The sequence below is a fragment of the Dendrobates tinctorius genome, unplaced genomic scaffold (genome assembly GCF_039654945.1).
Source record: "Dendrobates tinctorius isolate UK_male_01 unplaced genomic scaffold, ASM3965494v1 ptg000199l, whole genome shotgun sequence".
NCBI lineage: Eukaryota > Metazoa > Chordata > Amphibia > Anura > Dendrobatidae > Dendrobates > Dendrobates tinctorius.
Window position 1 is genome coordinate 1,963,333 of NW_027361866.1, and position 60,948 is coordinate 2,024,280.

General features: G+C 45.3%; 1 long non-coding RNA gene across 1 annotated transcript; it reads left to right on the forward strand.

Moving 5' to 3' along the window:
* Positions 1–13,093: 13,093 nt before the first annotated feature.
* On the forward strand, positions 13,094–45,204 carry LOC141056757 (uncharacterized). The gene is made up of 2 exons (XR_012221928.1): positions 13,094–13,357; positions 44,717–45,204. It is a non-coding gene; the product is annotated as an uncharacterized lncRNA (long non-coding RNA).
* Positions 45,205–60,948: the final 15,744 nt, after the last annotated feature.

Sequence of the window (60,948 nt, forward strand, 5' to 3'; positions counted from 1 at the left end):
CCCACCTGCAGAACCACTCCTTTATTGAGTGTGTCTTGATAATTGCCAATAATTTCCATCTGTAGTCTATTCCATTTGCACAACAGCATGTGAAATTGATTGTCAATCAGTGTTGCTTCCTAAGTGGACAGTTTGATTTCACAAAAGTTTAATTTACTTGGAGTTATATTCTGTTGTTTAAGTGTTCCCTTTATTTTGCTGAGCAGCGTATATGAGGGGGCTACATTATAGTCTATGGGGGGTGCATTATATTATATGAGGGGGGCTGAATTATATCTATGGGAGAGGGTGGGGAGCTACATTATATTCTATGGGGGTGGCCTGTGTTATATTCTATTAGGGGGTTGCATAATACTCTGAAGAGGTTATATTATACTAAATGAGGGGGCTACATTATAGTCTGTGGGGGCTGCATTATACTATATGAGGGGGGCTGTGTTATATTCTATGGGAGCTGCATTATACCCTATGAGGGGGCTTCATTATATTCTATGGTGGGGCTGAATTATACCCTATGAGGGGGCTAGAATATACTCTATGGGGGTGGCTGCATTATACTATATGAGGGAGCTACATTATATTCTATAGGGAGGGCTGCATTATACTCTATGAGGGGGCAACATTATATTCTATGGTGGATTGCATTATACTCTATGAGGGAGCTAGATTATATTCTATGGAGAGGGCTGCATTATACTCTATGATGGGGCTACATTATATTTTATAGGATGCCTTAATTATGCTATATTGGGTGACTGCATTATGATCTATCAGGGTACTACATTAAATTCTGTGGGGTGGCTGCATTATACTCTATGGGGTGACTGCATTATACTATAAGGGGGCTGCATAATACTCTATCAGACTATGGGCAGTGCATTATACTATATGTACTACATGGGACCTGCATTATAATGTATTGAGGACTCTGGGGAATACATTATACTATATGAAGAACTATATAGTATAATGGGAAGTGAATTGTACTACATAGAGGTCTATGGGCGTGCATTAGGCTATATGGAGGACTATGGGGGAGTGTATTATACTATTGGAGGACTATGGGGCACATTATATTATATGGCGGACTATGGTGACATTATATTACATGGAGAACTATGGGGTGTGCATTATACAATATGGAGGACTGTGGTTCGCATTAAACTATATGGAGGACTGTGGGAAGTGTAATATACTATACTATATGGAGGACTGTGAGGTGCATTATACTATGTGGAGGACTATGGGGTGTATTATAGTAAACAAACAAAATGCTGCCTATTCATTGAGATATTGGCTTGTTAATGCCGGAACAAAAATCATTATTCTCAGCAGCACATCGCCCTGTGAAAACTGCAGTTATGCTGCTATTATCATGATACTGTATGGGGACAGATTGCTCTAATAGTGATTGTTCTGTCCCCATTATTCTTCCTCAGCCAGTGTAAAGAGGCCTGGAAACAAGCAAGGAACAATTTCAATATTGACGATCACACTCGTTTAGCGGCCTGATATCAGCACATGTTAATACAACCAAAATGTTTGTGTGATGTGCAATATGTCAGCATTTGGGGTCCCATTTTTAACTTTTGCCCAGGGCCCCATTTTGCCTAAAACAGGCCCTGCACGTGCATGCTACATCTGAAACCCCTAAGGGCTCGCTCACACTTGTAATCAGATGAGTCTAATAAGCTAAAACATTGGATTGCACTTGGCCCAATCTTAAAAGTACGAGACTCTCACTCGCATAGAGTTTGAGCTGAGTGTCATTAGCATATTGCATCTGATGCCATAGGCTAATGTGACTCCGCCCTAACAGTTCACATCGAACACCAGATCACATACATAAATATGTGAGGTATCGGTCGATATTTTGGCCAAGATATGTAAGCTCGCAACTCAACGTCAAGGGTCCTCACTCATATGCATTTTGTGCACTTTATTTTTCAGGGTGCTGCCAAGCCCAGCATGTTGGGTCTTGTACACAGGACTGTTCACATGGGATGCATTGAAAGAGTGCTGGCCAGCACCGCCTAATCGAATAGTATGGACATGACTAATAGGCTGTGAACCTCACATTATGCATACCTGCATGTGAACAGTGCCCTATACGGGCCTCTATTGTGGAAATGTATACTAAGCAGTCACCCCCTCCATGAATGGGTATGTGGATAGTGGCTGTCTATTTAGTATTTTGCACCTGTCTTGCAACATTTTTTCTATATGGGCTGGCTGCATCCTGTAGTGCATTTGTTCAAAGACCTGGGTAGGTAAGATGCTCTTTTTTCTGCTGTATTTTTGCTTCACAGGAGTATTAATATGGAAGTCACCAGGGTTTTCAGAAAGCCCCTCCCTGCCTGCCATTGCAAAACATTGGTGCCCTGCTGCTTTCAGATGATTAACAACAGTGATTGAAACTGAGTTTAGCAGATGCCTGCTATGTAATATAGCTGACATTTACAATATGAGGAAAGAGCTTTGCTCCAGAGTCCCTCCCCACTTGCTGGGCCAGCTTGGACATGCAGTTATTGTACAGACATTTGTGCCTATGTATATAGTGGTCTAAAGCCCATGTCCTGTAATAATATCCTCCATCCTGTAATAATGTCCCTCATCTTTGCCACTATCATGTAATAGCGTCTTGAAATGTTGTTCCCCATCCTGGCCCCTATCCTATAATAATGTCCACCATTATGTTATAATGTCTCCATCATTTTAATAATGTCCTCCATTTTGGCCCACATCACCTAATAATATTGCTCATCGGCCCCTTTTCTGGAATAATGTCCCCATTCTGTAATAATGTGCCACATCCAGGCCCCTATCCTGTAATAATATCCCCCATTCTATAATTAGGCTCCCCATCCTGTGATACCATCCTGCATCCTGTACTACTATCCCCCATCCTGTAACAATGTCCTCTGTCCTGGCGCTCTTCACTTGCACATATATATAAAAAACTCAAAATCTGTAGTAGCCTGCTTTGGGTGAAATTTGGCATGCCTCCTCTCCACCCACAGGAGCGGAATACTGCACACAATAAATCTCGCTAGCGCCCCCCCATCATGAGATTGGGGTCCCCGAAGATAGGCCCCATACATATAATGGAGAAATATGAAGGTGAAAGTAAAAGTCCTGAGGGGAAAACAACAGTTGTGACTGACAGGGACGGATTACAGCGACGGCGCCAAAGAGTTGCTGCTAAAGGGGCCGCACCACCACACACACAACACACAAACATTTCACAAACACCATACAAACATCACACAGACAGCACACATACACCAACCCACAAGCTCAACACCAAACAAATGCCACAACACATCACACAAACACCAGACTACCCTAGACACACACAACACAAACACCACCCCACAAATACCACAACTCCACCCATAAATACCACATGCACACCACACACACGCACACGGGCAAGGACCACACACGCATGCAATCACACGCAGATGGATGCACCCTACGCTCATGGACGAACATTACTGAGCAGCAATATGTCAGGCGAAAAATGCCTCATAGTAAGATTGTCATTATTGCTTACTATACAGGGAGTTTTCATCACTGAAGCTGCTGAGGTAAAGTGAAAGCTGAGCTCTGATTGGTTACTAGTCTGCCTGTGAGGCGGTGTTCATTACTGAAATGTGAGTTCCTTCAGGTCATAGTAATACTGTGTGAGGGCAGCTCTGTATTTACTATTCATCCTATTACATCTTTTATCAGTGTGAAGTAAATACTAAAGGGACATAATAATAAGGAATTGTTTTTAAAATACCACCCAAAAAACGACCATCTATTGAGCAAGTTCATTTTTGATAAAAAATAGTTTCAAAAATAGTTGTAATAGTTTATACTACATAATATGTATTGAATATGAAAAATCAATAAAAATGTTGAAATAAAAAAAACGTCGTTGCTCACATCAATGTTACGACAAATTAGTAAAATGATAAAATAATAAAAAATTAAAGTGGAAAACATTTTTGTACTGTAGCACTTGTCAGGAACACCGCACTGAACTTGCTCACTGAGCCAGTGCGCATGTCCTGAGTAAAGTGGACTGTGCTCAAAGATACCTGTGGTTCGGGCAGCAGCCGAGTAGGTGCGTACTTCAGAGCAGCAGGACCTGAAGCACGTGACTGCTGGGGGCATGGCCTAAACTCCAGAGAGCTAGGAGCTGCAAAAGAACTCCTAGCAGGGTAACTGCGAGACAGACAAAGTTACCAAGGGGCATAGACAGGGAGGATAGTCAGGACATAGCCAATGAGTCATACACAGAGATAGCTGCAAGGTACAAGAGGGGCGAGCAGAGAGTAGTCAGATCACAGGCAATGAGTCATACACAGGGAGGGTAGTGCAGTACAGAATCAACAGGCAAACTCACAACGGGGAACAGAACCGGGTCAGAACCATATAAACAAGCTATAACAACGAACAGGCACAGGCACACAGAGGTCACCACACTCGGCCAAAGGCAAAAGTATAACTGACAGGGATTGGAGCTTCCCAGGGGTTTAAGAAGCTCTCCCAGAACCAAAGAGAGGCCACAATCATTAACCCCACATGTTCAGGTCAAAACCTGCACTGAACTCCAGACATTAACCCCTGATGTGCAGCTCCAAAACCTGCACTGGGATCATGACAGTACCCCCCTCTCAACGGGGGGCGTCTGGACCCCCAGGCTTCCCCGGGTACTTGGCATGGAAAGCCCGAACCAGGCGATCTGCATGTACAGAGCGAACAGGGACCCATGAGTGCTCCTCTGGTCCATATCCCTTCCAGTGGACCAGGTACTGCAAAGAGCGGCGCACCCGCCGAGAGTCCACAATATGTCCGACCTCATACTCCAATTGACCCTCCACCAGCACTGGAGGAACAACAGGTTCCGAGTCCTCTTTGAAAGACCCTACAAATTTCAACAGAGATTTATGGAACACATTGGATATTTTTAAGGAGGCGGGGAGACGCAACGTATATATGCCACTGGGTTGACTATCTCCACAATCTCGTACAGACCAATGAACTTTGGTCACAACTTAGCTGATGGTACCTTTAAATTAATGTTACATGTGGAAAGCCAAACCTTCTCTCCCACCTGAAAAATGTCTCCCAAGGCTCTCTTTTTGTCAGCAAAATATTTGTACCTCCCCTGGCCCGAGAGATATTACACTGGACTTCAGCCCAGAGGTTTTTTAACCGTTGAACGGACCCATCTACCCCTGGACAACCGGAATCCACCTGTGAAAACTCCCCAAAATGTGGATTAAACCCATAGTTAATCAGAAATGGGGACATGTTGGTGGACTGACTCACCCGGTTGTTAAAAGCGAATTCCGCCAACGGTAACGCATCGCGCCAATCCTCATGTCTGGCGGAGGTCAGACACCTGAGAAATTGTTCCAGGGATTTATTGGTGTGTTCTGTCTGACCATTACTCTCTGGGTGATATGCCGACGAGAAGGAGAGTGAGATGCCCAATTTCATACAGAACGCCCTCCAAAATTTGGCCACAAACTGCACACCTCTGTCAGACACCACATTCAGGGGTACCCCATGCAATCGGACCACATGCTGCACAAACAAGCTTGACAATGTTTCTGCTGAGGGTAATGCTGCCAAGGGAATGAAATGGGCCTGTTTAGAAAACCTATCCACTACCACCCAGATCACGGTATTGCCCCTGGAAGGTGGAAGGCCGGTAATAAAATCCATGGAAAGATGAGTCCATGGCCTATCAGGAACCGGTAAAGGTATGAGTTCTCCAGCCGGCCGGTTATGCAAGCTTTTGGAACGGGCACACACCACAAGCAGAAACAAATTTCTTGACATCGGACCTTAGTGAAGGCCACCAAAAACCCCTGGCTACAGCCTCTCTAGTGGCCGTGATACCTGGATGAGCACTCAGCCTAGACTCATGAAACTCCCGCAGAAGTCTAGGCCGCAATAAATCTGGATCAAACAATTAATCCCCTGGCTTGGTTGCCAGAGCTAGGGCCTGAGCCCTTAGAATTTCTTGTTCCAACTCAGATGAGACCCCCGCCACTACCACCCCTGGGGGAAGAATGGAGGATGGCTGCTCGGGGGGGGAGACACCGGGTCAAAACTTCTAGACAGGGCATCCGCTTTAGCATTTTTGGACCCCGGTCGAAAAGTAATGGAGAACTGAAATCGTGAAAAACAAAGTGACCAACGGGCTTGTCTAGGAGTAAGCCTCTTAGCAGATACAAGGTATGCCAAATTTTTGTGATCCATGACAACCGTGATAGGGTGAGCCACCCCTTCCAAAAAGTGCCTCCATTCCTCAAACGCCAGCTTGACCGCAAGAAGTTCTCTATTGCCTACATCATAGTTTCTTTCGGCTGAAGAGAACTTCTTGGAGAAAAAGGCACAGGGTCTGAGATTGGTAAGGGTGGCCAGACCCTAGGACAGCACTGCCCCCACCCCTACTTCAGAAGCATCCACCTCCACAATGAATGGTTTGGATGGGTCTGGTTGGACCAACACCGGGGCGGTCATGAAACATTTCTTAATAGCTGAGAAGGACTCCTTAGTGAGTAAAGACCAATTCTTTACATCAGCGCCCTTCTGGGTAAGATCCATGAGTAGTTTAACCACTTGTGAGAAACCTTTAATGAATCTCCGATAATAGTTCGCAAATCCTAAGAAGCACTGGAGCCCCTTGAGATCTCGAGGCTGAACCCAGTCAGCGATCGCCAGCACCTTCTTAGGATCCATACGAAACCCCTCACAGGACCCAATCAACCCCAAAAAAGACAGTTCCTGTACAAAAAACGAACAATTTTCCAATTTAGCGAACAATTGGATCTCCCCGAGTCTCTGGAGAACTGTCTGTAGATGTTGCAAGTGAGATTGGCTGTCCGGGGAATACACCAAAATGTCATCCAAATAAATAATAACAAAACGGCCTATCAGGTCAGAAAACACCACATTGATGAAATTCTGGAAAATAGCGGGTGCATTAGTTAACCCAAACGGCATTATCAGGTTTTCAAAGAGTCCTTCTGATGTAAGGAACGCAGTTTTCCACTCGTCCCCTTCCTGAACCCTTATCAGATTGTAGGCCCCCCGGAGATCTAACTTGGAGAACCATTGGGCCCCAGCTAGCTGTTTACATAAGTCTGGGATGAGGGGAAGCGGGTAAGTGTTCCTAACCGTTATCTTGTTCAGTTCACGAAAGTCGAGGCACAGCTGCAAACCACCATCTTTCTTCTTCTTATAGAAGAATCCTGCCACAGGGGACACAGAAGTTCTGATATGCCCTTTGCGGAGACTCTCAGCTATCTACTACTTCATGGCTTGGCACTGAGGCCCAGACAAATTGAACCACCGAGCCTTAGGTAACTTGGCTCCGGGTACTAAATCAATGGCACAATCATAGGGTCTATTCGGTGGCAGCACCTCAGCCTCACTTTTGAAAAAAACGTCTTCAAAATCCTTCAGGTACTCCGGAATACCTTCCAGACCGACAGACGACACAGATACGGATTTAACAGGGTTAACAAGGTGTCCCAGGTTACCACATTTATCCTTGCATCCCCATTGAGTGATCTCCCCTGTAACCAAATCAATGGTAGGATTATGGCGTTGAAGCCAAGGCATCCCCAGTACCAGTCCTGCAGGCAAGTTATCTAGCACAAGACAACTTATTTTTTCCACATGAGTGGAACCCACTTTTAGACAAAAAAGTTCAGACCTGCAACAGATACCGTCCTGGGTAAGAGGGGACAAGTCAATTGCCACAAGTTTAACAGGATCCTGAAGCCTAACTGTCCCTATCTTATTAAGAGTCATAATTTTGGTATCAATCAGGTTCACAGCAGAACCACAGTCAACAAAAGCAGTAGTCTGAACCGGACCATTACCAAGTTCCAGTTCCACCTGCAGCACCATTTTTGCACGTGAGGAAAATTGTACCTGAAGGTCTGGGTAGCCTCCTCGACTACTACCCAGACCTAGTCGTTTCCCGCCATCTTGGAGGATGACGGACAGGAGGGGCAGTCCTTCTTCCAGTGTCCAGATTCCCCACAATAGAAGCACAACTGCTTCTCCCGGCGGTGTCTTCTTTCCTTTTCCTCACAGGTGACAGCACTCACCTCCATAGCCACAGGAAGAGTCCGGGTCTCATCTCCACTGAAGAACAATGGTGTTTCCAGTTGCATAACACCTCTAGCCCGTAGTCTGCGATCCATGCGAACCGCTTGGGTCATGGCATCCTCCAGGGAGTCAGGTGGAGGATGGAGTGCCAAGGCATCTTTCAGACGTTCACACAGGCCCCTACGGAACAGCCCCGAAGGGTGGCATCACTCCAAGAAATCTCGGCTGCCCTACGTTTGAATTCAGTACAGAACCACTCGGCCGAGTGCTCCCCCTGACAGACACTCATCACCTTGTCCTCAGCCAAACGCACTCTATCAGGCTCATCATAAATAAGCCCTAAGGTTTCAAAATCGCATCCACAGACATTCTCTCCAGGGCAGAAGAGGAAAGTGAAAATGCCCAGGCTTGTGGGGACCACCTATGCAGGGACATAACCACACCCACCCTCTGTTTCTCATCCCCAGAGGAGCGGGGTCTCAAAGAGAAAAAGAGCTTACTGCCCTCCTTAAATGCTCTGAATTCATCTTTGTTACCAGCAAACGTATCTGGCAATTTAACCAGGGATTCGGGTGGGACTAAAATGACATCTCTATTCCCCACCTGCTGGAAGCCTGCAGAAAACACCCCCTGAACTGAGTCCGCAACCTGCCGATGGGACTGGGCCAGAGCTTGGTGTTCCAAAGTAAGCTTCTGTAGCGACTTAGTCAAGCATTTCACCTGCTCAGATAAAGCACACATTGCGTCCATGCTGCAGAAGTGAGGAGAGAAAAAAAAAATTCAAGGTCAGTTATAATGTCAGGAACACCGCACTGAACTTGCTCACTGAGCCAGTGCGCGTGTCCTGAGTAAAGCGGACTGTGCTCAAAAATACCTGTGGATCAGGCAGCAGCCGAGTAGGTGCGTACTTCAGAACAGCAGGACCTGAAGCACGTGACTGCTGGGGGCATGGCCTAAACTCCAGAGAGCTAGGATCTGCAAAAGAACTCCTAGCAGGGTAACTACGAGACAGACAAAGTTACCAAGGGGCATAGACAGGGAGGATAGTCTGGATGTAGCCAATGAGTCATACACAGAGATAGCTGCAAGGTACAAGAGGGGCGAGCAGAGAGTAGTCAGATCACAGGCAATGAGTCATACACAGAGAGGGTAGTGCAGTACAGAATTAACAGGCAAACTCACAACGGGGAACAGAACCGGGTCAGAACCATATAAACAAGCTATAACAACGAACAGGCACACAGAGGTCACCACATTCGGCCAAAGGCAAAAGTATAACTGACAGGGATTGGAGCTTCCCAGGGGTTTAAGAAGCTCTCCCATAACCAAAGAGAGGCCACAATCATTAACCCCAGGTGTGCAGGACAAAACCTGCACTGAGCTCCAGACATTAACCCCTGACGTGCAGCTCAAAAACCTGCACTTGGATCATGACAGCACTCTGAAAATGTCAATTTCAGGGTGACACTGAAAATTTTACTTTAGCTACCATAACCAACAATTTAACATATTTTCTGTGAGTGAAGTCGCAGTTATTCTATTAGCTTAAAATAAAATAAACAAGCAAAAAGATTCGTCTCACCTGTCCCAGCTTCCTTGACAAGTAGCGTCCTCTTTCTGCTCCATAGATAGAGCCGGGGATACATAGCAGATTTCTCTCCTCAATATATGTCATGAAGTGGAAAGGAATTTTAAAAAATCAACAGGAGATTAAGGAGGAGTTATACAAACAAAAGCCCCTGACAAATTAGTTCTGCTCTATCCATGATGTTCCACTTTTTCCACTTTATTCTTGCAAGACTCTCCATAAGGATTAGACAAAGATAGTATAAGATACAGAAATACTTATAGCAAATATAATAAGAAGAAATAGAGACATAAAGCGCCATGGAATAAATGGCAATAGAATAATAAATAATAATATTAATAATATATGGTACATAATTTGTGTCTTTTTGCAGATATTTGTCATCTTAGAAAGAAGAATAAAATTTGTTAGCCAATATGGATACAGCTGAGGATTTACTGCTGATATTTAGAGACTCATGTTGGCCAATAATGATGATATGGGAACGAATTAACCATGCATACACATCGGATTCTCCCCCTGTGGACTGGGGGCTTCAAAAAGAGGACTATGGCTTCCAATACTGGTATTTTAAATCCCACAATGAAAAATATACTGTGTTCTGGGACTCTGAGCACTCCTATTGGAAGGTGAAAACCCCTTTTGGACCAAGTCTATATTTCATCGGACCTCTGTTTATAGACAAATCAAAGAAAGGATTAAAAGTTCCTCCCTGCTTTACTGTCATTGATTCAGACACCGATGTTTTAATACCTATCAGGCATTTTAAAGTGCTGGACAAAATGTGTCAAATTTCAAATACTCTTGCTAATTAAACCTTTTACTCTGAGCAATGGTGAATAAAAATTATACTTTCGTTTAGTCAGCATTGCCACCGGTCCGGTGTCAAACCCGACATTAATGAAATGTGTAAATTTGTATTTCTTTTACTTGCAAAAGTGGTGACATTTTTATGCGGCAACAAATTTTAGTGTGATATGAAAAAAGTGCCATTTAGAAAACGTTAGCTGCCGTAAATTAAATAAAATAGAAAGGAAAAATGTAGCCCTTAGCAAAGCCATGGGTGGAGTGACCCATGACTTGGTTTGTAGGGCAAGCAGGGGTTAAAAATAAATATGGGTAGAAGCAGGGCTATGTGGGGTCAAAAATTTAGAGGGGTTGGACAGTGAGGAGGGGGATATTTTCATTTAAGCAGGGTTTCTGTTTGAGAAGGGGTGTTGGATGATGATGTCATTGTGTCATTTCGGCAAGTGGGGGTGAGGGGGTTCTTGGAGTTGGTGGCAAAATGGTGGTGGTGTTGTACATCAGGCAGATGGTAACCTCCCTTTATGTTTGGCTTTTGGTTAATTGCCTGGAGGATTTTGGGACTCTACCAGGTGGGGTCCCTGGGTGTCGGCGTTATGGAAAAGATTTTCTACCAACAAAGTAGCCCCGAGCCTGTGGCCGCAGCTGGGGGTAATGCTGGATGGTTAATTACTGGTTTCCGCCAGGTTTTGGAGCTTCAAGAACCGCCTTACTAAAAGTCATTTATTGCAATATTTGTTGATAAAAGGCCGATTTGGCCAATTTATCCAAAGAAAAAGGTGTTACGAGTGTTCATTTCGGGGAAGGTGTGTTCCGTGGGAGTGGGAAAGGGTTGTAAAAGGGGAGGTTGATATAAAAGGGGAGGTTGATATAAAAGGGGGTCCTTTGGAAGGATGAGTCTACAGTACCGTAGTCATGATCTTTCACGTGTCAGCACAGAATGACTGTTCAAACCAAGTACAGGTGTTCGGTGGACGTGACTGGCTTTTTGTTCAATTTATGTAATTGTCTGCACAGCAATTTGGGAGCTGCCTGCTATTTTCCTGCACTCTTCTACCAGACCAAACTGGTAGCATATGCTGCAATGTATTACATGTGGACCTGAGAGCTGTGTGGAAAATCCTCTATATGCACAAGCACATAAGCTACAATTGGTCTGTGTGTGGTCCACTATGCACACAACTGCACGCAAACCAACAAATCATTTCTGTAAATGTACTGTTATGCAACACCTGCTAAGTCCTCAGCCAAATGTAAATGCTGCCACTAGTCACTCCACAGTCTAATGTAAAAGTGCCGCACACTAATCTTAATAGCAAAGCAAAGCCACAAAATGAGGACTAAAAATCCTCCAAAAATTCAAGAATTAATACAGCATAAAAGGGATGGCAGTGCTTACCCGCACATGTCTCTGAACAAATACACACTCAGGATGCAGCAAACCCATGTACTAAAGATGGTGGCAAAACAGGTGCAAAATACTGATAAGACAACCACTCACAGCCTACCAATTCATGGAGGGGGTGACTGCTTAGTATATGATTGCACAGAAGAGGCTTGTATAGGGCGCTGGTACAGCCTATTAGTGACACCCATACTATTAGATCAGGTGGGCTGCCCAGCACTATCTAAATGCATTCCATTTGAACAAACACCCCAGTTTACAAGACTTAACGTGCTGGGTCTGGCTTCACCCTGAAAAATAAAGTGCAAAAAATATATGTGAGGCATTGGTCGATATTTTGGCCAGGGTATGAAAATTCGTAACCCACGTCAAGGGTCCTCACACTTAGAACGAAATATAGACTGGTTCACAGCACCTCAATAAACAAGTGGATATATAGGTTCATCACACCCATCCAGGAGCGCATGTCCTATCCAAGGAGTCCTTCTTGGAAAATTAAAGTCCATAATAATCAAAAAACAGCGCTCCACACATTGGTGAAAAGAAACTTCACATTCACATTTAATCTGCCTTCTGTGGCAACGTTTCGATCACAATGATAAAGATCATTGCGATTGAAGCGTTGCCACAGAAGACGGATTAAATGTGAAGTTTCTTTTCACCAATGTGTGGAGCGCTGTTTTTTGATTATTAGGGTCCTCACACTTAGTCCTAACACTAAACTTAATAGCAAAGCCAAAAAAGAGGACTAAAAATCCTCAAAAAATTCAAGAATTCTAGTGTTAGAACTAGCAAGTGTGAGGACCCTTGGAGCGGGTTGCAAGCTTGCATATCTTGGTCAAAATATTTATATGTATTTTTTGCACTTTATTTGGTCTTGCAAACTGGGATGTCTGTTCACATGGGATGCATTTAGATAGTGCTGGGCAGCCCACCTGATCGAATAGTGTGGGCATCACTAATAGGCTGTAAACCAGATACTGTGCATTACCAATGTGTGAACAGCGCCCTATATAAGCAGCTTCTGTGCAAACATATACTAAGCAATCACCCCTCCATGAATTGTTAGGTTGTGAGTGGTTGTCTCATCAGGATTTTGCACCTGTGTTGCCGCCATCTTTACTACATGGGTTTGCTGCATTCTGATAAATTCATTTGTTTCTCACCAGTATGACATGTCCTTGGACCCTCCCTACCAAGCCAATCAACAGCTGTAACCCGCCAGCACTGACCACAACTCCTTTCATGCTGATCTTCATAGTAGGAAGTCATTCATATAGATAAGCAGGCAGCACACAGATATAACCTTGGAAGGAGGCAGAGAAAAAATCCCATGCATTGATGATCCTTTCAAAGATAAAAACCCTGGATCCATTCAGTCCAGAGAAGTGAACAATGCATTTATTCTCTGCTTTATTGAATGACATGGAAAGGTTGGTCAAACTTTTAGACATTGTTGAACCCTTATGTTGAAAAAAGAGAATGGACCGCTCCTCCAAACATCATACAGTATATTGATCTAATGCCTCTAGGCAAAAATATATATATAGGTCAGCATGAGGTTCATTTAGATCAAACTGTATGAAGCCCACTGCCACGTCACGGCGAACCTCTCAGTGGGTCCTAACTTTTGTTGCTGCTTGTATATTGTCGCTGCTGCTGTGGTGGTTAGCGCACGACTTCGCTCCTTTAAGGCAACAAAAGTTAGGATCCACTGAGAGTTCGCCGTGACATGGCAGTGGGCTTCATACAGTCTAATCAATGTTAAACTAAGAACCTCATGTTCAGTTATTTATATTTTGCCTAGTTTCATTAGATCAATGTATGATTTTTTGGAGGTGGCGTCCATTCTCTTTTTTTGAGCATTTTTTTAAACCTTAGCACATGTTTTATCAGCTGTGTAATCAACAACTGCATCCTGTTTCAAAACTGCATAGTACAGATGTAAGAAATGCATTGTGTACACGAGGCTGAAATGCTTTTGTTCAGATGCAAATGCCCTTTGTTGATGCTAAACATTGCAGTTGTTTTTGGGACCTTTTCATCCCCTTTTCTTGATGTGCTTATGGAATAACAACAAACATTTGACAAACACTTTTCTCACTATGGACTCAGTACAGACAGAACAAAGAAATCATTTAAGAAAACCTTATAAAGAGCGTGGAAAGTTATTTGTGGCTCCACATGATATGCCGTAAATGTCCAATAGTTAGCTGACCCTCTGTATGGAGCCTGCCTATGGCTAGTTTTGCACACAATGTTTTTCAGAAAATACCCAGTGTTCTTTTGATGCTTGCCGAAATCCATGCAGATAAAAAATAAGCAAACAAACAATTCAGATATATGGAACAAAGTTTTAGACATTTCCAAGACGTAACTGCCACCTGTCATTATACTCTAGGCTACAGACTGATGGCCATAGATTCTTTCATCCGAGGGAATGGGGATGATTACGCAAATGACATTCTGACTGAACTGTGATACTGGCAAAATGGACAAGATGGAGAAATGTTCTGCTCCATCCTCTTCTCACAGTGTGCTACGGTTCTCTCATCTGTGACAATCGAATCACACTATACTGACACACAGATCAAACATAGGATGGAGCCCAAAATTTCTCCATCTTGTCCATTTTGCGAGTCTGTGGAAATTGGGCTGCACTTGGATGTCATCCAAGTGCTGTCCGATGTTTTCCACACATTTCAGTGAATGAGTGGCATTCGATTTCAAAGTGAAATTGCGTTATTGTGGCTGCCAGGTACACAGGAATTGGACAATTTATCTTCTAAGTATTCTCAATTTTTCAGATTTTCTAGTGCAGTAATGCAATTCAAATTACATATATTTCATGCTTACATGCTATAGAGCTACAGAGTGCTACTTTATGTGTTGGTTATATATGGAGATGGCTACTCTTAGTAAGCATCTGTTCACACCTCATTTCTGTTGGGAAGTGACGGTCAGTCTTTTGATATTTGTATACAGTGTTACTTTATCAATGAATATTTCTGTGATCTCTAATACTGCAAAGAGCTTTTAAAAATTTTGCAGGCCTCCATTTCTCAGACATACAGTGTTACAAGGACTGTGGACATTTCTGTGGTCTCTAAAACTGAGAAAAAGCATGGAAGCATTTTTCTGGACTGAATTTGATTGTCATCCATACATGTTTGCATTATCTATTACATTACCATGGAGTAAGAAAAAGGTTGCGCGGCACTCTGATAGAGTGGGGTGCACGAATAGGATACCACTCCAAAATATTCAAAGAAAAATTCGGCACTCCCAATTATGATGCAAAAATCAAGATTAAGGTTTTATTAATTATCCACTGTAGACAAAACTGTACACAAACACTGAAGATAATAGTTCTGAGGAAGGCCTAAGAATTGGCCAGAACGTCAACGTTTTGTCTACAGTGGATAATTAATAAAACCTTAATCTTTGATTTTTGCATCATATTTGGGAGTGCCGAATTTTTCTTTGAATATTACCGTGTAGTAAACTCACAAAAACTTCTTTGATTGCTGCAGGTGACCAATTTTTTTTTAATTAAAAATAAACTTGGCTTCAAGAGACCTAACCAGTAGCATAGCTACTGGGGGCGAAGGCGCAGAGGGGGCGGTCGCCCCAGGCCTTGTGCTCTGAGGGGGCCCACCCTGGAACTACACTACTGTAACTGTATCAACGTGTGCAGCACACCGATACAGTTACATTATGCGGCAGAGCAGGGCGAATCGATCTCCTTGCACTGCCGCCTGGCCGCTATGGGGCCTCTAAGCAGGCAGGAGAGGGGCTCGGTGCTAGCAGTGGGCCTCTGCCCATCATCGCAGGTTCAACTATATCGACTAGATGCCGATGCAGCTGACTGCAGTGACGAGAGAGGGAGCATCACGCTCCCTCTCCCATCATCCCTCTCTCAGCGTCTGACCTCACTGATGCCGATACTGACGGGGCTGCGATAACAACACCACTCGGCGCCCACGGTCCAGATGTTTGGGCGCTCAGAGCAGCTAAGGAACGAGGAGAAAGAGAGGTGAGTATTGGATTTTTTTGTGAGGCTGCATTATACTATACAGGCTGCCTATGGGGATGCATTATACTATGCAGGCTGCCTATGGGGATGCATTATACTATACAGGCTGCCTATGGGGGCTGTGTTATACTTTACAGGTTGCCTATGGAGGCTGCATTATACGATACAGGCTGCCTATTGGGGTGCATTATAATATACAGGCTGCCTATGAGGATGCATTAAACTATACAGGTTGCCTATAAGGGTGCATTATACTATACAGGCTGCCTATGGGGTGCATTATACTATACAGGCTGCCTATGGGGGTGCAATATACTATAGAGTTTGTCTATGGGGGGTGCATTCATACTATACAGGCTGCCTATGGGGCTGCATTATACTATACAGTCTGCCTATGGGGGTGCATTATACTAGAGAGTCTGCCTATGGGGGTGCATTATATTAGGATCTGCATTATACTATAGATGTTGCCTATGGGGGTGCATTATATTAGGGGCTGCATTATACTATAGAGGCTGCCTATGGGGGTGCATTACAGTAGGGGCTGCATTATATTATAGTCTGCCTATGGGTTGGTACATTATACTATAGCGTCTGCCTATGGGGAGTGCATTATACTATATGTAGGCCTATGGGGAGTGCATTATATTATATGGAGGCCTATGGGGAGTGCATTATACTATATGGAGGACTATACTGAGGATTGTCTGGTGCATTATACTATATGAAGTCTATCTAGGGGGCCATCATACAGTGTGGAGATTAGTGCTAGAGCTATCAAACAGTTTGGGGGATACTAAGGGGTCAGTATATATACAGTGAGGGGGCATTAGACTGTATAAGAGAGTATCATATTGTGTAGAGGGATCTTTAAAGGGGGGAGTCTCGGGACATTATTAAATGTAAAGTGGGCACTTATTGTTATATGGGAGCTCCGGCTACTGTGACTGTCAAAGGGGCACACAGGGCATTATTACTTTCTAGGGGAGAAAATTTGGGCACTCTTTTCTAGGGCACTTGTATTATTTATTATCATTATTTATATAGCACCATTGATTCCATGGTGCTGTACATGAGAAGGGGTTAAATGACAGAAAAAACTGACGGCACATCTAGAACTAGTCTGAATAGGTGCATACCAAAAAACAGCTTACATATCAAATAAGGAAATGGTTGCACTAAATTGCATTAACCCCTTAAGCCTCAAGGGTGGTTTGCACATTCATGACCGGGCCAATTTTTCCAATTCTGACCACTGCCCCTTTATGAGGTAATAACTCTGAAACGCTTCCATGGATCCCGGTGATTCTGACAGTGTTTTCTCGTGACATATTGTACTTCATGTTAGTGGTACAATTTCATTCAAATAACTTGCGTTTATTTGTGAAAAAAAACGGAAATTTGGCGAAAATTTCGTAATTTTCAAACTTTGGATTTTTATTCCCTTAAATCACAGAGATACGGCACACAAAAAACTTAATAAATAACATTTCCCACATGTTTACTTTACATCAGCACAATTTTGGAACCAAAATTTTTTTTGTTAGGAAGTTATAAGGGTTAAAAATTGACCAGCGATTTCTCATTTTTGCAACACCATTTTATTTTTACGGACCACATCACATTTGAAGCCACTTTGAGGGGTCTATATGATAGAAAATACCCCAAAGTGACACCATTCTAAAAACTGCACCCCTTAAGGTGCTGAAAACCACATTCAAGAAGTTTATTAACCCTTTAGGTGCCTCACAGGAATTTTTTGAATATTTAAAAAAAAATGAACATTTAACTTTTTTTCACAAAAAAAATACTTCAGGTTCAATTTTTTTATTTTACCAAGGGTAACAGGAGAAATTGGACTGCAAAATTTATTGTGCAATTTGTCCTGATTACGCTGATACCTGATATGTGGGGGGAACCACTGTTTCAATGCATGGCTGAGGTCAGAAGGGAAGGAGCGCCGTTTGACTTTTTCAATGCAAAACTGGCTGGAATTCAGATCGGACGCCATGTCACATTTGGAGAGCTCCTGATGTACCTAAACAGTGGAAACCCCCCACAAGTGACCCCAATTTGTAAACTAGATCCCCCAAGGAACCTATCTAGATATGTGGTGAGAACTTTGAACCCACAAGGGCTTCACAGAAGTTTATAACGTACAGCAGTACAATTAAAAAATCATATTTTTTCCAAAAAATGACCTTTTCACCCCCAATTTATATTTTCCCAAGGGTAACAGGACCCTAAAAGTTATTGTGCAATTTGTCCTGAGTACGCTGATACCCCATATGTGGGGGTAAACCACTATTTGGGTGCATGGCAGAGCTCGGGAGCGAAGCAGCGCCATTTGACGTTTTTGGCTGGAATTGAGATCGGACAGCATGACGCGATTGGAAAACCCCTGATGTACCAAAACAGTGGAAATTCCCCACAAATGACACCATTTTGGAAACTAGACCACCCAAGGAACTTATCTAGATGTATGGTGAGTACTTTTACCCCTCCAGTGCTTCACAGAAGTTTATAACGCCCCGGCGTGAAAAGAAAAAAATCGTATTTTTTCCACAAACATGATCTTTTAGTCACCAATTTTTTTATTTTCCCAAGGGTACCAGGAGAAATTGGACCCCAAAAGTTGTTGTCCAATTTGTCCTGAGTATGCTGATACCCCATACAGTGCCTACAAGTAGTATTCAACCCCCTGCAGATTTGGCAGGTTTGATAAGATGCAAATAAGTTAGAGCCTTCAAACTTCACACAAGAGCAGGATTTATTAACAGATGCATAAATCTTACAAACCAAAAAGTTATGTTGCTCAGTTAAATTTTAATAAATTTTAAACATAAAAGTGTGGGTCAATTATTATTCAACCCCTAGGCTTAATATTTTGTGGAATAACCCTTGTTTGCAATTACAGCTAATAATCGTCTTTTATAAGACCTGATCAGGCCGGCACAGGTCTCTGGAGTTATCTTGGCCCACTCCTCCATGCAGATCTTCTCCAAGTTATCTAGGTTCTTTGGGTGTCTCATGTGGACTTTAATCTTGAGCTCCTTCCACAAGTTTTCAATTGGGTTAAGGTCAGGAGACTGACTAGGCCACTCCAACACCTTGATTTTTTGCCTCTTGAACCAGGCCTTGGTTTTGTTGGCTGTGTGCTTTGGGTCGTTGTCTTGTTGGAAGATGAAATGACGACCCATCTTAAGATCCTTGATGGAGGAGCGGAGGTTCTTGGCCAAAATCTCCAGGTAGGCCGTGCTATCCATCTTCCCATGGATGCGGACAAGATGGCCAGGCCCCTTGGCTGAGAAACAGCCCCACAGCATGATGCTGCCACCACCATGCTTGACTGTAGGGATGGTATTCTTGGGGACGTATGCAGTGCCATCCAGTCTCCAAACGACACGTGTGTGGTTGGCACCAAAGGTCTCGATCTTGGTCTCATCAGACCAGAGAACCTTGAACCAGTCTGTCTCAGAGTCCTCCAAGTGATCATGAGCAAACTGTAGACGAGCCTTGACATGACGCTTTGAAAGTAAAGGTACCTTACGGGCTCGTCTGGAACGGAGACCATTGCGGTGGAGTACGTTACTTATGGTATTGACTGAAACCAATGTCCCCACTGCCATGAGATCTTCCCGGAGCTCCTTCCTTGTTGTCCTTGGGTTAGCCTTGACTCTTCGGACAAGCCTGGCCTCGGCACGGGAGGAAACTTTCAAAGGCTGTGCAGGCCGTGGAAGGCTAACAGTAGTTCCATAAGCCTTCCACTTCCGGATGATGCTCCCAACAGTGGAGACAGGTAGGCCCAACTCCTTGGAAAGGGTTTTGTACCCCTTGCCAGCCTTGTGACCCTCCACGATCTTGTCTCTGATGGCCTTGGAATGCTCCTTTGTCTTTCCCATGTTGACCATGTATGAGTGCTGTTCACAAGTTTGGGGAGGGTCTTAAATAGTCAGAAAAGGCTGGAAAAAGAGATAATTAATCCAAACATGTGAAGCGCATTGTTCTTTGTGCCTGAAATACTTCTTAATACTTTAGGGGAACCAAACAGAATTCTGGTGGTTTGAGGGGTTGAATAATAAATGACCCTCTGAATAAACTTTTCACAATTTAAAAAAAAATTAAACAAAGAAATAACATTCTTTTTTGCTGCAGTGCATTTCACACTTCCAGGCTGATCTACAGTCCAAATGTCACAATGCCAAGTTAATTCCGAATGTGTAAACCTGCTAAATCTGCAGGGGGTTGAATACTACTTGTAGGCACTGTATGTGGGAGAATACTACTGTATGGGCACATGTCGGGTCTCGGAAGGGAAGTAGTGACGTTTTGGAATGCAGACTTTGATGGAATGGTCTGCGGGTGTCATGTTGCTTTTGGAGAGCCCCTGATGTACCTAAACAGTGGAAACCCCCCACAAGTGACCCCATTTTGGAAACTAGACCCCCTAAGGAACTTATCTAGTTGTGTGGTGAGCACTTTGAACCCCCCAGTGCTTCACAGAAGTTTATAATGACCGGGCGTGAAAATAAAAAATCGTATTTTTTCCACAAACATGATCTTTTAGTCCCCATTTTTTTTATTTTCCCAAGGGTAACAGGAGAAATTGGACCCGAAAAGTTGTTGTCCAATTTGTCCTGAGTACGCTGACACCCCATATGTGGGAGAAAACTACTGTTTGGGCACACGTCGTGGCTCGGAAGGGAAGTAGTGACGTTTTGGAATGCAGACTTTGATGGAATGATCTGCGTGTGTCTTGTTGCCTTTGGAGAGCCCCTAATGTACCTAAACAGTGGAAACCCCCCACAAATGACACCATTTTGAAAACTAGACCCCCTAAGGAACTTATCTAGATGTGAGGTGAGCATTTTGAACCCCCAAGGGCTTCACAGAAGTTTATAATGCCCGGGCATGAAAATTAAAAAATCGTATTTTTTCCACAAACATGATCAATTAGTCCCCAATTTTTTATTTTCCTAAGGGTACCAGGAGAAATTGGACCCCAAAAGTTGTTGTCCATTTTGTACTGAGTACGCTGATACCCCATATGTGGGAGAAAACTACTGTATGGGCACACGTCGGGTCTCGGAAGGGAAGCAGTGATGTTTTGGAATGCAGACTTTGATGGAATGGTCTGCGGGTGTCATGTGCGTTTGGAGAGCCCCTGATGTACCTAAACTATTGAAACTCCCCACAAGTGACCCCATTTTGGAAACTAGACCCCCCCCCACGGAACTTATCTAGATGTGTGGTGAGCACTTTGAACCCCCAAGTGCTTCACAGAAGTTTATAACGCCCGGGCGTGAAAATAAAAAAATCTTTTTTTTCCACAAAAATGATATTTTTGCCCCCAATTTTTTATTTTCCTAAGGGTAACAGGAGAAATTGGACACCAAAAGTTGTTTTGGAATTTGTCCTGAGTAGGCTGATACCCTATATGTGGGGGTAAAACACTGTTTGGGCGCATGGCAGAGCTTGGAAGGGAAGGACCACCATTTGACTTTTTCAACTCAGAATTGGCTGGAATTGAGATCAGACGCCATGTTGCATTTGGAGAGCACCTGATGTGCCCAAACAGTGGAAACCCCCCAATTCTAACTCCAACCCTAACCCCAACACACCCCTAACCCTAATATCATCCCTAGCCCTAACCCTAGCCCTGGCCCTAGCCCTAACCCTAACCCTAATGGGAAAATGGAAATAAATACATTTTCTTTTAATTTTATTATTTTTCCCTAACTAAGGGGGTGATAACGGGGGGTTTGATTTACTGTTTATGGCGGTTTTTATTTTTGGCAGCTGTCACACGCTTTTTATTGTTAGAATAGTTTTTGCATCACCACATATTGAGAGCTATAATTTTTCCGTATTTTGACGCACCGAATCATGTGACATCTTATTTTTTGCGGAACGAGTTGACGTTTTTATTGGTACCATTTTCGGGCACATGACAGTTTTTGATCGCTTTTTATTCCGATTTTTGGGACGCAGAATGAACAAAAACCAGCGTTTCATGAATTTCTTTTGGGGGGGTGCGTTTACATCGTTCCGCGTGCGATAAAATTGATAAAGCGGTTTTATTCTTTGGGTCGGTACGGTTACAGCGATACCTCATTTATGTCTTTTTTTTATGTTTTGTCGGTTTTATGCAATGAAAACAATTTTATATAAAAAATAATTATTTTTGCATCGCTTTATTCTGCGAGCTATAACTTTTATTTTTTCGTTGATGATGCTGTATGGCGGCTCGTTTTTTGCGGGACAAGATGACGTTTTCAGCGGTACCATGTATATTTATATGCGTCTTTTTGATCGCGCGTCATTGCACTTTTTATTCGGCGGTATGATAATAAATCATTATTGTTTGCTTCGTTTTTTATTTTTAAAGGGGTTAACTAATGGGACAGTTTTATAGGGCAGGTCGTTACGGACACGGCGATACCAAATATTTGTACTTTTATTGTTTTGGTTTTTTTTTATTTCCAAAAAATGAATTTATTGGGGGAATATTTTTTTTTTTTTCTAATTTATTTGGCGATTTTTTTAAAAATTATTTTAACACTTTTTTTTTTTAAACTTTATTACATTGTCCCAGGTGGGACATCACTGTCCTGTGACAGATCGCTGATCTGTGACAGGTCATCGATCTGTCAGAGGCAGTGCAGCAGGCTTCCTCGTGCCTGTGCTTTGCAGGCACTGAGGAAGCCAGCTCCCTGCAGGCCCCCGTCGCCATCTTGGATTCGGGGGCCTGCAGGGAAGGAGCCCCCCGCAGCAGCGCTGCACATTGCGCTGCCGTGGAGGGCTCAGGGAAGCACGGAGGGAGCCCCCTCCCTGCTGATGCTTCCCTTTAACCCCCGGTACACCGCGATTGTGTTTGATCGCATTGTGCAAGGGGTTAACGTGTCGGGGGCGGTCCGTGACTGCCCCTGACACATTGTGCCGGGTGTCAGCTGTGATAATCAGCTGACACCCGGCCGCGATTAGCGGCGCTCACCACGTGGGCGTCGCTGATCGCTATGACGTACTATCCCGTCCCTGGGAATTAAGTCTCAGGGCACATGGACGGGATAGTACGTCATATGGGATTAAGGCATATCAAATATGAAATATGTGAAATACGAATAGCATAATGGCTCTTGTAATCTAGAAAAACATGAGATACTTAGCACAAAATTTCTCATGTTTTTCTAGATTACAAAAGCCATTATGCTATTCGTATTTCACATATTTCATATTTGATATGCCTTAATTCAATTGAGTGCAACCATTTCCTTATTTGATATGTAAGCTGTTTTTTGGTATGCACCTATTCAGACTAGTTCTAGATGTGCCGTCAGTTTTTTCTGTCATTTGTATGTTAGGTTTCTGACTGAGCACTCCGCCCTTCATTAGGCTGTGATTTTAATTACATCCAATCACATTTTGGTTCCTATCTTCCTATAAAAACAGGCTTTACCATGTTATTAGCCAGAGGTTAGTTCACACTAGGCAGTCAGTATAGGGACCTGTTCAATGAGATCACCTTGACGTTGGTGAATGGGCTCACATCTTTTGGCCAAATTTTGTGCTAAGTATCTCATGTTTTTCTAGATTCCAAAAGCCATTATGCTATTTGTATTTCACATGCCTTAATGCAATCATTTCCTTATTTGACATGAGAAGGGGTTACACACAAATTACAGTTATCAAGTTAACAATGACAGACTGATACAAAGGGGAGAGGAACCTGCCCTTTCGGCATTACTATATTCTAGAGGGCTGTTTTACCATCTAGAGCAGGGGTGGGTAATTAATTTTCCTGAAGGGCCACATGAGAGACCATGACAGTTGTGGAGGGCCGAACCAATAGCTTGAAATTAATTCTGCTCAATATTAATTTATGAATGTTAATTGTATCATTTAATATTGAGCAGAATTAAGTATGCTGACACCCCCTATATATCTTTGAACCTACAGAGAGGGCTAAGGTGGGGTTTATTGTTTCTCTTTTATCTGGCAGGGCATTAGAGTGGGCTACGCCATTGTGGAAGCGTGATGATCCCATGGTTCAGGGGGCTGCTCAGTTACTCGCGGCTCTGAAGCAGGTATTTTTGGGACCACGGATCACGCACGACACCTCTCTCCAATTATTGGCCTTAACACAGGGGTCTCTCTCGGTCAGCCATTATGCCGTCCGATTCCGGACATTGGCTTCCAAAACTAGAGTGGCCCGATAAAGCACTCACCCCTGTGTTTTGGAGAGGGTTAGCAGAGCATGTCAAAGATGCTCTAGCAACCAGACAGGTCCCCACAAGTCTGGAGGAAGTGATTGCCATCTCCACCCGCATTGATCTCCGATTTACGGAGCGCGGGCTGGAACGTGTGCAATCCAGATGAAGGGTTAATTTGGCTCCCACTGTCACGGCTCCGGTCCCCACTTGCCTCGCTGCGCGCATCTCCCGGCGTGCTCCTGCTTTCCGGCGTGTCCCCGCGCCCGACCTCCGGCTCCCTCAGCGTCGGGCACCTACTCACTGCCTTACTCCTGGCGCGCAGCCTCCTGGGTAGAGTGACGTGCTGGCCCCGCCTCCAACATGGCGGCGCCCATTCCTACTTATGCTCGGTGTCTGGACAGGTAAAACGCCTGTCTATCAAATGCGGTGACGCTGTCTCGCGGCGGCGTTCTCTGTGTTTCAGGCCCCTTCATCCTTGTCACCGCCTGCGCTCTGCTCTGTGTCTCTGGTTCCCTCGTCCTTGCCTCACCCTGCACTGTCTCTGTTATCTCCTTTTCCGTACTCAGCCATACCGTGCCCTCCTTGGGTCCCCACACCTTCTCTTCCGGGTTTTCTTTACCTTCCTCTTTGCAACAGCAAACCGTAACACCCACCTTTACCGAGCCGCTAAGATCTCCCACTCAGGAGCTTACACCCTCCGAACCTATGGAGGTGTCTCGCGCCGGTCCCAAGCCACATCCGGTGCGAAGCTCCGCACGTTGTTACCAGTGCCGGCAGTTTGGTCACTCGGCTAGCACGTGTCCTCTGCGGTCAGAAAAACGATCACATCCAGTGGTCGTAGGTGGTGGTCAGGCAAATATGAAACCCTTTTCTCCCAAACCGGTATTCCGAGGGACATTAGATAGCGGGGCCTCCACCTGGGAGGTAGAGGTTACCGTGGATTCCGGGGCTGAGGGGAATTTTATGTCCTCGACCTTCGCCCAGAAACACGCTGTTCCACTGGTGTTAGTGCCCCAACCTCTGACCATCAGGGTGGTTAATGGTGCACCTTTACCATCTCAGGTGACCCACCAGATGGCCCCGCTCGGGCTCTCAATCTCACAATCTCATTTTGAGATTCTGTCCTTGTTCATTTTGCCAGATAGCATCGACCAGGTGCTTCTCGGAGTTCCCTGGCTCCGTTGTCACTCCCCTCACATTGATTGGGCTTCGGGGGAATATACTGGGTTGGAGCAAGGACTGTGCGGGAAGGTGCCTGAGGGGCAGTGTTCAGGTAGCTTCCACTGAAGTGCCCGCGGATCTCTCCGCGCTTCCTAAACCTTTATTTGTACTAAAGTGCCTCTGTGAGGTTAACAGAGTCCGCTGTGCGCACCTCGGGTGACGTTTAACCCGAGCGCAGTATACCGCCATATAGCGAGTCTGCCACTACTCAGCAGCGGTTGTTTCACCTACTGCACGGTGGACCCCGGGCGGCGAACGCACTTCCTATTATTTATATTTAGAGCTTTCCACCGTCCCTAACACTCCCTATATATGGCATGAGCCCCGCACAGCCTCCTTATATACAGCATGAGCCCCACACAGCCTCCCCATGTACACATACAGCAGCAGGGGCTCAGTATTGGGCTATCAGCAAAATGAAGACTTTGTGCAGGTTGGGAATAGTTCCATTGGGGACAGTGCTGAAAATGTGAGAAGTGAAATATGTCTTTGTTGCATTCTCTGTAGTCGAGTTCTGGCTGGAGAAGTTGTCATATCGGTCTGGGCCAGATGGAAAAGACAAAATCGTTCACTTTTCCTATCAGAAAGAATGTCAGCTGTAAGTCACGATCTATAACTGTGCAGTAATCTCTTATAGGTTCTGTAGGACTGGTATCAACCACTGATCATATGGCGGTAATATCAATATTGGTATTTTCAGCAACAGCGCGGTCATCTGCTGAGGTTCTCTTATATCCACTATTAGGGTACATCACCAAGTTGTAATCAAGGTTACCTAGTGGGGGGCCCACTGAGAAGTTTACCCCCCCTGAACCAAAACCCTAGCTAAGCCTCTGGCACCTAGAAATTATAAAACGTGTAAGGTGTGCATTAAGGGATGGGGAAGTGTTAGTGCTGATTATGGTGCATGCAGATGCCGAGCATATGGGGCAGGCGCGACTATGCCTGTTGCTGGGGCACAAGAAACGTGCCCATCCACGACACAAGTTCCTGTGACACTTTGCAGGAAAGCACGGTACACCACTTTTGAAGCCTGAGCAGTGCGAACAGGTGGTCAGTTGGATAGCAGATAATGCTTCCAGCAGGCATGGCCGCACCACCCTATCTCCAACACAGTCCAGTCTCACCAGCCTAAAGTCTAGTCTTAATCCTCACCCTGATCCCTCTTCCTCCCACCATGTTGAGTCCCAGGAGACTAGTGATCCCACACTAGGAGACTTCCAGGAGCTGTTTACTAGAGTTGAGCAAATTTGTTAGGGTCGCTACTTATTTGGCAAGCTATAGCGCCTACCGAATAAGCTACAGTGGGAACACGGATACATAGAGTGCGACGGCTGATCAGCTGATCGGCTCCGCAGCTGCATGTGTCGCGGCTGTGTCACAGTCACAGCACATGCATGGAGAGACCAACAAAGATTGTGAGTGGTGATGACACCATAGTCAACACAACTATCCCACTTCTCTACCCACTTAAACAGTCATTGCTCACAATTAAGCATAAAGCTTTGCATGCTATCCAGGTGGGGCAGGAGGAAGACATTACACAGGGATTGTAGCCAGCCCAGCCTCATCTCATCTGCTCAGCATGGATTGGGTAAAAATGAGGAGGTGGACATGGAGGAGGAGGAAATGGAAGAATGGGAGCTGAGGGCTAGCGCTACAGAGGATTAGCCATACAACCTTCGTCCCAGCTCTCCTACATGGATGGGCTGAGGATGGGATTGAGGAGGAAGAAAGGGAGGAGAAGATGGAGAGTTGTCGTCAGACAACTCTGTACTGAAACCTGAAGAAGAGGTGCGGTTTGTCACCTCGAAACGCGTAGTTTCTGTAGTACATATAATAAAGAACTTGAAAGATTTATATGGATTTCTGAAGAATTCTTATCACTAAAGCAGCGCGGATGCTCAGAAGTGCTTTTCTTGGAGCCTCAACTTATGATACCTAGTGGACGCTGTCCACCTGCACGAGCTCTGCAGCAGCTATATGACTGCAACAAACGTTGAGAGTGGTTGTGTCTGAACACAACCCATAAAGGGTGAGTACTCCAGAGTACTTTTATATTTTAATTGATTTATACCAGGTGAAGCCCTGTCTGCGCCCCCGCCCTTGTTTTCTCTCATAATTTCTGTCTGGCTTTGCACTTTCTGTAAAGCCTTTATGACTATATAAGTACATCAACTACACTCTCAAATTTTTTTAATTCAAAATGTTGTTATGGATTGAATGACTCATCTATGCAGTTTAACATTAGTTATTAGTGCATTACGGTGGTATGTAAAACGTACAAAAAGTGAAAAAAAATAGTTCCGGATTAGATTACTCATCCATACAATACTACGCACTTTGTCACTTTTTTGTATAACTGTAGAAAAAATTGTTTGAAGATATTGCTTGCTTCTTACCCATACACTATTCTGTGCACCAGGGTACTTTTTTGTGATATATAAGACTCAAAAAAAGTTTAACATTTTTGCTTGGTTACATTTCTCAGCCATACAGTATTACATCTTCTTGGGTACATTGCGTTGGTATATAACCCTCCAAAAATGTTTCTAAATTTTATTGTTATTATATTGATGACCCTGTAAAGTTTGTAGTCACTTAGCAGCATAGGAGGTGCATTCTGTTTCTCATCCCTGTGCGTTTATTTGCTTCATAAACCATAAAATCCCCAACAGAAAGGTAAACAGTCTTTAAGCAACACAAAACAGTCCTTAGCTGGGCTTTGTTCTCCCAGGCCCTGTGCGCACACACAGGCCACTGCAATGTCCATAGCAGAGCTCTATCTGCAGCCACAGGAAGGCTTTTCCCTCCTGAAAACACAGACCATTCTGTAATGTCCGACTTGGACACATGGAAGTCTGTCCACACTCTGACAGACTCCCTCACACTCACTGCCCATGTGCTAAACACAGCCTCCATTATGTGGGTTGTAACCACACCCACAGGTGAGGTATGGATCACATGGGCTAGTCACATGGTCATGACCTCACGGCAGGTCCTGAAGGAAAACAGGGGTACAGTCAACACCCTCACCCAGAGGTGAGGCAATATGGGTAGCCAGACCCTCCCATCTCTCATAGCTACCCGCAACCCGGACCCAGTGCACTAAATGACATCTTTAGTGCTCATGTACACTAGAGACAAAATACTCTGGGCTACATCGCAGGGAGCATAGATCCCTGTGACATATATCTCCCATTAACCACGCGACCACCCATCACACAACATTTTCCCCCTTCTAAAAGCCGTGGGGCTTGGCCCTATTACTCGACCAGAGATCCTTCTAAGTCATCCCTGCCAGTCAAACCGTCTGTCAAAGTCAGGCCCTGCTAAGGAACCCTTTTGTAGATACCCATCATCCATCACGTCTTTTAATAGAAATGACCCCTTGTCAGACCACCCGCACCCCCGGTAGTCAATCCAGCATCGCAATTCTCTTGCACCCATGCCATCTCTCCGGTCTGACACTTTGTCACCACATCCACTACAAGGTCTTCCACTTAGGTCTCTCAGTCCAGAGCTAACTGAGGCATCACTACTTCTACCTCTTCCGTCAGGCAACCTACTGTCATCTCTCTGCTGGGCATTTCTCCTATGGTCTATATGGTCCTGAGAGCAGCCCTTCAATTTATATCTATGTCCTCTGTTATCTCCAGCTTGAGAACTTCCAGTCTTAAGCGAACCTCTTCGCCTCTCTATACCGTGAGTTGAAGGTGGCGGCCATCTTCTTTCCATTTCCTGCAGCTCTCTGTTGATCTGATCTCTCAAGTCTTACCTGCTCTACTTCTTTCAAGTAGGCCACACGATACTCCAGGAGCATTCGGATATTCCCAAGGCTCTCCATGGATCCGACAATGAGGAATGGAGCCATCCCATCTTCACCCATGTCCTGGGCTTCGTCATCAGCCGGAATCCTCACTCATCACGCCGGACCTATTCCCCATCTCCTGCATCACTTTCCCAAACCTTCCGATGACTTTCCTCACCAGACCTCTTGGCACTTGAATGATGTCTTCTGCAATGCCTTGCTGACTCTGAACTTTCCTCGCACGCTCTAGACGTCGAGCAGCTTCCTTATTCCTCAACAGGATCACCTGCTTCGTGCGGAGGCATTTTAGATGCATATGCCTCAGGACAGCCACCCCCTTCACTGTGACTTCCCTAGTCGACAGTATCGCCAACTGGTTCGTCTCTGGTGCCCATTGCACACTAAAAGCTTCTACCGCCTTTTAAAAGGCCTCATGCACATCCTCAATGGCACAGGCTTCTCGCATGTCTTCAGGTACCTCTATTATACACTTGAAAAACGAAGTCTCCCCTTGTTGGACATACTGTTGGACCTCCTCTTCCTGAGCGTAAGCGCAGTTTTCCAAGACATCGACATCCCTTGTATAGCCATCTGCGTGGCACTACCCCTGCTGGTTTTCTTCCTACGTGGAGGCCCCTCCTCTGATCAGCCTATCCAGTTCACTCTCCTTCATTACGATCAGATTGGGAGCGCATGACAGTTCGATTTCCCGGTCATCCGTGGATTTCTGGAGCTCGGCATTAATCTCCTTCTCTATCATGAGCTCCCTAAGAACTTTTTCTCGCTCCTCTCCCAGGCAGCGATGCTCATCCTCTTTCTGGAGAAGCTGATGACACTTCTCTTGGGCCTCTCTGAGCACCTCCATATCTTTTACTATAGCTTTGTTAATAGTTTGACATGCTGACAGGTGAACTCTGAGCTCAGAGACTTCCTTCTCCAGTTCATCCACTCTGTGCTCAGCGCTTGTCTAATGACCCTTTCTCGTTCAACATGCTCTTTTACAGTCTCTTTAAACAGCTCTACCTCATGGTCCTGCACTCTTGCATGGTCCTGCATCAGTTCTTTAGCCAGATTTTCAGGTGGGCTCTCTTGCCCACCCATACTCTGCCTCTTCAGAGCTCCACCTGTTCCTGCATCCGCCTCTATGTTCTCTGCGGGTCTACTACAGGTCTGTTTTAATTCCAGACCATCACTAACTCCTGCTGTGCTGGGATGTGTCAGAGATAAAGTGACCTCCTTACTACACACTTTTTCCCTTGTGTTCGAGTCACAGTCTGAATTGGAGTCACCCCCACTCACCCTGTCATCCTGGAGCAGCAAGTCCCCACTCAAACAGGTGTTGGACCCCTTTCCTGGAGGTACCCCGTTTCCCACGGTCACACATTTGGTCACCCCAGCTAAGTCACTAAGTTGGTCAGACCCACACTTTCTCTCGGTCACCCGGAACTCTGGACTATCGACCTTACGTGGTGCTACCTCCTCCTTTGAGCCACCCCACACTTCAACTTCCCATGCATCTTCAAACAACACAAAGTCCCGGCCCCTCTCAAAGGGATACAATAAGTTTGGTGGTATACTGCCACCTTGGCACTCAACACTTTTGGACATCTCAATCATCACTCTGTCCACAGTGACCCCATGGTTGCAGCGAACCTTAACCTTTTTCTCAGTCAGACAGAAAACAAGAGGAGTTCCTGTCAGTCACCTGACTCTTTGAGTCCAACCATCCAGACTCCTTCACAGTGTAGCATCACAGTACACACCTGCGGCTTGTCGTCAGCCGGAAAGTCTATGCCACACTCAGAACAGGTAAGACATAAACACCGCTGTTCCCCAGACATGTCCACTGAGGTAACGAGTGCTGCCCCTTTTGAAATCTCCTCCTCTTTTTGGGCCACTATCCCCTTTTGGGACTCCGCCTCCCTCTTTGACTCCACCCCCTTTTGGGCCACCACCCCTCTTTGGGTCACTGCCCCCTTTCGGGATTTCCCCATGGCTCCTCTAGAGGCCTGTACACAGCAGTCTATCTGCCCCAACAGTACCACAGTACACTTAGGACTTTCTGGGCTTGTACTGGCCTTTTAAGAGTTTGTGTGACCTGGTTAACACTGTCTTCCTATGATACATCACCAGCTCCTACTGGCACGGCCACCGCTCCTGTTGCAGTCACAAACCACTGGCACCTCCGGATGCCACTCACAAGCTGCTGCTGCTGCAGCTCCTGCTGCTGCAGAACCTCTTGCTGCAACTTGCAACTGCAGCTCCTGCTACCACAGACTTCGTGGACCCGCCGATCTACGGCAAGCTTCGTAAACCCGCCGAGTTACAGCCAGACACTTGTCATCTTCGTGGCACCGCCGAGCCACCACCAGTTGTCTTGGAAAAAAAAACTTTGTGACCCCTCTGAGCCACAGCAATCACCTTCAGAGGAGAAAAAAATACAGTCTCTCACTGACCCCTGTCAGTACCACACGGTCTGTCTGTTACCTGCTGGTGTCGGCCACACAGGTTCCCAGGTACCTCTTATCCTCAGAGGTATCCAACAAATATCAACACAATCTCTTTCTGACCCCGGTCAGCATAACACGGACTCCATTCCGTTACCTGTTGGCCACGCAGGTTCCCGGACCCCTCTTATCCACAGAGGTATCCCAAAAATAGCTCTCACTGATCCCGGTCAGTATTACTCACAACCGTAATACCACAGGTGAGGTATGGATCACATGGACTGGTCACATGGTCATGACCTCACGGCAGGTCCTGAAGGAAAACAGGGGTACAGTCAATACCCTCACCCAGAGGTGAGGCAATATGGGTAGCCAGACCCTCCCATCTCTCATAGCTACCTGCAACCCGGACCCAGTGCACTAAATGACATCTTTAGTGCTCATGAACACTAGAGACAAAATACTACAGGTTACATCGCAGGGAGCATCCATCCCTGTGACATATACCTCCCATTAACCACGCGACCAACCGTCATACCACAACCCATAGACTATTCTGTGGTCTGTATTATATTTTGTTGGTATATAACCCTAAAAAAATCTTGTTCAAAATGTATTGGTATTATATTGCTCATCTGTAGGATATTACATCTTCTTGGGTACATTTAGTTGCTATATAAGCCTCCAAAAACTTGTTCCAAATGTATTATAATCATATTGCTCACCAATAGGTTATTAAAACTTCTTGGATACATTTCATTGCTAAATAAGTCTCAAAAGACTTGTTCAAAATTTATTGGTATTACGGTATATTCCTCATCCACACCGATAAACTATTCCGTCGTCTGGAGTACATTTTGTTAGCATATAACCCCCAAAAAAGTATTAAAAATTTAGGCTGTGTACACACGTTGCAGCTTTGGTCTGTTTTTGTCATTTTTTTCTGGGCAGATTTGTGGCAAAACCTGATGCTAGCATAGTGCATGAGAAACCTGAAGTGTCATGCACACGTTGAGTATTTTTTACTTGCAGATTTGGTGCAGAAAATAATCTGCTGCATGTCAATTTTCTGTGCGTTTTGGGCATGAGTTTTTCACCCTTGACTTCACTCCAATTAATGAAAAACAAAAACACAGCTGCATTTCCCTACCAAGATATGCAGAAATGTTACTCAATGTGTGCACATACCCTTATCAGTATTTTATTGCTCACCCATAGACTATTACATGGTCTGGAGTACATTTCCTTCGTATATTGTTAGGTTGAACAATAAGTAATGTTCACAAGTTGCCTGCTTCTGGCCCAATGGGTATTGAGCAGTGCGCACTGAAAGAATCACAACAGAATCTCAATTGGATGTAACCTCTCTGATCAATCTATGGCATAGCTCCAAGAGAGAGCAAGAGTAATACAACAGCTTTATTGATTCACACATAGGATTTATGTCCCTTGTAAGTGGGCTCGGTTAACTCTTAAATGGGAGTGTTTGGATGTATTCCATTGGTTAGTGGGTTGGGGAGTGAGCTAGTCCAGGTGGATCCATGAGGTCATCAGGCTGGGTTGGTCCATGAGGTCATCGCAGCGGGCGTTGTCGTGGGTGGATCCATGAAGCACATGCTGTTTGGCCAAACAGGAAATTCCAGTTCCATGAGCACATGGTATGAGGCAAGCAGGAAATGGCAGCCATCTTTAGTGTCACACTTTGATCTGAAAAAGCTCATGTAAGGTGAAATAATACACTTGAGGTTAATTAACTATTTGAACTTAAGGCTCTCCTCAACACTATAACCCTCAAGAGTGCATAACCTTTATGAGTCTAGGAGAACCAATACATGACAATTTGAACAGAATGTGTATGAGATCCTCCTTTATGTCTAATACAGGGTGTATCTGAGTCCATTATTTTTGCAGTTCTTGCTTCCTTCATAAATTCAACTGAAATTTCCTATCTTTCAATTTTAAAAAAATCAATTTTGGTTTACTTAAATATTTTTTTAAATCCTTTTTACATTTTGCCTTATATACAAGTCAATATACAGGAAAAAATATTTCCTAACATTTTTTTCCTGAAAAATGCAATTTGTCGTCGGTTCGGAATGTTTTATTGTCACTCCTTAAAGTGGAGTAAAAGTGTGACACCATTGTTCTCAGCAGAGATCTGGGAGTCAGAGATGCTTCCAGGGTCTTCACTGCCCCCCGCCCCCCGAGACCTCTTTGTAGGGTCTTCCAGAAAATAGCTTAGCTTTCCCATTGATTCCCATTTTGCTCGTACACGAGCATGCGAGTATTGAGAATTGCTTGATTCGAGAAACGAGCACCCGAGTATATTAGTGCTCGCTCATCCCCATTGTAAATTCAAAAACATTTCATACATTAACTAGATATGATACATAAACTTGTATTGTGAATACAAAAGAGCACTGTGTGTACTAATAATAGTACTTAACGTATCAATACAGATGTGCATGCCGGAAGCCTGATGAAGGCCCCACAGTGGGCGTACATAAAACAGTAAGAAATAGGGTATTACTATAGCAAAATAGACAAGCAAGACCAATTGTCAATTAAAAGGGGAATTTAAAACAATGTAACTATACACACACAAGGTATATAACTATAAGCATTTCAGATTTAGGAACTTTATAGCTTTTATGAATATCCTAAAATGTAAAGAAGGTAGAAAGATACATTACTATTTTGTATTTTTTTTTTATATAATCTATTGGCTAACATTGTTCTATGTAAAGATATGTTCTCTTTCTATGGTGGAGGAAAGTTTCTCACCATTATGACATCATGTCCTTGGGCCTTCCCTACCACTAACAAACCAATGAACAGCTGTAGCCCTCCTGCACTGCCCACAGCTCTGTTTATACTGATCCTCAAAGTAGGAATTCCTTCACATTGATAAGCAGGCAGCACACAGATGTAACCTTGGGAGGAAGCAGGAAAAATCCTATACACAGCTGATCCTTCCAAAGATTATAAAGACAAAGATCCTGCATCCATTCAGTCCAGACAAGTAAGCAGTATATTTACTTTCTGCTTTATTGTATAACATGGAAATCTTGTTCAAATCCTTAAGCCATGGTCACATGTTGAGTCTTTGGTGAGTTTTTTGTCTCCGTATTTGTAAGCCAAAGCCAGGAGTGGAACAGTATTTTTTAATAATAGCGCTATATAAAAATAAAGATTAACATATTCTGCAGCGCTTCACATACTTTATCATCACTGTCCCCAATTGGGGCTCACAGTCTAAATTGCCTATCAGTAAGTTTTTGGAATGTGGTAGGAAACCGGAGTGCCTAGGATTCCAGCGCTGCAAGGCTGCAGTGCTAACCACTGAGCCACCGTGCTGCCCGTCAGACAAGAAACATAATAGAAACACGTGCACCATTTCTGCATTTTCCTCCCACTCCTCGTTTTGGTTTACAAATACTGATGTAAAATATTGAACGTGTGAATGTGGTCTTGGACCTTTTGGAACCTTAGCACTTGTCTTATCAGTCTCATGTAAGAAATGCATTGTGTACACGGTGCTGACATGCATTTGTTTAGATGCAAAATGTTCTTCCGTGTTGCTAAACATTGCAGTTGTTTTGGGGACCCTTTTTCATCCGCTTTTTTTCTTGTGTGCTTTTGGAATAACAACAACAAACATTTGATTCCCACTTTTCTCACAATGGACTCCATGCAGAAGGAACAAAGAATTCATGAAGGAAACCTTCTAGAGAGCATGGAAGTGTTTGTGGTTCCACAGGATGTCCAATAGCTAGCCCACCCGCTGTGTGGAGACTGCCTAGGGCTAGTTTTGCACACAATGCTTTTCAGAACATACACAAGGTGGGGGTTTTGAAGCTGTTTCTGTAGAACTTGAAAAATGCATGGACAAAATGTAAAAATAAAAAATGCTGTGACAGACACTAGAAATTGTAATGCTAAAAAAGAGTGCACGAAGGAGGCTTAATGCATATGTGTCAGATTTGTTAGATTTCAGTAACTGCCTCATTTAGGTGAAGGCTTGCAGAAATCAATGCACATAATACACTACGCACCTGTGTAAGATTTAGCTCTAGAAACTGCAGTAAACTGCAATAAAACCATGTGCAACCTTTGTTCGCACATTCAAAAAGTTTCCCTCCTCACACTCTTGAGGCACATGCCTGTAGTGACCAGTCTGGATGGATGCAGTGGCATTTTTCCAACATAAGAACCCATTGCAAGAAAGGTATATTACACAGCATTTTTTGGAGTTGGCTGCAGTACTGCATATCTGCCAAATGGAGACTAAAATACCATTCTCTTGGCGTCTCTATGGTAATGGGGGCCTATGTGACCATTAATAATCTGACATTTGCCCTAGCCTTCCTAAACCGCCATCATGTATGCATAGCAACCTTACCCTGCATTCTAACAAGCCTTTTTACCTGGCTTTGCAGTGGCTGAATTAACATATAATTAACTTTGATGCTGCGTTCTCTCTATGTAAATTAGTAGTTGACTAGTTGAGGGGGGAAAAGGTTTGGCTGGAGGAGCATTGACTATCCTGGACTACTTCCCCCTCTAAGGGCTCATACTCACATGCGAGAAACTCGGACAAGTCTCGCATCTTAACACTCGGCACTGCCGCCGGCACTCGGATCGGAGCGTTCATCTGCATGTATTTCTGTGCAGCTGAACGCTCTGATCCGAGTGACGGCGGCAGTGCTGGGTATTGACGTGCAAGACTCGTCTGAGTTTCTCGTGAGTATGAGCCCTAATTACGTAATTAGGCCCCTGTGGGGGTGGGCGATGTGATTTACATAAGTGATGTCACTGCCAGCACTCTGCAAATATTGAGCATAGATGCAATATTCTCCCTCCCTGGGAATGTGCAATGCAGCCATGTGTACTTCCCAGGCTTAAAGACGTCATCCACCACTTTTATATAGGTCATCAATACCCACTTGCTGAGCTGGCTGTCTTCTGGTATGGTGTTATTGCAGACTCATTGCTGGCTCCTTCCCGTTTGAGGTCACTGCTTGGTACTGTAATGCTGCCAGGATTGAGCCATAAGAGCCGCAATAACACTGTTAGCGTGGCTGCAGAGTGTGCTCACAATCAAGACATGACACTGCTCCGTATGGAAATTGATGGGACGTAACGTCACACCAAGGACACATTTATAAAAATTTTTTAAAAAAATTGGAGATACAGCTCACTCATCAAATTGATGTATATTGTTTAACTCCGTAATGACCAGAGGTATTTTTGGTTTTGCATTTTCATTTTTTGCTCCTCCTCCTTCCAAGAGCCATACACTTATTTTTTTAAGTTTTTGGTTAAAATGGCCATGTTTTGTGTGGGTCAAGTTGTACTTTTGAGTGACACCATTGGTTTTACCATGTCGTGTACTTTAAAATAGGAAAAAAATTCCAAGTGCGTTGAAATTGCAAAAAAGTGCAATACAACATTTTTTTTTTTCACTATGCTCACTAAATGCTAAAACTGACCAGCCAATATTATTCTCCAGGTCATTACGAGTTCATAGACACCAAACATATCTAGGATCTTTTTTATTTACGTGGCGAAACAATAATTCCAAGCTTTGTAAAAAAAAAAAAAAAAAAAAAGCGCCATTTACCTATACCCGTAGTGTATCTATTTTTCGTGATCTTGGGTTGGGTGAGAGTTTATTCTTGCTGTGCTGACATTTTTAATAATACAATTTTGGTGCAGATTTGATCTTTTGATCGCCCAGTATTGCAGACTAGAAGCTGCACTTGTCTGATCGACTCTGCTACATATGATCAGATCGCCTGTATGTAGCAGAATTATTCACCTGCTGTGAGCGCCGACCATCGCTGACTGACCAGGGGAGTTTGTTCCAGAAGCTTCCTGCCACTAAGCAGAGCTGGGTCACATGGGCAAGCCTCTGTGGGGAGGTTTAACCCTTTTTGTGCTGCCTGTCTGTAGGTCAGTCGCAATGTGTTACAACATACAGTTTACGCATAAATCGCAGTGTTTCCATGAAATACACAGTACATCCGGTATTCCATGGAGGTAGCCACTTTGTGAGATACAAGAGTAGCGCATTAAAATTGTTAATTACAGCTGGTGAAAAGAAATTGTAACGTGTCAGTACAAACTGACATCCACCATGTGTTTTTAAATACTTTGCATCATTATAAGCCTGTTGTGCACTAACACTGCTTATTATTAGTGATGAGCGGAGTGCTGGGATAAAGTGTGATCAGAGCATGGTTGGGTGCTGCTAACCCAGTGTCTTCGGGGCGCTTGAAAAATATGTTAACGTCCTTGCGCCTGAATGTCTCTGAATGTCTCGCAGCTGTTGAACATCCACAACACATTAACAAACAGGCAATCCCTGCATGTGTTGCAGCTGTTGAACATGAACAGCTGTGAGCCATAAAGCTGAGGGGACTTGAACAAAGACATACTGATAGGGAACTTAGAATATGAGCCTCATTGGGGACAGTGATGATAATGTGTGAAAACTGTGAAGCGCTGCAGAATATGTTAGCGCTATACAAAGATTATTATCATTATTATTATTTTTCAAGCACGCCGAAGACACTCAATTAGGACCCGAGCATGCTCCGATAACATCTCATCTGAGCACGATCGCTCATCAATATTTATAATAACTTTTGCAGAGAAAATGTATAGTGCCAGCAAAGCGGGGGTGTGGGGACAATATAAATATACGCCCAATAGATCCAAAATTAGCAAAAAAATTCCTTCTTTATTAAGGGATATTGACAGAAAAGGGAGATATGGGGAACATGTGCAACAAACAAGCAAACAAGTGCAGCAGGGCTAGAGGGCACGTGAACCTGCCACAGCCACAAGGTGTATTACAATATGTTAATATTGACCTGAGATACAACCATTACTACAAATATAGAATGAGTAAACACCCTGATAGACTATCTGGTGCTGTATGAGGGGATAAGATAAAACCTAATAGTAAGAAAAGAGGTAAATATACGGTACATCTCTCCGTCGGGGGCATCAAATAATCACATGTACTAAGCCAGATTTGTACCCAGAAGCTATATATGCATGCAAACATATGTGAGTGCCGATTATAATTAAAACGGCATGGCCAAACTGCGGATATGGCCAATTAGTATAGCATCACCACAACTTCAGGGACAGAGCTGGTGATAGAACATCACATATAAAGAGGCAACATACCCTCCCCAAGAGAGGATACATGATTACACCCACTCAATTAGAGTTAACAACCCCAGATAAATGTTACCTCAGGAAGCGAAAATTCGGATGGCCGTGCGGTCAGCGCATCACCCTGATGCGCGTTTCGGAGATGTACTCCGTCAGCTATATGTGGTGATGCTATACTAATTGGCCATATCCTCAGTTTGGCCGTGCCGTTTTAATTATAATCGACACTCACATATATATGCATGCATATATAGCTTCTGGGTACAAATCTGGCTTAGTACATGTGATTATTGGATGCCCCCAAGGGAGAGCTGTTTATTTACCTCTTTTCTTACTATTAGGTTTTATCTTAGACTATCCGGTGCTATCAGGGTGTTTACTCATTCTATATTTGCAGTAATGGTTGTATCTCAGGTCAATATTAACATATTGTAATACACCTTGTGGCTTTGGCAGGTTCACGTGTCCTCTAGCACTTGTTAGGGACGGCGGAACGCACCAAATATAAATAATAGGAGGTGCGTTCGCCGCCCGGGGTCCACCGTGTGGTAGGTGACTAGACCGCTGCTGGACAATGGCAGATACACCAGAAGGTGCTGTAGTGCGCACGGGTTAACGTCACCCAAACGCTAGGAGCGGCTCTGTTCAGACACAGTCGCTTGGCAAAATTATATGCAAAGGCGCTGGCCCTGTTAACGCCACAGGAGCCGGCGTGTGGCGTCGCAGCCGCGAACACCAATAGCTGCTGGTATTGCAGCGCAGCGGCAGCTAAGGCCGCAAGCGTCGGCGCCGAGAATCGGGCGCCGACGGACGCTAGTGTAGGCGTGGAGCAAGTGGCGTGTAGCTTGCCACAACCCCGGAGCTGACTATACACACTCAGTCACCATTCGTAATATCAGAGGGTAGGGGTTTCATAATGAGTCAGACACCAGTCCATGCATCCATCACCATACACACACAGAATAATATGCTACACTAGCGCATCGCCGAGCCGCCATGCGGGCTTTTTATAGCGATGCGCTTCCGGGACCTTCCATTAGCTTGGGAAGGACCAATCAGATCCGACATAGGACCTGAGCATGTGACCCCTGCTCTCCAGTGAGAGGTCAAGTTGCGGGCATGCCCAGTAGCATGGCATGAGGACTTAGCCTTAGGAGCAGTTCCCTGCAGAGCAGGTTGCGCTGCTATTGCTGCACCAGAGGTGGCAGCAACATCCAGGCTGTCAGAGCGTGTCTGAGCAGCAAGCCTGGCTTGCCGTGATTGCTGAGCAGGAGTCCGAGCGGTTGGAGGAGAATGGGAGACCGCAGGATGTCTGGCTCTGGATTCCTGCTGTGCAGTGCCAGGAATCTGATGCCTAACAGCACTGCTGCACTTTTTTGCTTGTTTGTTGCACATGTTCCCCATTTCTCCCTTTTCTGTCAATATCCCTTAATAAAGAAGGAAATTTTTTGCTAATTTTGAATCTATTGGTCGTATATTTATGCGGTACCCACACTAGGGAAGGGTAGCGACCGGGGTATGTGGCAGCTGAGCATGTGGACGAGGAGGCAGAACGACATGACACCGCACAACAGGTATAGACATAAAGTTTACTTCAAACGAAATGTGGTACATAAACAAAACAGTTATGCAAGGTTCCCGGTGTTAGGCGTCGGGTTCCTGCGGCTGCACAGCAGGAATCCAGAGCCTCGCATTCAGCGGTCTCCCATTCTCCACCAACCGCTCAGGAGCCTGCACAGCAATCCCGGTGTTCCAGACGCTCTGCCTAGACCAGCTCTGTGGGTCTCGCTGTTGCTGCCACCTCTGGGCCAGCAATAGCAGTGCAGGCTGCTCAGCAGCAAGCCACTCCAGAGGCTAAGTCCTCCCATCGCTTTACTGAGCATGCTCATGAGACGATCTCCCATTGGAGATCGGGAGTCACATGTCCAGGTCCTTCTCATGATCTGATTGGTCCATCTCAGGGAGCTGGGAGCTTCCGGAAGGTCCCGGCTATAAAAGGTTCACATGGCAGCTCGGCCATGCGCTAGTATAGACTCTACTTGCTACATGTGTGAATGATGATGGATGCATGAACCTGCGAATGACTCATTAGGATCCCCTCCGTCTGATATTACGCGTCTGGATAAGGACTTAGTCTTAGAGCCAGCGACAGTCAGTGGTACGCTACAGGCCACATTGCACAACTACACAGTACTAGAGTCCGACAGTGCGCCCCCTCTTGGGCATTGTCGTACAACGGCTAGTTCAGTCGCCGCGCTGCAATCAGCAGCACTTGTGGGCGTCCACGGTAGTGACGCCACACGCATGGTAGGTTTAGACGGACTCTGACCCTCTGCCTAGGGTCCAGCTCCTGTGACCATACTGTGCATACACTTCTCTGAGACCTATGAGTCCAACAGGCTCAGCATTTCAGTTAATGCCTTAGGCGTCTCTGTGAAGCTAACAGAGAAAGTCCAGTGCACACCGGGTGACGTTTAACCCATGTGTGATATACCGCCATATTGTGCGTCTGCCATTATATAGCAGCAGTTTAACACCTCTGCACGGTGGACCCCGGGAGGCGAACGCACTTTCCATTATTTTATATTTAGTGCGTTCCGCCGTCCCTAAGACCCTGTTCCGCACATCAGGGAAGAGTACACGTCTCAGGATAACAAACGAAGGCAGGAGGACATCACGGGTCGAAGCAGTCCAGGGTCGTCTGGCACGGGCATACTAGGGTGGCCTCTCTCAGGCCTCAGGCGTAGCACAGGCTCAGCAGGAGAACATCAGACACCGACCTCAAACAGACTTCAGTCAACGGCAGGGGTCATCACAGGTTGATGCAGTCCAGGGGCATCTGGCATGGGCATATCAGGGCGGCCTATCTCTCAGGCCTCAGGCATAGCACTGGCTCAGCAGGAGAACATCAGACACAGTGAATAAGTAAAGAAAGTGTAGTCAGCTTACCGGTCGGCAATGAAATCCCCAAGCCTGCCAACGCCCAGCACGGATTGTGGTGAGCATCCACATCAATTAGGAACATCAGACACACACCCCGGACAGACGTTTGACGATGGCAGGAGTCATCATGGGTTGATTCAATCCAGGATCCTCTGGCATGGGCATACTAGGATGGCCTCTCTCTCAGACTGGTCTAACTGAGGTCAGTGATTGTTTCTCTCAGGCCTCAGGCATAGCACAGGCTCAGCAGGGGGAACATCAGACACCGATCCCAGAAGGACGTCATCACTGGGTGGACCTCAGGGCATTGGCAGAACATCGGGACACAGGCAGGGCATCAGGAATACAGACTGGACACCAGGAACATGTACTGGACATCAGGCAGGACATCAGGACAACAGGCAGGATATCAAGACACCAAGCAGACAGGACTCGGATCTCAGATAGAGCATCGGCACACTAGCATTGGACTCCAGACATCTGGCAGTGATCTACAGGCTCTGGACATCAGTTTGTGGACATCAGGCCGCAGTCATCAGGCTCCGGACCACTGGCAGCGATCGGCAGACTCCGGACATCGGGCAGGGAAGCAGAGGATCTGGACATCTGTCGGAGGACATCAGGCACAGCACATCTGGAAGAGGTCGTCAGACACCAGACATCAGACCGTGGTCATCAGACTCCGGACGAGAGGCCATGGTCATCAGGCTCCGGACATCTGGCAGCGACCTAGAAAGGATCCCAAGTGGTCTGGTGCAATCCCCACCGGGTTAGACTGGAACCGGCCAGGGATTGCACCGAATAACCAGCTGAGTACAGAGTAGCAGAAACTCAGCGGATACCCCAGACTCCTACTTCCAAGATGAACCCAGGTTAAATCACAGCAAGTCAGGTAGCAAAGAGTCACAGTCACTGGGCACAGGGTTCAAGACACGGAAGGACCTCAGGAACATCACTCAGGACATAGTTCAGACAGGGTCAGGTAAAGGAACAGATCCAGTATTCAGGAAACAAGACACAGCAGGAAACAGGTACTAGGCAAGACTCCAAACATTAACACAGGGACCACGATTTTCTGCCTCCTGGGAGGGCTGACAGGAACAAGGGCCAGGATTTTCTGCCTCCTGGGAGGGTGGACAGGAACAAGGGCCAGGATATTCTGCCTCCTGGCAGGCAGCAAGACACAGTTCACACAAGGACAAAGAGCAACAGCTCCCCCAAAACTGATCAGAATCAAAGCAGGAGCTGAACACACAAACTCACATAGCTAGGTTCAGGAACTCAATGTGAAGCTCTAGCCACACCCCACAGGGCAAGGAACTTTTATATAGCAGCTGCCTCATAGCGATACGCTGGAGCAGCAATTGTAGCACACACCCATTCCTCATAAAAGCAGGGGAGGTGTGGCCGCGCGCACCCTAAGCAAAGCCAGACAGAAATCAGCAATGCAAAGGACACCTGGCGAGAGCTGCAAGCCTGAACACACGTGGTAAGCCATAGACAATGCAGAGAACCTATAAACCCATGGATAGCTTTCCACAGTGGCAGCCAGGGACCGCACCAGTGGGTGGTCATGCAAAGCAGCGGAGCCACGCACGCATGCACGGCTACGCAGCGAGGCAGGGAACTGAGCAGCATCCATAACGGTAACACACAACAAGTATCCCTGATAGGAGGAGAGGAGCAAAGGGTTAATGCAGAGACATGCAGAGTAATGCCGGGGAAGCAAAGTACAAACACACCGGCGTTACATACACATGCGACTCCGCTCCGTACACTTCGTACACACGCGGCTCCTCTCCATCCATCTCATACACATGCAGCTCCCGCTCCATACACTTTGTACACATGCGGCTCCTCTCCATCCACCTCATACACACGCGGCTCCGCTCTGTACACTTCATACACACGCAGCTTCTCTCCAGGTCCGCTTTGTACACAAACGGCTCCGCTCACCTCGTACACACACGGCTGCGCTCCATACACTTCATACACACATGGCTCCACTCCGTACACCCTGTACACACACAGCTCCACTCCGTACACTTTGTACACACGCAGCTCTGCTACATCCACCCTGCAAACCCCTCCTGACCCCACACATAAACTTACCCTCATGCAGCACTATGACAACCAGCACAGCAGAGTCCTGCATACACAGACGCTCCTGATCATATGACTCTTCACTCCTCCCCTCCTGTGACCTCATCACTGGTCCTGTGCACATCAGGCTAATTGCAGCCTGGCAGCCAATGAGCGGCTGTAGGTCCGTGATCGGGCCCTTAAGCACTCTGGGCCCGTTGCAGCGGCGAGTGCTGCGACCGCGGTAGTCACACCCCTGCCTGTAATAATATCCTCCATCCTGTAATAATGTCCCCCATCTTTGCCCCTATCATGTAATACCATCTTGAAATGATGTTCCCCATCCTGGCCCCTATCCTATAATAATATCCACCATTATGTTATAATGTCTCCATCCTTTTAATAATGTCCTCCATTTTGGCCCACATCACCTAATAATATTGCTCATCGGCCCCTTTCCTGTAATAGTGTCACCGTTCTGTAATAATGTTACCATCCTGTAGTAAAGTGCGACATCCATTTTTAAAATAAAATAAACAAACAAAAAGATTCTTCTCACCTGTCCCCTCTCCCTTGACAAGTAGCGTCCTCTTTCTTCTCTATAGATAGCGCCGGGGGCACATCGGAGATTTCTCTCCTCAATATATGTCATGAAGTGGAAAGGAATTAAAAAAAATCAACGGGAGATTAAGGAGGAGTTCTATAAACAAAAGCCACTGACAATAGTTCTGCTCTATCCATGATATTCCACTTTTTCCACATTCTTCTTGCAAGACTCTCCACAAGGATTAGACAAAGATAGTAAGAAGAAATAGAAAAATAATATATGGTACATAATTTGTGTCTTTTTGCAGATATTTGTCATCTTGGAAAGAAGAATAAAATTTGTTAGCCAATATGGATACAGCTGAGGATTTACTGCTGATATTTAGAGACTCACGTTGGCCAATAATGATGATATGGGAGCGAATTAACCATGCATACTCATCGGATTCTCCCCCTGTGGACTGGGGGCTTCAAAAAGAGGACTCTGGCTTCCAACACTGGTATTTTAAATCCCACAATGAAAAATATACTGTGTTCTGGGACTCTGAGCACTCCTATTGGAAGGTGAAAACCCCTTTTGGACCAAGTCTATATTTCATCGGACCTCTGTTTATAGACAAATCAAAGAAAGGATTAAAAGTTCCTCCCTGCTTTACTGTCATTGATTCAGATACTGATATTTTATTACCTGTCAGGTATTTTAAAGTGCTGGACAAAATATGTCAAATTTCAAATACTGTTGTTAATGAAACCTTTTACTTTGAGCAATGGTGAATAAAAATTATACTTTCGTTTAGTCAGCATTGCCACCGGTGTCAAACCCGACATTGATGAAATGTGTAAATTTGTATTCCTTTTACTTGCAAAAGTGGTGACATTTTTATGCGGCAACAAATTTTAGTGTGATATGAAACAAGTGCCATTTAGAAAACATTAAATAAAATAGAAAGGAAAAATGTAGCCCTTAGCAAAGCCATGGGTGGAGTGACCAATGACTTGGTTTGTAGGGCAAGCATGGGTTAAAAATAAATATGGGTAGAAGCAGGGCTATGTGGGGTCAATGATTTACAGGGGTTGGACAGTGAGGAGGGGGATATTTACATTTAAGCAGGGTTTCTGTTTGAGAAGGGGTGTTGGATGATGATGTCATTGGGTGATTTCGGCAAGTGGTGGTGAGGGGGTTCTCGGAGTTGGTGGCAAAATTGTGGTGGTGGTGGGGTTGTACATCAGGTAGATGGTAACCCCCCCTTTATGTTTGGATTTTGGTTAATTGCCTGGAGGATTTTGGGACTCTACCGCGTGGGGTCCCTTGGTGTTGGCATTACGGAAAAAAATTTCTGGCAACAAAGGTGCCCCCGAGCCTGTGGCCGCGGCTGGGGGTAACGCTGGATGGTTAATTACTGGTTTCCGCCAGGTTTTGGAGCTTCAAGAAGCGCCTTACTAAAAGTTATTTATTGCAATATCTGTTGATAAAAGGCCAATTTATCCAAAGAAAAAGGTGTTACAAGTGTTCATTTCGGGGAAGGGGTGTTCCGTGGGAGTGGGAAGGGGTTGTAAAAAGGGAGGTTGATATAAAAGGGGGTCATTTGGAAGGATGAGTCTACAGTACTGTAGTCATGACCTTTCACGTGTCAGCACAGAATGACTGTTCAAACCAAGTACAGGTGTTCCGTGGACGTGACTGGCTTTTTGTTAAATTTATGTAATTGTCTGCACAGCAATTTGGGAGCTGCCTGCTTTTTTCCTGCACTCTTCTACCAGACCAGACTAGTAGCATATGCTGCAATGTATTACATGTGGACCTGAGGTCTGTGTGGAAACTCCTCTATATGCACAAGCACATAAGCTACAATTGGTCTGTGTGTGGTCCACTATGCACACAACTGCACGCAAACCAACAAAACATTTCTGTAAATGTACTGTTATGCAACACCTGCTAAGTCCTCAGCCCAATGTAAATGCTGCCACTAGTCACTCCACAGTCTAATGTAAAAGTACTCCACACTAATCTTAATAGTAAAACAAAGCCACAAAAAGAGGACTAAAAATTCTCCAAAAATTCAAGAATTAATACAGCATAAAAGGGATGGCAGTGCTTACCTGCACATTTCTCTGAACAAATACATGCTCAGGATGCAGCAAACTCATGTACTAAAGATGGTGGCAAAACAGGTGCAAAATACTGATAAGACAACCACTCACAACCTACCAATTCATGGAGGGGGTGACTGCTTAGTATATGATTGCACAGAAGAGGCTTGTATAGGGCGCTGGTACAGCCTATTAGTGACACCCATACTATTAGATCAGGTGGGCTGCCCAGCACTATCTAGATGCATTCCATTTGACCCCAGTTTACAAGACTTAACGTGCTGGGTCTGGCTTCACCCTGAAAAATAAAGTGCAAAAAATATATAAATATGTGCGGCACTGGTCGATATTTTGGCCAAGGTATGCAAGCTCGTAACCCACATCAAGAGTCCTCACACTAAGAGCGAAATATAGACTGGTTCACAGCACCTCAATAAACAAGTGGATATATAGGTTCATTATACCCATCCTTGAGCGCATGTCCTATCCAGGGAGTCCTTCTTGGAAAATTAAAGTCCAAAATAATCAAAAAACAGCACTTCACACATTGGTGAAAAGAAACTTCACATTTAATCCGCCTACTGTGGCAATGTTTCGATTACAATGATAAAGATCATTGCGATTGAAACGTAGCAACAGAAGGCGGATTAAATGTGAAGTTTCTTTTCACCAATGTGTGGAGCGCTGTTTTTTGATTATTAGGGTCCTCACACTTAGTCCTAACACTAAACTTAATAGCACAGCCAAAAAAGAGGACTAAAAATCCTCCAAAAATTCAAGAATTCTAGTGTTAGGACTAGCAAGTGTGAGGACCCTTGGAGCGGGTTGCGAGCTTGCATATCTTGGTCAAATATTTATATGTATTTTTTGCACGTTATTTGGTCTTGCAAACTGGGATGTCTGTTCACATGGGATACATTTAGATAGTGCTAGGCAGCCCACCTGATCGAATAGTGTGGGCATCACTAATAGGCTGTAAACCAGATACTGTGCATTACCAATGTGTTAACAGCGCCCTATATAAGCAGCTTCTGTGCAAACATATACTAAGCAATCACCCCTCCATGAATTGTTAGGTTGTGAGTGGTTGTCTTATCAGGATTTTGCACCTGTGTTGCCGCCATCTTTACTACACGGGTTTGCTGCATCCTGATAATGCATTTGTTTCTGACCAGTATGACATGTCCTTGGACCCTCCCTACCAAGCCAATCAACAGCTGTAAAGGGGGCTTTACACATAGCGATATCGCTAGCAATATTGCTAAAGCGTCACCGATTTTGTGACGCAGCAGCGATATTGCTAGCGATATTGCTAGCGATATCGGTATGTGTGATACTTACCTCCGACCGGCTCCCCCGCTGGTTATCGGTGATCGCGCGAGATCGGCCGGGTCCATTTCTCGTCGGCTGCTACCCACAGGCTTCCTGCTGGCACCGACGAGCGACGCGTGGATGCGGGTGGAGGACGTCATCATCGCCGCGTCTGAAAGGTAAGTAACGACCGCTGCTGCGTCGCTGCATCACTAGTGAGATCTGCCTGTTTGGCAGCTCACTACCGACCATTTAGCCATGCACCAGCGATCCTGACCGGGTCGTATCGTTGTCGGAATCGCTGGTGCATCGCTAAATATAAAGGGGCCTTAACCCGCCAGCACTGACCACAACTCCTTTCATGCTGATCTTCATAGTAGGAATGCGTTCATATAGATAAGCAGGCAGCACACAGATATAACCTTGAAAGGAGGCAGAGAAAAAATCCCATGCATTGATGATCCTTTCAAAGATAACAAAGATAAAAACCCTGGATCCATTCAGTTCAGAGAAGTGAACAATGCATTTATTCTCTGCTTTATTGTATGACATGGAAATGTTGGTCAAACTTTAAAGCCCCCGTTACACACTGCGATATCGCTAGCAATATCGCTGTAAAGTCACCGATTTTGTGACGTTGCAGCGATATTGCTAGCGATATCGCTGCATGTGATACTTACCTCCGACCCGCCCCCCCGCTGGTTATCGCTGATCGCGCGAGAAGCTGCTGGACCATTCCTCGTCGGCCACTTCCTGCGGCGCTTCCTGCTGTGACGATGAGCGACGCGTGGAGCCGGGCAGGAGGACGCAGGATCGCCGCGTCTGACAGGTAAGTAGCGATCCCCATCCCCTGCGATGTTGCTGGTGAGATCTGCCTGTGTGGCAGCTCACTAGCGACCACCTAGCAATGCACCAGCGATCCTGACTGCGTCATATCGCTAGTCGGGATCGCTGGTCCATCGCTAGGTGCAACGGTACCCTTAGACATTTTTGAACCCTTATGTTGAAAAAAGAGAATGGACCGCTCCTCCAAACATCATACAGTACATTGATCTAATGCCTCTAGGCAAAAATATATATACAGTTGTGGCCAAAAGTATTGACACCCCTGCAATTCTGTCAGATAATATTCATTTTCTTCCTGGAAATGATTGCAAACACAAATTCTTTGGTATTATTATCTTCATTTAATTTGTCTTAAATGAAAAAACACAAAAGAGAATGAAGCAAAAAGCAAAACATTGATCATTTCACACAAAGCTCCAAAAATGGGCCAGACAAAAGTATTGGCACCCTCAGCCTAATACTTGGTTGCACAACCTTTAGCCAAAATATCTGCGACCAACCGCTTCTGGTAACCATCAAAGAGTTTCTTACAATGCTCTGCTGGAATTTTAGACCATTCTTCTTTGGCAAACTGCTCCAGGTCCCTGATATTAGAAGGGTGCCTTCTACAAACTGCCATTTTTAGATCTGTCCACAGGTGTTCTATGGGATTCAGGTCTGGACTCATTGCTGGCCACCTTAGAAGTCTCCAGTGCTTTCTCTCAAACCATTTTCTAGTGCTTTTTGAAGTGTGTTTTGGGTCATTGTCCTGCTGGAAGACCCATGACCTCTGAGGGAGACCCAGCTTTCTCACACTGGGCCCTACAATATGCTGCAAAATTTGTTGGTAGTCTTCAGACTTCATAATGCCATGCACACGGTCAAGCAGTCCAGTGCCAGAGGCAGCAAAGCAACCCCAAAACATCAGGGAACCTCCGCCATGTTTGACTGTAGGGACCGTGTTCTTTTCTTTGAATGCCTCTTTTTTTCTCCTGTAAACTATATGTTGATGCCTTTGCCCATCAAGCTCTACTTTTGTCTCATCTGACCAGAGAACATTATTCCAAAACGTTTTAGGCTTTTTCAGGTAAGTTTTGGCAAACTCCAGCCTGGCTTTTTTATGTCTCGGGGTAAGAAGTGGGGTCTTCCTGGGTCTCCTACCATACAGTCCCTTTTCATTCAGACGCCGACGGATAGTACGGGTTGACACTGTTGTACCCTCGGACTGCAGGGCAGCTTGAACTTGTTTGGATGTTAGTCGAGGTTCTTTATCCAACATCCGCAAAATCTTGCATTGAAATCTCTTGTCAATTTTTCTTTTCCGTCCACATTTAGGGAGGTTAGCCACAGTGCCATGGGCTTTAAACTTCTTGATGACACTGCGCACGGTAGACACAGGAACATTCAGGTCTTTGGAAATGGACTTGTAGCCTTGAGATTGCTCATGCTTCCTCACAATTTGGTTTCTCAAGTCCTCAGACAGTTCTTTGGTCTTCTTTCTTTTCTCCATGCTCAATGTGGTACACACAAGGACACAGGACACAGGTTGAGTCAACTTTAATCCATGTCAACTGGCTGCAAGTGTGATTTAGTTATTGCCAACACCTGTTAGGTGTCACAGGTAAGTTACAGGGGCTGTTAATTACACAAATTAGAGAAGCATCACATGATTTTTCGAACAGTGCCAATACTTTTGTCCACCCTCTTTTTTATGTTTGGTGTGGAATTATATCCAATTTGGCTTTAGGACAATTCTTTTTGTGTTTTTTCATTTAAGACAAATTAAATGAAGATAATAATACCAAAGAATTTGTGTTTGCAATCATTTTCAGGAAGGAACTGAGTATTATCTGACAGAATTGCGGGGGTGTCAATACTTTTGGCCATGACTGTAGGTCAACAAGAGGTTCATTTCGATTAGACTGTATGAAGCCCACTGCCACGTCACGGCGAACCTCTCAGTGAGTCCTAACTTTTGTTGCTGCTTGTATATTCTCGCTGCTGTGGTGGTTAGCGCACGACTTCGCTCCTTTAAGGCAACAAAAGTTAGGATCCACTGAGAGTTCGCCGTGACATGGCAGTGGGCTTCATACAGTCTAATCAATGTTAAACTAAGAACCTCATGTTCAGTTATTTATATTTTGCCTAGTTTCATTAGATCAATGTATGATTTTTTGGAGGTGGCGTCCATTCTCTTTTTTTGAGCATTTTTTAAACCTTAGCACATGTTTTATCAGCTGTGTAATCGACAATTGTATCCGGTTTCAAAACTGCATAGTACAGATGTAAGAAATGCATTGTGTACACGAGGCTGAAATGCTTTTGTTCAGATGCAAATGCCCTTTGTTGATGCTAAACATTGCAGTTGTTTTTGGGACCTTTTCATCCCCTTTTCTTGATGTGCTTATGGAATAACAACAAACATTTGACAAACACTTTTCTCACTATGGACTCAGTACAGACAGAACAATGAAATAATTTAAGAAAACCTTATAAAGAGCATGGAAAGTTATTTGTGGCTCCACGTGATATGCCGTAAATGTCCAATAGTTAGCTGACCCTCTGTATGGAGCCTGCCTATGGCTAGTTTTGCACACAATGTTTTTCAGAAAATACCCAGTGTTCTTTTGATGCTTTGCTGAAATCCATGCACATAAAAAATAAGCAAATAAACAATTCAGATATATGGAACAAAGTTTTAGACATTTCTTAGACGTAACTGCCACCTGTCATTATACTCTTAAGGTACCGTCGCACATATCGACTCACCAGCGATCCCGACAATGATATCAATGTGTCAGGATCGCTGGTGAGTCGCTATGTGATCGCTGGTGAGCTGTCACACAGACAGCTTCACCAACAATCAGCACAGCGACGCCGAGCGCGCGGCGTCGCTGTGCTCGTTAGTTACCAGCACGCTGATGCAGGAAGCTGGTAACTAACGTACACATCGGGTATCTAAGGGACGTGCATGACATTATACACAGGTGACATTATACACAGGACCTCTGTATACAGTCATGGCCAAAAGTATTGACACCCCTGCAATTCTGTCAGATAATACTCAGTTTCTTCCTGAAAATGATTGCAAACACAAATTCTTTGGTATTATTATCTTCATTTAATTTGTCTTAAATGAAAAAACACAAAAAGAATTGTCCTAAAGCCAAATTGGATATAGTTCCACACCAAACATAAAAAAGAGGGTGGACAAAAGTATTGGCACTGTTCGAAAAATCACGTGATGCTTCTCTAATTTGTGTAATTAACAGCACCTGTAACTTACCTGTGGCACCTAACAGGTGTTGGCAATAACTAAATCACACTTGCAGCCAGTTGACATGGATTAAAGTTGACTCAACCTCTGTCCTGTGTCCTTGTGTGTACCACATTGAGCATGGAGAAAAGAAAGAAGACCAAAGAACTGTCTGAGGACTTGAGAAACCAAATTGTGAGGAAGCATGAGCAATATCAAGGCTACAAGTCCATCTCCACAGACCTGAATGTTCCTGTGTCTACCGTGCGCAGTGTCATCAAGAAGTTTAAAGCCCATGGCACTGTGGCTAACCTCTCTAGATGTGGCCAGAAAAGAAAAATTGAGAAGAGATTTCAATGCAAGATTGTGCGGATGTTGGATAAAGAACCTCCACTAACATCCAAACAAGTTCAAGCTGCCCTGCAGTCCGAGGGTACAACGGTGTCAACCCGTACTATCAGTCGGCATCTGAATGAAAAGGGACTGTATGGTAGGAGACCCAGGAAGACTCCACTTCTTACCCCGAGACATAAAAAAGCCAGGCTGGAGTTTGCCAAAACTTACCTGAAAAAGCCTAAAACGTTTGAAGAATGTTCTCTGGTCAGATGAGACAAAAGTAGAGCTTTTAGGGCAAAAGCATCAACATAGAGTTTACAGGAGAAAAAAGAGGCATTCAAAGAAAAGTACACGGTCCCTACAGTCAAACATGGCGGAGGTTCCCTGATGTTTTGGGGTTGCTTTGCTGCCTCTGGCACTGGACTGTTTGACCGTGTGCATGGCATTATGAAGTCAGAAGTCAACCAACAAATTTTGCAGCATAATTTAGGGCCCAGTGTCAGAAAGCTGGGTCTACCTCAGAGGTAATGGGTCTTCCAGCAGGACAATAACCCAAAACACACTTCAAAAAGCACTAGAAAATGGTTTGAGAGAAAGCACTGGAGACTTCTAAGGTGGCCAGCAATGAGTCCAGACCTGAAACCCATAGAACACCTGTGGAGAGATCTAAAAATGGCAGTTTGGAGAAGGCACCCTTCAAATATCAGGGACCTGGAGTAGTTTGCCAAAGAAGGATGGTCTAAAATTCCAGCAGAGCATTGTAAGAAACTCATTGATGGTTACCGGAAGCAGTTGGTCGCAGTTATTTTGGCTAAAGGTTGTGCAACCAAGTACAGTCATATGTAAAAGTTTGGGCACCCCTATTAATGTTAACCTTTTTTCTTTATAACAATTTTGGTTTTTGCAACAGCTATTTCACTTTCATATATCTAATAACTAATGGACTCAGTTATATTTCTGGATTCAAATGAGGTTTATTGTACTAACAGAAAATGTGCAATCTGCATTTAAACAAAATTTGACCGGTGCAAAAGTATGGGCACCCTTATCATTTTCTTGACTTGAACACTCCTAACTACTTTTTACTGACTTCCTGAAGCACTAAATTGGTTTTGTAACCTCATTGAGCTTTGAACTTCATAGCCAGGTGTATCAAATCATGGAGAAAAGGTATTTAAGGTGGCCACTTGCAAGTAGTTCTCCTATTTGATTCTCCTATGAAGAGTGGCATCATGGGCTCCTCAAAACAACTCTCAAATGATCTGAAAACAAAGATTATTCAACATAGCTTTTCAGGGGAAGGATACAAAAAGTTGTCTCAGAGATTTAACCTGTCAGTTTCCACTGTGAGGAACATAGTAAGGAAATGGAAGAACACAGGTACAGTTCTTGTTAAGCCCAGAAGTGGCAGGCCAAGAAAAATATCAGAAAGGCAGAGAAGAAGAATGCTGAGAACAGTCAAGGACAATCCACAGACCACCTCCAAAGACCTGCAGCATCATCTTGCTGCAGATGGTGTCACTGTGCATCGGTCAACAATACAGCGCACTTTGCACAAGGAGAAGCTGTATGGGAGAGTGATGCGAAAGAAGCCGTTTCTGCAAGCACGCCACAAACAGAGTCGCCTGAGGTATGCAAAAGCACATTTGGACAATCCAGTTACATTTTGGAAGAAGGTCCTGTGCACTGATGAAACAAAGATTGAGTTGTTTGGTCATACAAAAAGGCGTTATGCATGGAGGCTAAAAAACACAGCATTCCAAGAAAAACATTTGCTACCCACAGTAAAATTTGGTGGAGGTTCCATCATGCTTTGGAGCTGTGTGGCCAATGCCGGCACCGGGAATCTTGTTAAAGTTGTGGGTCGCATGGATTCAACTCAGTATCAGCAGATTCTTGACAATAATGTGCAAGAATCAGTGACAAAGTTGAAGTTACGCAGGGGATGGATATTTCAGCAAGACAATGATCCAAAACACCGCTCCAAATCTACTCAGGCATTCATGCAGAGGAGCATTTACAATGTTCTGGAATGGCCATCCCAGTCCCCAGACCTGAATATCATTGAACATCTGTGGGATGATTTGAAGTGGGCTGTCCAATGCTTAGCGACCATCAAACTTAACTGAACAGGAATTGTTTTGTAAACAGGAATGGTCACAAATACCTTCATCCAGGATCCAGGAACTCATTAATAGCTACAGGAAGCGACTAGAGGCTGTTATTTTTGCAAAAGGAGGATCTACGAAATATTAATGTCACTTTTATGTTAAGGTGCCCATACTTTTGCACCAGTCAAATTTTGTTAAAATGCAGATTGCTCATTTTCTGTTAGTACAATAAACCTCATTTGAATCCAGAAATATAACTGAGTCCATCAGTTATTAGATATATGAAACTGAAATAGCTGTTGCAAAAACCAAAATTGTTATAAAGAAAAAAGGTTAACATTAATAGGGGTGCCCAAACGTTTACATATGACTGTATTAGGCTGAGGGTGCCAATACTTTTGTCCGGCCCATTGTTGGAGTTTTGTGTGAAATGATCAATGTTTTTTGCTTTTTGCTTCATTCTCTTTTGTGTTTTTTCATTTAAGACAAATTAAATGAAGATAATAATACCAAAGAATTTGTGTTTGCAATCATTTTCAGGAAGAAACTGAATATTATCTGACAGAATTGCAGGAGTGTCAATACTTTTGGCCATGACTGTATATAGCATACAGTGCATAGTGTCAGTGTATAGGTAACATTAACTCACCAGTGACGTCTCCAGGTGAAGTCCTTCATCCTTGCTTTTCACCTTTCATCCAGCACAGATCGCATTCACGTCTTCCAGCCAGGGCTCGTCTCTGCAGGAAATAACACAGTTATCTAGAGCTCCGCTTGCAGAACACATTAATTATTTTTTCCCAAGTTCTACATTACATCACATGAAGAAAAAAAGGTGACATAGTGTCGCTCTGCACAGTAGCAGGACCGCCCCCCCCATTTAAAACAGTATACTCAAAAAATAAATACATCACTGCAGTAATAATATCCCTTAATTAGCCCCTATGGTAATAATATCCCCCATCCTGACCCCCGTGTGTCTCATTCCTGGCATCAGCCATATGTTCTCCCATCCCACCCTCATGAGAATTCATTCTGCTCCATATGATCTCCCCATTCTGACCCTTATGATCTCCCTATCCTGCCCCATGATCCTGTGCGATCTGTCTCCAATCATGCCACGTATCTCCATTCTGCCTCGAGTCTCACATTGTGCCCCCTCCTGTGTCTCACTGTCACATTCTGCCCCCATGTCCTGCATTCAGCCCCGCATCCAGCATTCTGCCCCAGCGTCTAGCATTCTGCCCCAGTATCCAGCATTCTGCCCCCGTCTCTCAGTCTGCCCCAGCGTCCAGCATTCTGCCCACAGCGTCCAGCATTCTGCCCCAGCATTCAGCAATCTGCCCCAGCATTCAGCAATCTACCCCAGCGTTCAGCATTCTGCTCCAGTCTCCAGCAATCTGCCATAGCATTGAGCAATCTGCCCCATGTCCAGCAATCTGCCCCAGCGTTCAGCAATCTGCCCCAGCATCCAGCATTCTGCCCCAGCATCCAGCATTCTGCTCCAGCGTCCAGCATTCTGCCCCAGTCTCCAGCATTCTGCCCCAGTCTCCAGCATTCTGCCCCCATCTCTCAGTGTGCCCCAGCGTCCAGCATTCTGCCCCAGCGTCCAGCATTCTGCCCCAGCATTCAGCAATCTGCCCCAGCATTCAGCAATCTACCCCAGCGTTCAGCATTCTGCTCCAGTCTCCAGCAATCTGCCATAGCATTGAGCAATCTGCCCCATGTCCAGCAATCTGCCCCAGCGTTCAGCAATCTGCCCCAGCATCCAGCATTCTGCTCCAGCGTCCAGCATTCTGCCCCAGCATCCAGCATTCTGCCCCAGTCTCCAGCATTCTGCCCCAGTCTCCAGCATTCTGCCCCATGTCCAGCAATCTGCCAAGGCATTCAGCAATCTGCCCCATGTCCAGCATTCTGCACCATGTCCAGCAATCTGCCCCAGTGTTCATCATTCTGCCCCATGTCCAGCACTCTGCCCCATGTCCAGCAATCTGCCCCAGCGTTCAGCATTCTGCCCATGTCCAACATTCTGCCCCCATGTGTCTGTCTCCCCCGGGCCCCCTGGATCGCCGCTCTCAAAAATTAAAAAAAAAAAAGTTCTTCTTACCTGGCCGCGGTCCAGCGGCGGGCGACGCTCGCGCTCCCTCCACACTGCAGTGCGCTCTAGCCAGCGACTGACAGTGACGTCAGACGCCGGCGACATGCGTGCTGCGGCTGACATCAGCTGCCAACCTCCTATTGGCTGGCGTGTTATGAATGGGTCACCGAGGAGGAACAACAAAAAGCTAAGTCCCAGAAAACCAGAGAAGTTGGTAACTATGCAGATTGCAGATCCCTGATCTTAACCACACAACTAACAGTAGCAGTGGAGCGTTCCTACGATGTTCCTAGATGCCTCATCACTGCCGGAGGACTACATAAACCTAAAGCAAGTAAAGGGAAAACTAACTGCCCCAGAGCAGACCCCAAAGGAATAGACAGCCCCCACACATGTATTGACGGTGAAGCAAGATGAAAACATAAACACAGGCAGGAAAATAGGCTGAGCAAACGATGGGGCCCAACTAACTATAAAGAACAGGAAAGGAAAGACACTGTCTGCAATCTGCCAAAAAACCCTACAAAATAATGTCCAACACTTCTGATAACAAAATTAACCCTGAAGTCACTAGACTTCTCCCACTATATCAGCACTCTGAAATATTCTGAGACAGAGCAAAAAGAGGCCAATCTAATAAGGGACTAAAAAGCAAATTGGCAAATACAGATAAATAAGAGTGGAAATTCAGCACAGCCCAGCTGGGGCTGGCTGAACACACAAAAAACTGAATAGACCAACAAAATCAAGTGTGAACATTAGCAAAAACACTTAGCTTTGAGAAGGCTGAAACAGAGCTGAAAACCAAGACCTGAGCAGCCTGAAGCAATCACCAGCACTGACTTAGGGCATCGGCAGTCTTAAATCCAATCTAAGATTCCTGAGATCCAATCGTCATCATCACCATCAGGTGGTGGATCTCCACTGACCAAATCAGCCTCACCACCTCCTGTCACCACCAGAGGGAGTCTGGAAGGCGAACTCACCACTGGTGGACCAGAGAATGAACTCACAACACTGGCGGCTATTAACTATTGACGTGCGGGCCGGCGGGCCCACATTGTCACTAGCGTTTAGCTGCGGCAGCGCCGAGGGCCCGGTTTACCTACCAGTAGGGGCCCGGTGACCAGGGGAGACTGGGCCCGATGCGGGCCCCCTCTACCCACCGGGCCCCATACGCCAGTCAGGGCAGTAATGCCCTGATGGCGGCCCTGGGTGTGCATTAAGGCAGTGGTCCCCAACTTTTTTTGCACCAGGGACCGGTTTCAAGCAAGACCATTCTTCCATGGCCCGGCAGGGCGGGGATGGAGGTGTGGCAGGGGCGGGGCTTTGGTCATAAGGGGGCGAGGCTATGGACGCAGTTGTAGTGTAGCAATGCATACTTATAATTAAATAACATTTATAATGTGACTCAACTCACCATAGGTTTTGAATGAGTGCTCCATCACCCCCTTCTCCCCATCATTGCCTTCACCCCATCACTGCCATCTCTCCATCATTGCCTTCAATCCATCACTGCTGTCTCCCCATCATTGCCTTCACCCCATCACTCCCTTCTCCCCATCATTGCCTTCACCCCATCACTCCCCTCTCCCCATCATTGCCTTCACCCCATCACTGCTGTCTCCCCATCATTGCCTTCACCCCATCACTCCCTTCTCCCCATCATTGCCTTCACCCCATCACTGCTGTCTCCCCATCATTGCCTTCACCCCATCACTGCTGTCTCCCCATCATTGCCTTCACCCCATCACTCCCTTCTCCCCATCATTGCCTTCACTCCATCACTGCTGTCTCCCCATCATTGCCTTCATCCCATCACTCCCCTCTCCCCATCATTGCCTTCACCCCATCACTCCCTTCTCCCCATCATTGCCTTCACCCCATCACTGCCGTCACCCCATCATTGCCTTCACCCCATCAGTCCCGTCTCTCCATCACTCCCCTCATGGCCTTCTCATGTCCCCATCTCCTCCAGGGCCAGGCTACACACACACACACACACACACACACACACACACACACAGACACCACCTCTCTCCTCTCACCTGTCGCAGCATCGCCCGCGCTTCCTCGCTCTGACACAGCAGCGGCCGCGCTCTCCTCTCTGTGTCAGTCAGAGACAGGAAGCGTGGGCGGCGGGCAGGAAGCTGGACGGGTCCTTGCAGCTCCACTCCTGCTATTCCCTCTTGCAGGCAGCGGAGCTGCTTGGATTGCTCCATGGCCGCCGCTAAGAACTGCTGCACGCCGCCCCAGCCCCCGCTACGCCACTGACCGCCCCTGGCTCCCCTTGTGTCCGCGGACCGGCAAGGGCACTGCAGCGGCCCGGTGCTGGGCCGTGGACTGGCGGTTGGGGACCCCTGCATTAAGGGATGGGGAAGTGTTAGTGCTGATTATGGTGCATGCAGATGCCCAGCATCTGGGGCAGGCACGACTATGTCTGTTGCTGGGGCGCAAGAAACATGCCCATCCATGACACAAGTTCATGTGACACTTTGCAGGTATGCACTGTACACCACTTTTGAAGCCTGAGCAGTGCGAACAGGTGGTCAGTTGGTTAGCAGATAATGCTTCCAGCAGGCTTGGCCGCACCACCCTATCTCCAACATGGTCCAGTCTCACCAACCTAAAGTCTGGATCACTTAATCCCCCTTCCTCCCACCATGTTGAGTCCCAGGAGACTAGTGATCCCACACTAGGACACTTCCAGGAGCTGTTTACTAGAGTTCAGAGAATATGTTTGGGTCCCTGCTTATTTGGCAAGCTATAGCGCTTACCGAATAAGCTACAGTAGGAACACGGATACATAGAGTGCAACGGCTGATCAGCTGATCGGCGCTGCAGCTGCATGTGTCGCTGCTATGTCACAGTCACAGCACATGCATGGAGAGACCAACAAAGATGGTGAGTGGTGATGACGCCATAGTCAATGCAACTATCCCGCTTCTCTACCCACGTAAACAGTCATTGCTCACAATTAAACATAAAGCTTTGCATGATATCCAGGTGGGGCTGGAGGAAGACATAACACAGGGATTGTAGCCAGCCCAGCCGCATCTCTGCTCAGCATGGATTGGGTAAAAATGAGGAGGTGGACACTGAGGAGGAGGAGGAAATGGAAGAATGGGAGCTGATGGCTAGTGCAACAGAGGCTATTAGCCATACAACCTTCGTCCCATCTTTCCTACATGGATTGGCTGAGGATGGGATTGAGGAGGAGGAGATGGAGAGTTGTCGTCATGGTGAAGACAGGGAAGAGTTGACTGTATGGAGCTTGTCACATATAGCTGACTTTATGTACCGCTCCTTTCCAGTGACCCTTGCATTACATTCATCTTGGCCAAAAAAGAGTACTGGTTGTTCACCCTGCTAGACCCAGTCTACAAGGATAACTTTGCATCTCTTCTTCCTGAAGTGGAGAGGTCTCCAAAAATGGTGCTTTGAGGCCAACCAGTTGTTGCCTTTCAGGGGTCTATGTATGACCCTCTTCATAATTTCTGTCTGGCTTTTCACTTTCTGTAAAGCCTTTATGACTGTATAAGTACATCAACTACACTCTCAACATTTTTTAGTTCAAAATGTTGTTATGGATTCAATGACTCATCTGTACAGTTAAACATTGCTTATTAGTGCATTACGGTGGTATGTAAAACATGCAAAAAGTGAAAAGAATAGTTCCGGATTAGATTACGCAACCATACAATACTACGCACTTTATGTCACTTTTTTGTTTAACCGCAGAAAAAAGTGTTTGAAAATTTTACTTGTTTCTGACCAATACACTATTCTGTGCACCAGGGTACTTTTTTGTGATATCCCTAACATGCGTCTTGGGGGCCTTTTAGACCCCCATGCTTACTTTTTTGCTATTATCTGCAAAATTACTTATTCTAGAATTTTGAAACTCCAGGTAATCCTCAAGTATGTCGTTGTTGGTAATATCCAGTTGTTCATATAATTTTTTTCATAGGCATTTCGGTGTAACAATGCTTTTTTGGTGAAAACCACATCTGCACGGATTGGGGGCCTTTTAGGCCCCCATGTATTTTTTATCATGTTCTCAGTAGTGTTTGTGTCTCAAGTTACTTTATTTGTATTCAGTAATGCTGGTGGAGGGGCCAGGGTGTGGATAATGCCATATGAGGATGTCATGTGATTTTTGGAGGGAGAGATAAGGCCATGACATCATCTCAGGTCCTTCTGAACACAGTAATGAGCTGTGTAGAGAGTAAAGGCCGTTTTACATTTAGCGATGCACCAGCGATCCGACCAGCGATCCCACCCGGTCAGGATCGCTGGTGCATCGCTAAATGATCGCTAGTGAGCTTCCACACAGGAAGATCTCACAGTGATGCAGCGGATGATACTCACCTTTCACACACAGCGATCCAGACGTCCTCCCGCCCGCGTCCAGCGTCGCTCGTCTCACACAGCAGGAAGCCGACGACGAGAAATGGAGCCGCCCGATCTCGCGCGATGAGCGACAGACAGCGGGGGAGCTGGTCGGAGGTA